We start from the raw sequence: 72,089 nt of genomic DNA on the forward strand, positions 1-72,089 counted from the left end.
TGTGAAATGCTTGGTTTAAGGTCCCCATTAAATTCTTTTTCCATAGCAGTTGTCCTTGCCTGGCCTCCACAATGATCAGATTGATTAGCCAGAATCTCCAGGGTGTGAAAATTCGGGATCTCTATTTCTCTCTCTTTCTCCTCTCTTTTTGCACTCCCTGCTCTTTGGTACCCTATGCTGCACGTTCTTACTCGCCTCTGCCTTGCCAAGCTACGATCTCTATCTCCTCTGCTTAGAATGACCATTAGACTGTTTGCTCCTTTCTGCCCTGCCGTCTGGACATTTTGTCCAGGAAGAAAGCTAGAGTGATTTCAAGGCTTACCTTATTTGTTTCCCTTCTCTCGAGGATCATAATCATGAACTTCCTGTTGCCCGGTGTTTTAAAACATTTTTTTAATATGTTTTTTCCCAGGCTTTTTGTTTGTTAGCTTGTTTGTTTTTCAGTTGTTTTAAGTGCTAGGGCAAGTCCCATATCAGTTATCTGTCATAGATGGAAACAGAAATCTATCTGGTTTAATTTTTTTGTTTTGTGTTTTGTTTGTTTTGCTTAGTTCCCTGTTTTAGTACCATGTTTTTGTCAAGGTTTTAGCTTTTCCCTAACTATGCAAATATCATTCACCCTATTTTGTATTCACACTGAATGAACCATGGCCATCATTGAGGAGAGGGAAGGAGTGAGGGGTAATATAGAAGTAAGAGAGGGAAAAAAATGGTTATTATAGGATTATATGAAATCAACTGCATGATACTTTGGAAAATTGTAAAGCACTGAATCTTTCATTCAGTAAAAAAATAATTTAAAAACATCAGTAACTCAAAAGCTGCAGCTTTAATCATTTGAACATAAGCAAAAGTGATGGAAAATACAGACCTTCCGAAGAAGTTTTCACAGTAAGTGTATACTTTTGAAAAAGAAAAAAACTGCAATTGTATACAGTAGCTCTTTGTGTAACTTAATCTACTTACAAAGCTATTTTCATTTATAGAATTGTATTGTCTCCATGGTTACCAGTCATTTCCAAGAGCAGAATGTTTTAAGAATATGCACTGGCAAGCAGAGTAAACATGCTTTGAAAGGCTCAAAATGCAAAATGCAACATGAGTTATTACTCTGCACATGTCTATTCTGCATAAGGGCACATGTCCCAACAGCTCCACTCTCTCACTGGCTCTCCTACCCTGGGTGGCTGCTATCAAATGGGCCTGTTCAAATAAAGCTGAAGTACTCCGTTCGTCACTTCCTGTCTTTGATATGGATTTCTCTGAGTGAAATTTGATATCTCTTGCCCCATTTATTTTTATATTTCCTACTTATAGGCAGTTAAAGAGCAATACAGGTTTTGGAGTCAAACAGACCGGGGATTTCAAGGATTAGCTTCATTTCTAGTCTCTGATAGGTTGTTTTGTTTGCTTGCTTAAACTCATCTACAAAGCGGGAACATCAGCATTTAAATGGCAAGACAGTTGCAGGAGTTCAAGAAGGGTTGTGAGTGTGGCCCACTGCCTGACACACAGGGCCTCCTCAAAAACTTGTAGCTGTGACCACTGTTACTCTCATCTGTATTTCAACTAAGTTGACATTTTGCCCAAATACTGCAAATTTGTAAACAGCATTTTGCTTTCATAATACTGTCAACGCTAATTACAACACTGAAGCGATTTAGCAGCAGCAGCAAAAGCAAAGGGCTAGTGAAATGAACTGACACTGATGTTAATGCCCCAGCAGTTACTACCATGGAAGGCTGAAGTATCCAACGTCAAGACAAAGACTCAGGTTCCAACTTCCCTTCCATAAGATTTTTTTCTTTTTTGAGGTGAAATTCACTAACACAAAATTAGTAGTTTTAAAGTATGCAATTCAGGGACTTCCCTGGTGAGTCAGGGGGTAAGATTCTGCACTGTAAATGCAGGGAGCCTAGGTTCGATCCCTGGTCAGGGAACTAAGTCTCACATGCCACAACTGAGAGTTTGCATGCAGCAACTAGAGATCCCGTGTGCCACAACCAAGACTTGTTGCAGCCAAATAAATAAGCAAATATTTAGTGATTAAATAAAAGTATAGATTGAGTAGTATTCAGTATTCACAAGGTTATACAGATGCCACCTTTATCCAGTTCCAGCACGGTTCCATCACCCAAGAGACCATCCTGCAGTCATCTTCCTCTCCCCCAGCCCCTGGCCACCACCAGTTTGCATCTCGATAGATTTACTTATTCGGGATATTTCATATAAACTGAATGATATACTGTGTAGCCACTTGTGTCTGACTTCTTTCATTTAATATATTATTTTTGAGTTTTATCAATGCTGTAGCATTGTTTTATTCTTTTTATGGTAGATTACATTCCATTGTATGGATGTACTGTATACTGCTTATCAAGTCATTCCTTGCTGTACATTTGGGTTGTTCCCACCCTTTTTGACCATTGCAAAAAGTGCTGCTATGAATATTTGTGTATATGTATTTGAGTCAGTTCAGTTCAGTCTCTCAGTCTTGTCTGACTCTTTGAGACCCCATGGCCTGCAGCACTCCAGGCTTCCCTGTCCATCACCAACTCCTGGAACTTGCTCAAGCTCATGTCCATCAAGTTGATGATGCCATCCAACCATCTCATCCTCTGTCATCCCCTCCTCTTCTTGCCTTCAATCTTTCCCAGCATCAGGGTCTTTTCAAATGAGTCAGTTCTTCGCATCAGGTGGCCAAAGGATTGGAGTTTCAGTTTTAGGATCAATCCTTCCAATGAATATTCAGGACTGATTTCCTTTAAGATGGACTGGTTTGATCTCCTTGCAGTCCAAGGGACTCTCAAGAGTCTTCTCCAACACCACAGTTCAAAAGCATCAGTTCTTCAGTGCTCAGCTTTGTTTATAGTCCAACTCTCACATGCATACATGACTACTGGAAAAACTATAGCTTTGACTAGACGGACTTTTGTCGGCAAAGTAATGTCTGTGCTTTTTAATATGCTGTCCAGATTTGTCATAGCTTTTATTTCAAGGAGCAAGCATCTTTTAATTTCATGGCTGCAGTCACCATCTGCAATGATTTCGGAGCCCAAGAAAATAAAGTCTCTCACTGTTTCCATTGTTTCCCCATCTATTTGCCATGAAATGATGGGACCAGACACCATGATCTTTGTTTTCTGAATGTTGAGTTTTAAACCAATTTTTTCTTTTTCTTTTTTTTTAAATATAAATTTATTTATTTTAATTGGAGTTTAATTACTTTACAATATTGTATTGGTTTTGCCATATATCAACATGAATCTGCCACAGGTATACATGTGTTCCCCATCCTGAACCCTCCTCCCTCCTCCCTCCCCATACCATCCCTCTGGGTCATCCCAGTGCACCAGCCAACTTTTTCACTCTCCTCTTTCACTTTTATCAAGGGGCTCTTCAGTTCTTCTTCACTTTCTGCCGTAACTGTGGCGTCGTCAGTGAATCTGAGGTTATTGTTGATTCTCCTGGCAATCTTGATTCCAGCTTGTGTTTCATCCAGCCTGACATTTCGCATGATGTACTCTGCATATAAGTTAAATAAGCAGGGTGACAATATACAGCCTTGATGTACTCCTTTCCCAATTTGGAACCAGTCTGTTGTTCCATGTCCAGTTCTAACTGTTGCTTCTTGACCTGCATACAGATTTCTCAGGAGTATTTGAATGCCTGTTTTCAATCCTTTTGGGTATATACTGATACCCAAAAGTATGAGTGGGTCATATAGTAATTCTGTGTTTAACTTTTGGAGGGTGCTTCGGCTTTTTTTTTTTTTCCCCCAGGGAAAGGTACGATCAGAGACATGGGACCTACCAGATAGCCAGTCCACTCTGTGTCTTCTCCTCTCAGCCAACCCTTGACCTGTCCTTAACCTCTCTGTCCCGCAGAGAATGGTGAGTACTGTGGCTCCCTTACACATCTGGCCCCTCTTCCGTAGGGCTGTGTCTGGCTGTCCCTGAGAAGACTGTGAGATGGTGCACTGTCTCGAATCTTGAGGCGAGTAAGTGCTACAGTTTCCACGACAATATGAAGAAAGTCCTTTCAGTGGATGGTCCTCATGTCGCCTGTGTGAAGAGAACCTCTTACCGTGATTGCATCAGGGCCATTGCGGTAGGTCACTACTGTCTAAGAAGAGTGGGAGAAAATCCATACTTTCTTGTTCTTTTTCTGTGCTTGCTATGGTTTATTGCTCTAGAACAATCTTCTCCCCAAAGGAACTAGACTTGAAAGTACAGGGACTGTGTGTGGATGAAAATATAGATGCTTAACATTCATTAATAGTGAAAACAGCAATAATAATAATATTTATACAACTGATAGATAAGGATTCAGTTAGAATGCCCATAGTAAAGCAAAGCCAGATTTGTACTGAAAGAGAAATATATAAATACTCAGAAATAAACAAGAAGTTTTAGTGTCACTGTTATTACTTAATATTGTTTTCGGAATTTCCTAGTAATGCAATGATATAAAATGATAGAGACAAACAAAATGTCAATATTTTCAGATGCTTACATGCTTATAAAGTATAATGAAATCATTAGAAATATTACTATAATTATTAATGAGAAAAGTACTTTGGTAAAAGATAAATGTATCACAATTTAATGTCAATTTAACTGTCAGTGGTCACTAGTTAGGGAAAAAGAACCCCAAATTATGATCTTATTTACATATAAGATGATACACAGAAAAATGTTTTGGGGAGAAAAGTATATGAGAGATCTGCAAGAATACAATAAATATAATACAAGAGGCTGAGACAAATGAACAATAATAATATAAATAAATTAAAACATATGCTGTATTCCCAGATAGGAAGACTAAACTTCATATATTTGCATATTCTTCCAAAGTCGATTCATAAATTTAATATAATTTTATAAAAATAATATTAAAAATTTTTAAAGTCAATGAAATAACTCTGCAGTTCTTAAGTGTGGATGAGAATATAAAATAGTATTGTGAAAAATAAAATGAGCGGGGGAATAGCTGAGGCCTGTCTGAAACTATAACATATTTAATAACAGTGTTGCAAAGAACAAGGTCCTTGGACAGATGTAGAAGACCTGGAAGAGAACAAGATTTAGACATGTTTCCAGCTTTCTAAAGATAGCTAATTATCCACATGATACGATGTCGATGCAAACTGTGAATGTCCACCACTACGGCATTGGGCTCCAGACTTAATGGTTAGAGCCACATAGATTTAGATACTGTGTGACAAGGCAAACTTTCCAAAGAAAAGACTGAGGAAGGAATCTGTAGCTGGACAATTGGATAGCCATTTAGAAATAAAATCAACCGAGATTTTTAATACACTTACCAAAATAAACTCATAGCTTGACTCAATTTGACTAATGTAGCTAGATCAGTTCAGTTCAGTCCAGTTCAGTCACTCAGTCGTGTCCGACTCTTTGCGACCCCATGAATCGCAGCACGCCAGGCCTCCCTGTCCATCACCAACTCCCAGAGTTCACTCAGATTCATGTCCATCGAGTCCGTGATGCCATCCAGCCATCTCATCCTCTGTCGTCCCCTTTTTCTCCTGCCCCCAATCCCTCCCAGCATCAGAGTCTTTTCCAATGAGTCAACTCTTCGCATGAGGTGGCCAAAGTGTTGGAGTTTCAGCTTCAGCATCAGTTCTTCCAATGAACACCCAGGACTGATCTCTTTTAGGATGGACTGGTTGGATCTCCTTGCAGTCCAAGGGACTCTCAAGAGTCTTCTCCAACACCGCAGTTCAAAAGCATCAATTCTTCGGCGCTCTGCCTTCTTCACAGTCCAACTCTCACATCCATACATGACTACTGGAAAAACCATAGCCTTGACTAGGAGGACCTGAGTCGGCAAAGTAATGTCTCTGCTTTTGAATATGCTATCTAGGTTGGTCATAACTTTTCTTCCAAGGAGTGAGTGTCTTTTAATTTCATGGCTGCAGTCACCATCTGCAGTGATTTTGGAGCCCCCCAAAAAATAGTCAGCCACTGTTTCCACTGTTTCCCCATCTATTTCCCATGAAGTGATAAATCACAAAAGTAGACAAATTTGGAAATGTAAAAATTTTTAATCTCTGACAAAAAAAAATTAAAGCCCTAAGCCTACAGAAAAGTATATTCACATCAGCTATAACAAAGCAATATGATCTAAAAGCTATATTAAGATGTCATTTAAATTTATAAGAAATGCTTAAGAATAACAAACTATAAACCAGCTGCTCACAGAAATTACAACTAATAGATGATATAAATGAGGAAGGAAAAGTCTTCATCCTTTTTAATAATCAAAGAAATGGAAATAAAAGCATCCTTAACGTAACAAGTTTATATTTTTTAATGTAGTAATATTTCTTAAAAGATAGCATTTCTTGCTGATAGTTTTGCATGAAATTGGCATCCATTGCTATTGGCATTATAAATTATAAATTTAGGGACTTCCCTGGTGGTCCAGGGGTTAAGCAACTGCCTTGCAGTGCCAGGGGATGCAGGTTCAATCCCTGGTCGGAGAACTGAGTGCCACATGCCTCAGAACAACTAAGCCTGTGTACCACAACTGGAGGTCCCATGCACAGCAATCGAAGATCCTGCATGCTGCAACAAAGACCCGGGCAGCCAAATTAGAAATTTATACATCATTTCTGGAGAAAATTTGGAAGGATCCTGTAAGGGTCATAAAGATACATACAAGCTTTTATTTATTTTCTGTAATTCTCATTATAAATTATAAATTTGTATGCTGTGCTATGCTTAGTCGCTCAATAGTGTCTGACTCTTTGTGACCCCATGGACTGTTGCCCACCAGGCTCCTCTCCACGGAGATTCTCCAGGCAAGAATACTGAAGTGGGTTGCCATGCCCTCCAGTTGAAGAAGAAAGATTTCCATAAGGGCTAGGGAATTGATCTAACCTGATTTTTGAGAAGAGGCTGTGAGGTTATTGCTTTTCTCAGGAAGGAAGGAATCCTTGACAGATCCTAGAAGAGGCAATCCAGACTTAAGAGTGTAAAACATGACTCTTATGGATGGAAATTCCAGATGGAAATGCAGAAGAGGGCGACTGAGGACGAGATGGCTGGACAGCATCACCTACTCAATGGACATGAACTTGGGCAAACTCTGGGAGACAGTGAGGTACAGGGAGGCCTGGAGTACTGCTGTCCATGCTATCACAGAGTCGGACACAACTTAGTGACTGAACAACAGCAACATGGATGGAAATATTCTGATTCATTCACTCACTTACCCGACATCATTTGTTGTACTTCTGCTGGTAATAGGTGCTGGGCTTTGTTAAGATAAAACAACAGAACAGTAACATCCCCACCTTGGTAGAGCTGCATTCCAAGGGGGAGGACAAACAATAAATGAAGAAGGTTTGTCAGATGGTTGCTAAGGGCTCAGGAGAAAAACAGTGTTTCCGGCATTTGTGAGGTGGTAGTTTTAAAAGCATGTTTGGGGAAAGGTTTTTGAGCCAACATGAGGAAGGTGGAGGAGGTCTGAGCTGTGCAAATATCCCAGGGGATACAAGTGACCCTGGAAGAGGGTTAAGTGAGTCTTCCTTGGAGCTGAGGGGCTTCATTCATGTCTGGCCTTTCTTCTTTCAGGCACACGAAGCAGATGCTGTGATGGTGGATGGCGGTTTGGTCTATGAAGAGGGTCTGAAGCCCTACAACCTGAAGCCTGTCGTGGCAGAGTTCTATGGGTCAAAAGATGGTGCGTCCCTCATGGGGACCCAGGTCTCTGTCCTGACACAGCTTCTGTGGGGGGAGGCAAGGACTCTGTCGGTATTACACGTGCAGGGAACAAGTTGCTGGGGTTCTTTGTACTGTGGAAGTCTGTCCCCAGCTCTAACCTGTGGGGGCTGGGAGCTTGGCTCTTTCTGGGAAGCTGTGGACTTTAAGCCTCCTGACGGGAATGCTGCTGGGTGCTGCTGAATGAGAGAGGATGTGCTGTCTGGAGTCCACTGCCCACTCAGTGGGATTGCATCAACGGGCTGCCTCTCTGGAGACATATATCCCCGGACAGCCTCTCCTTTAAGGGACTTTAAGGAGCTGAAGAATGAGGTGCCTGTCCTACTTGTCCATAAATGTTGCCAGTGTGTGCAGGAGCACAGCCTGCCTCAACCTGAGTCCAACTTGAAGGCCCCAGTAAAATCTTCAGATGCCCTGTGTACCTTCCTCCCACACCTTCACCTTCATGTCTGTGCTGCAGACAGAGGAGCAGAGAAGGGGAGAAGCAGTAACATCACGATGACTGGGAGCTGTATGTCCTCCAGCCTATTGCCTTGAAAAGGGACAGTTTGCTTTCTTCGGTCAATCAGGGGCCTTTCCCTTTCCTTTTCTACCTGTTAACCAGAAGGTGCTGCAGGTCCTAGAATCCCCCAGGCTCACTGCACACACTGGAAGATTAGTAGCAATGATGCGGCATCTTGCCTCGGCCCTTCTTTCTCTGCTGTTTTGCAGATCCGCAGACTCACCATTATGTCGTAGCTGTGGTGAAGAAGGGCAGCGACTTCCAGCTGAATCAGCTCCAAGGCAAGAAGTCCTGTCACACAGGCCTGGGGTGGTCTGCTGGGTGGAACATCCCCATGAGGATACTTCTTCCCTCTAACTGGTCACAAGAAGGTAAGCTGGCCAGGGTGGGGTGCCCTCTGGCAGAGTTCCTACTGCTGGGACCCCCATGGATTGTATTGGGGCCTTACAATCACTGCCAGGTGTACGGGTTTCATGAAGTCCAAGATGGGGTGAGGACAACCTGCTTTAAACATGTACTGGCTGGGTTTGCTGCATCAGTGACCCTTGTGACTGGCAGCTGAGACTTCCCTTCCTTCAACCAAAGAGACCCTGTCTCTGAGCTCCTGGCAGCCCCACATTTGTGGTGTCCCAGCATTGGGGTTTGACAAGGGCCATGGTGGAGGCTCAGGAGAAAGGGGAGCTCCCTTCCAGCTGCCCAGGAAGACTCTCTAACGGTGACCACCAGCAGTCGGGCTACAGTGCCTTGGGTGAGGGCTAGGGGTGAAGGCGAGAGGAGATGAGTGGACTGGAGCTCAGTTATGGTGAGCCAGGGTGAACTGAGGGTGCCTTTCGGCCCCTGAAAGACAACCAGATTTTCTGCACTTTGCAGAAGTGTTTCTTTTTGAGCCCTGCCAGCTCTGCAACATTTGTGTTTCACCTGTTTTGGGCTGCAGAGGTCAGATGGGATGCTGCAACCGGGGCCACAGCTCTGGCTGTGTTTTCTTAGGGTTCCATCTTGCCTTGAGTTGTTGGACGTCTGCCTGGGTGGTTATGTTGGCACACCCACTCCCATGAAGCAAGTGAATGCAGCCCCTTCCCATGAATTCCTGGAAGAGGGATTCCCATGAGCCACCATGGGCCCTGGATCAGAAGAGGAGAGTGGGTGGGACCGTTTCCTGAGATAAGGAAGGACTGTTGGGGTTCCTGAGTGTTTAGATTTCTGCGCTCCCCAGCACCACTCCTGAGCCTCCATGTTGGTGACCGAGCCAGGTGAGGAGAACTGGAGCTGCCTGGTTCGGTGCAGCTCAGCAGCTTTTGAGCCCTGCAGTGGACACACTGGGAAGCTTCTAGAGACCCAGGCCCACGCATGAGCCATCCATGCCTTTGGACCAGGCACTGTTGGCCACCTCTACATGCCCACTTCCTCATGACAGTCCGAAGCAATGCATTCAAACCTCTGGGTTCTCAAATAGGGACACACACACACACACACGTGACCCAGAGGCCCCGCCAGCTCATGCCCTGAAGTCCATGTGTCTGTGTTGAGCAGCAGTGGCCAAGTTCTTCGAGAGCAGCTGCGTCCCCTGTGCGGATCAGTCGAACTTCCCCAAATTGTGCCAACTGTGTGCAGGAAAAGGGATGGACAAGTGTGCCTGCTCCCACCACGAACTGTACTTCGGCTACTCGGGGGCTTTCAAGTGAGTGGGCCCCCTTCTCCTCCTCTCTCTGATGTTGGGGAAACTGAAGAACAGGGAGTAGATGGGGCCTGCCCCAGACAACCTGAAGTGTCCTGGTGAAACCTTGGGTTTTGACTGTCTCCCACGGCACATCCTCGTTCCTGCCTGTCCTACAGAGGAGTCTTCTGTGTGTGGGGGGCTCTCATCTACCCAGAGCCTGGAGTCTGGACCAGAGGGGGCCTCTGGGATCCATAGACACTGGCTTGAGCACACAGCCAGGCCAAAGATCAGGTCCTCCCCCAAACCCTTCACTGGCTTCTCTCTGCCTGAGCATCTCCACGCCAGGTACACGTGCTGCGTCTCCCCACCTCCTGCTCAGCCCTGTGCCCGAAGGCACCTTTCCATACAACATGCCTGCAAGGGACATAACTAACATTCGAAACCAGAGCAAAGCTGACCAGGTATCCAGGCTATCTAGAGTTTTTATACTCTATGTACTGTGCTGTGCTAAGATACTTCAGTCATGTCCGACTCTTTGCAACCCTGTGGACTATAGCCTATAAGGCTCCTCTGTCCATGGGATTCTCCAGGTGAGAATACAGGAGTAGGTCCTCTTTGTAAAAGGCTTTTGACCTTAAAAAAAAAAAAAAAGTACAAAAACCCTATTGCTTCAGGCTGCCTCCAAAGAGGAAGGTGAGGGTCCTTCTTTTGGACCATCCCTCCCCAGAGTTGCCTGGGATGGGGCTTATGGGGCTCCTGCCTATTTCAGACCCGGGCTTGGCCCTGGGGGTTCAAAGACTCCTCAGACAGGGCCGTTGCCTCTGTGAGGACAGCCTGAAGCCTGGGAAACTGCAGGTGAAGCCCTGTGAGCCAGTTGCTGGGGCAGAGCCTGAGGAGGGGGGCTGCTGGCAGGGTCGGGGGTGAGCCTGTGTTGTAGACAGTGGCCTGAACACAGCTGTCCTGTTGCTCAGGTGTCTGCAGGACGGTGTGGGGGATGTGAGCTTCGTGAGGCATCTGACGGTATTTGGTAAGTCAGACGGAGGAAGAATCTTGTGGCCACACCCTGGCCAGAGGAACTCCTTCTTTCCTAAGTTTCCTTATATCTAGAGATGGGTCGTGCCCAGATCTTTAATGAAAGAGTTTCTGTATAATGACCCTTCCATTATTGGTGCTTTGTTTAGTGTTCAGTTTGTTCAGTTTATAAATCTATTGAACAAATTTTCTGAACATTTCGACATTATTTACCAACTAATAAGCAAGTTTTAATAATTAGATTCTCTTAGTCACTGAAATGCCAAATTCAGATCTAATCATGATCTCCTGAATGCTTCCTTATACATGGTTCCTAAATGTTTTCTTTAATCACCTTAAACAAACAAATTCTTATAATGATTGCAGAACTTGTTAGCACATCTACAATTAAATCTGTTGCAAAGCATTACTACTGTGGACAAAAATGTATTTCTTCTTTATTTCTATGTTAAAAAAAAAAAAAAAGCCTTTCCAAAGTTTTGGGCAATTTATCAGAAACAAATAAAATAGTGTTTCATATGAGTTCAGTTTTCAGATTCTAGGTTTTATAACCAATTAAATTTTTATCAGACACAGAACACATTTGTAACCCTTAAGATGTTTAAACAAAAGATGTAGATTTTATACTCAGTTCATTTTAAAAATCATTGTCTGCTACCTCAAGCAGAATTTTGAGCCTTCACTTTTTCTGGGGACCTTGGTTCCTTGCAGGCTGGTCTCTTTCCCTAACAGGAAACAGAAGTGTTCTGGCTTTGTTCCCTCACCTCAGCCATTCATAATTCACTGTTCCCTCATTATAACACACTGACCTGCTTTGTTAGCCTTTTGGCAATTGATGTGTGTCTTCTTATCAGTAATTTTCATTAGTAGGGGAATCTATGGGTCTCTTCTCCCAAAATCAAGTTACTCTCCATAGTTGTCATTGTTATTTTCTGTGATTGCTCAAGTTGGCACATTAGGCCAATGGACAGAATCTTCTAACACTCACTCTGGAGAACTGAAAACATCCTCACTTTCTGAAAACAACCAATTGTCTGAGACCACCTAGATTTCCCTTTGCTGAAAGTCGTATGTCCACTATTACACGCAATGCTGTATTACCTTTTAAGTGGGAGTTTCTGAGAGGCTATCTACTGGGCTTCAGGGTGAAAATAAGTGTTGGTGAGCTGCTGCCACCACTGGGCCCGAGAAAGACTCAGGTGGAAACGTTCTTTCTTTCTGAAGCTATTAGATCATATTGTTCTTTTAATTTTAACATTGCAAAAATTGTTTAAAATTTTCTTTTAATATAAAGCTTTAAAATGTATTTTCTCTGCAACAAGTCTGGTTAACATGGAACTGTTCACAGGAACTCGAATTGTACTACTCATTCTCTTTCAGTATAAGATTGTATCAACCTAGGATATGAGTTTGCTAGGGCTGCCATTACAGAGTACAGTCATCTCTCAGTTTACCAGCATTTGCAGGTCCTCAAGTCCCTTACATAAAACTGTGCAATATTGCATATAACCTGTGTACATCCTTCATACGCTTTTAATCATCTCTAGATTACTTATAATACTTAATCAATGTAAATGCTATGCAAATAGTTGCCTCCGTGGCAAATTCAAGTTTTGCTTTTTGGAATTTCCTGGAATTAAAAAAAATCTTTGGAGATGTGGAACCTAGAGATATAGTGGGTGGCTGTAACACACTGAGTGGCTTAAGCAACAGAAATTCATTCTCTGAGTTCCAGAGGCTAGAATTCTAAGTTTGGGATGTTGGCAGGGCTGTTCTTCCTGAGAGCTGTGAGGGAGAACCTGTTCCATGCTCCCCCCAACCCCATGGATTCTGATGTTTGCTGGCAATCATCACTGTGTCCTTAGCCTGAAGTTCCATCACCCCAATCTCTGTCTTTCCCTCTACATGGCGTTCTCCCAGTGTGTACGTGTCTGTTTGTGTCCAAATTTCCCCTTTTAGGAAGGATACCAGTCATATGGAATCAGGAGCCACCCTACTCCACTATGACCTCAACTTTTTGTTTGTTTGTTTCCAAAAAATCTTTATTTACAAAAACAGACAACAAGCTAGATTCTGCACAAGGCTCTAGTTTTCTAACCACTGCTCTATCCTGTGTAATGTATTTGTCTATCTATGCATCAGTGCTAAATGGCTTGAATTATAGTTTTTAAGTAACATTTCACATCTTCTAAGCCAAGCTCTGCTTCAGCTAATTTTGCTTTTTCTCCAAAATGTCTTATTATTCTTGGTACATTGCAGTTCCATATAGATTTTTTTCTGTTTTTTTTTTTTTTTTTAGTTGACTAAAGTCCACACTTGATTCAAATTCCCTAACTTTTTACCTAATGTGTTTTTTCTGTGTTAGTATTCTGTCTAAGATGCCAGTTAGAACCTCATCTTAACTAATTACCCCCGCGCTGTCTCTATTTCCAAATAAAGTCATATTCTGAGGTGCTGGGGGTTAGGACCTCAACATACGAATTTTAGGGGGACACAGTTCAACCCAGAATACCTTCTAATACCTAGACCAGGGGAACCAAAGAGTCTGTTTTCCTCACACAGCTTTTTGGTCCTTCTTTGTACCTCTACAGTATCCTGATTGGGCCTGTAGGCCTCCGTCCATCTCTCAACCCGCTGCCACCTTTCCCCAGCAGACTCTGTCCCCAGGCTAGTATTGACACTTTAGTGAGGGACCTGAATTGTCCCCGCAGCATGGCTCCGTGTCAGCCCCAGACTAGGTCAGACTTTGATGAGTTCCCTTAGTCCTTTGAGCCTCAGTCTCCCCATCTCTGGAATGGGATAATCACATTACCAGCCTCCCCCAGTTGTTTTGAGGATGAAATGAAACAGAGCATAGAGAGCTTCAGCTCAGTCTTTAGCGTGCTATCAGCTCTGGGCAGAGCATGCGTCCCAGCCCTGGGTCTCTCTGCAGTGAGAATCTGTCATTTCACCTCCGGAGGGCTCAGCATCCTCACCTGTCTTAATGTATTTGGAAAAGATTCTCTTTTAGTCCTCTCCAGGCTGTTAAAAAATGATGAAAGAAGACAGTTCAGGTGATATAAACTTTAGCACTTCTTGAAGTGGGCCATTCAGTCTCCATTCAGAGAACTGGAAAACTGCAGAAGGCAGGAAGCTTTGATGGGATAAAGAATAAAGAACAATGAAGAGAAAAACAGATAATATCTGATTGGCCAGGGTCACTTTGCCCAGGGTGAGAAGAACGAAGGAAGGAGGTATAGAGCCCAGAGTTAGCTTGGCATTGGATGCCTGGCTGGCTGGATAGACTGCATTTCTATTCAGAACATTTACAGGCACAGGGAGTTATCTAAGTTTCCATGGTGATACAGCATCACAGACATATCACAGACATGGCATCACACAGGAGTGGCTTCATCTTGGGCTTGGAAAGCTATTTCAACAAATCCCTAAACAAACAACTTGGGAGGGGTGGGCACCACGGCTCATGGTCTGCTGGCTGTCGGCTCACGTAGGCTTCGCTCCTCCAGAGAACCTGGCTAACCCGGCCGACAGGGACCAGTATGAACTGCTCTGCAGGGAAAACACCCGGCGGCCTGTGGATGAGTACAAAGAATGCCACCTGGCCCGGGTCCCTTCCCATGCCGTCGTGGCCCGAAGTGTGGATGGCAAGGAAGACTTGATCTGGGAGCTTCTCAATCAGGCTCAGGTATCCCCGCCCCCTGCCTTCCCCTCCTTCATAAGGGCCCCTGCTTGGATTTGGGGTGCTTTCCCTCACTCTCTTCCAGCCACTGTGGAAATCCTGGTGTTGGGCGCAGTGGGAACCACATCACATGTCCTCCACTTCACTGACCAGCACTTGGTCTGGATATGTGATGGGCAGTAGTGACCATAAAACTCCCTCCCTTGGCATCCCCAACACCATGGGCCAAAGACTCTGCAAAAGGCCGCTGTTGCCCCATTCTACTCTTCTAGGTTGTATAGGGATCCTCAAGCTGCAAAGATGCCCCTCCTCCAGGAGCTGCTCCCCTCTCTTATCCCACTGGCCTGGACCCCTCAGCAGCAGGTTCTGACTGTAAACGTTTTGTGTCCTGTGCTGGAGGCCCTCCCTCCCAGTGCACCCGCCTCTGTCACTTGTCCATCTCTGTTAGTGCCCTGTGCTCAGCACTAGGCCTTCAGAGATGAACTGGACACAGACCTGCCATGGGATCACTCACAGATGACTATGGAAGATACAGTGAGCACACTGTACACACAGATCACCTCCATGGGGCACAGCCTTGCACGCATAAACTGTGTACTTTGAAGAGAGTGATTTGCAAGTTTCTGGGCCCCAAGAGTAAGCTCCAAGGAGATGTGGAGTTTGCCTGACAAGGCAATATGCAAAGCCATTGCAAAAGCAAAAAGCAGACATTGCAAAGAGCATGTGGGTAGGTGCTACTATCAGCTACCATCAGGAACAGCTTTGGGCCAGTCAGTGGGGTTACAAGCAAAAGGCTCTTGGTTTTCTGGGAGGGCCAGAAAGAGGACTGCTTGAAGTCCTTCATGGCAAGCCTGGGGTGTCAGGTGCACCTAAGGCTCATGACCCCCAGGCTAGATGGTCCTGGATCACCACCCACTCCAGGATGAAGCCCACAGGAGCCACTCAGGACAATCAGATGTCCAGCAACAAGGTCACCATCACTGCCCCACCCATGGGAACACAGCATAGGTGATGGAAGCTTCCTGACCCATGGTGACCAATACTCTGTACAGACCTGGGGGGCAGCCCCTGGAAGTTTCCCTGAAGCCACACAAGGCAGGCAAATTAGGATTTGAGTGAAGTGTTTGCTGAAGAAGATTGGAGAACCCTGTGGGCCACAGGGACTTCAGAGGGCCTTGCCATGCTCTTCACTCTCAGGCATTCATATTTCTCTCCCTTTCTATTCCCCTGATTTTGGGATTTGTTTTTACTTTGCTTCTCTCTGCCAGCCTCCTTCCTTTACTATTTCTTTTATCCTTTGAACAGGAACACTTTGGAAAAGACAAGTCAGCAGAATTCCAGCTCTTCTACTCTCCTCATGGGAAAGACCTGCTATTTACAGATGCCGCCATTGGGTTTTTAAGAGTCCCACCTAAGATGGATGCCAAGCTATACTTGGGCTATGAGTATTTTTCAGTCATTCAGCATCTGGGGAGAGGTGTGTAAGGTCCTGGGAAGACCTGGAGAGCCTGGGCATAGGGCAGGGCGGGGCCGTGGAGGCTTTCCTGGGGCCTGCAAGCCCCACCTCACCCAACCCACGCTGCCCTGCAGGGTCCAAGGGAGGGCCAACTGTGCTGGGTTTTTGCGGGGATGTTCTGCTGAACTTGGGAAAAGGCCTGAACCTGGGGCCACAAAAGGGTTTGAAAGAGCTTCAGATTACAGGCAACTTAAGTAATGATGGGGGGCTTCCCTCATAGCTCAGTTGGTAAAGAATCTGCCTGCAATGCAGGAGACCCCAGTTTGATTCCTGGATTGGGAAAATCTGCTGGAGAAGTGAAGGGCTACCCACTCCAGTATTCTTGGGCTTCTCTTGTGGCTCAGCTGGTAAAGAATCCGCCTGCAATGTGGGAGACCTGGGTTCGATCCCTGGGTTGGGAAGGTCCCCTGGAGAAGGGAAAGCTACCCACTCCAGTATTCTGGCCTGGAGAATTCCATGGACTGTACAGTCCATGGGGTCTCAAAGGGACACAACTGAGTGACTTTCATATTTAAGTAATGACAGTCCTGTCTCCTTTGTGTTAGTCGGGCTTGCCCCACCCCACAGGGGGTCTATTTGATAAGGAATAGAGCCCATCCTAAACTGAAGTGGGAACACAGCCTCTGCCACCACCAGGATCAGAGCTAGAATTCCAGAGGGTTTTGGACTTCCCAGGTGGCACTCGTGGAAGAATCTGCCTGCCAGTGCAAGAGACATGAGAGACTTGTGTTCGATCCCTGGGTCAGGAAGATCCCCTGGAGGAGGGCATGGCGACCCACTCCAGTATTCTTGCCTGAGGAATCCTGTGGACAGAGGAGCCTGGCGGGCTACAGTCCACAGGGTCACAGAGAACTGGACACGACTGAAGCAACTGAGCACACATGGATCCAGCAAGCCCTGATCCAGCACTTGCCTTCCTGTGGCGCTCCGTGCTTCCTTCCTTTTCTTTTTTTTTTTTTTTTTCAGTAGTTATGGCACATCTGCCAAAGCCCTTGTGACTGATGTGGACATACGTGGTGGCAGAAGCAGGTGTGGGGGGGTGGGGTGGGGTAGAACAAGCAGGCCCGCCCAGAACAAATAACACTGGCTTCCAACTGGGGGATGCTCCGTGGATGGGAGATCTCTGTCCTGTGAGAAAAAAACCCAGAAGGCCCTGAGTTGGGCTGCTGGCAGAGGCTTCCCCTGGGGAGGTGATGTCTGAGTAGGGAGGTCGGGAGGGGCTTGCTCTGCCTTCACTGCTCTGTCTGGGAGCCAAGTCAGCCATTTCTCCTGGAGGTGATATGCGGGAATAGGTGGTGACATGGGCATGAGACACGTCAACTCTGCCGCTGCCAGGAAGAGCCCGGTTGGGCAGCCACTCGGAATCCTTCCCCCATCTGGGGGCTTCTTTTGAATCCCTGGCTCTTCTCTAGCAGTCCCAGAGGCAGAAGGTCCCCAGAGGGTGATGTGGTGCACAGTGGGCCATGACGAGCATGTCAAGTGTAATCAGTGGAGTGCGCTGAGCGGTGGCATCTTGACGTGCACCGGGGAGGAGAGCACCGAGGACTGCATTGCTGCCGTCGCGGTAAGGAGGACCCGCTTCTGCAGTTGCCTGGGACACTCGGACGCAGCGCTGCTGTGCGTTTGGTGGTGGAGGCCCCTTCCCCATGTCTTCCCATCAGCTATGAGGCTGAGACACGCCTGTTACATGCTGCCTCCCCAGCCCCACTCGCTGAAGCCCCACCCCGCTAGCCCCACCTCCCCCTTCAGCTCTGGCAGGGCAGAAACAGAGCAGCCCAGGACCCGTATCTTCAGCTCAACTCTGGACCCCAGGGAGCTCTGAGGGGTCCTGCCTAGGTGCCCTGTGGATTGTGGCAGCAGATCAACCTTGTTGGTTCCCTGGACAGGTTTAAACTTTTTTTTTTTCCGCGATAAAATTATTACATGCTGGAAGAGAAATGAAAAATAATATAATTTACAACTTCACAACTCAAAGCTCATCATAATTTCTGAGTGATGGTGTTATGTTGTTAATAACGGTCCATTTCAATTTTGGAGATTAGAAAAAAAATTATCAATAAAAGACCGAGTAATTGACAAACTTAGAAAACACTACAGTTTTTTCTTCAAAAGATAATAATTGTGGTAAACCTCTCTGGGACTAACCCATAATATTAAGGTCTTGCAATTTATATAGTCTCCTGAATTTGTCCGTTATAAGGATTAAATGAATTTGACTGCTTGTAACATTGCCTAGCGTGTAATAAGCAGTCAATAAATGTTAACAGTTATTATTTCAATTCTTGAGCACAATTGGCACGCTTTCTTAGGTAATGAAATATTCATTTAAAATGTTTTTAATGGCTGCATAATAGATCACCAAATATTTATGCCTCAATTTATTTAACCAATTTCTAAATGTCTGTAGTTGAATTATTTCTGAATCTTTGTCTATTATAGATAATATGTGATTGGATATTTTTGTTCTATGCCCATCAGTATTTTTGAGTATCTCTTTAATATTAATGATGGTGAATATATCTGGTGAATATATACTTACTGTGTGCCATGCATGTATATGAGCACATAACTTGTATTAACTCATTTAATCCTCATGATAAGCCCATGAAATAGATCTTTTTCACTCATTTGGTGGATGAGAAAAATGTACATAGAAAGTATTTAGGGATGTGTCCTTTGGAACAGTCAGTCCCAGAGGCTGACACATTCCATAATGGTTATGAGCAGAGGCTAAGAAAATTAAACCACCTAAGTTTGAATCTTAGTTTAAATCTTATCCAGTCATCTATTGGATAAACTATTTAGCTTCTCTCTGCTTCAGTTAAAAAATGTATAAAAGAGGGAGAATTATAGTACCTCCCTTACTGGGTTCTATGAGGCAGTACATGAGGAAATCACTAAAGTGTTTAGAAAAAGGCCCAGCACCTGGTAAGGTAAGCTTTTGCTTCTGTAGTTACTACTGTTTTAAGATAGATTTCTAGAAGAGCAGTTAGCAGGGGAAGAGCAAAGAGTGTTCCCGTGTCTGTATGTTTTTTTCTTCATGACTTTATCTATAAATAAAAGTGTGCACTTTTGGCTTTGTTATTGGAAAAGTTCATTGATTAAAAGTTAAGTTAATTATTAATAAGTTAATTATTAATAAATTATTAATTAGACTAGAGTGCTAATGGGATTATAGGAACAGAATAGAACTCTGCCATATGGAAAAAAAGGTCTCCCGTAGAAACAGATTAAATACCCTAAGTCTGACCACGTGGATTGTTGAGTGAGTGACAATGGTCACAAAGAAAATGTCATGAGAACGTGTCCCGCGCTAAGAATGGGGCCTCATGGAGGGCACGGAGATGTCTAGGGCACATAATCTGGGCTGGGCCCACGGCGTGTCCAGTTTTCTAAACCCTGGGTTTATGTGGCAGAAGCTTTGGGTCATACGCCATTTGGTTTATCACAAAGATGCATGATGTGAAGCCAATGAGATGGAAACCTCTGAGGGTGAGACAGGATAACAACCTCACTGCTGTGCTATTGTTTTACTTCTTAACTTCAGAAAGGAGAGGCTGACGCCATGAGCTTGGATGGAGGCTTCATCTACACAGCGGGCAAGTGTGGCCTGGTGCCTGTCCTGGCAGAGAACTACTGTAAGTGGAGGCGAGGGTCTCTGTGTTTTCTCCCCTCTGGCCTATGGACATGGAAAGGCAAAGAAGAATTTAGTTCAGTGTTGAGATAACAATAGCTGTTTGGGGAGCATAGAGTACTAGTAGATAACATCTATTTTCCCAGAGTCAGAACCAGCTAAGATACATATGGAACTTGGAGAGAAATCAAAATAACACCTTTATTGCTGGAAGAGTGATATTGGAGACCATGGCACAGAACTGGCCACAGGGCTCGTTACACTGCCCTTGAGTTAGAGTCGCCCACCAGTTCAGGTGGACAGTTCTACTGGCTGATTGGCTCCATGGCTTAGTACAGAAGAAAACACATTCTGTCACACGTAAGGAGGTCAAAACCATCCTGTCCCCATTCTCTTCAAGGAAGAAAGAGCCACAGGTGCCTAGATCCTTTTGCCAAGTGTACCAATCCAAATGAACTCACTCCAGCTGTTAGAGTATTAAGGATTGGGGCTACAAGGTCATGGTCTTGGTGGGGATCCATCTATCAGGAAAAATAAAGCTGGTTCATCTGTTAAACCCCTAAGTTGCTAGGCAGTGAGAAACCATACTTTATCACTGAAAACAAAACAACTTGGTGAAGTAAACAGTGGTATCTCCATAACAACTGAGGCTTGGGGAGGTTGAATGAGGTATCGAGGGCAGAATGCAGGCTGTAATCAGTCTTTCTGAACCATGGGTTGGACCCTTTCCTTAGAACCTAGCAAGACTGTAACAACTGCTTGCATAGCCAGAGCTCTGGAGAGAAGAATGTCAGGATGCCTAGAATCACATAGCAAAGTGAAAAGCCTCTGTGAAGGTTTTTATGGCTTCTGCTTCCCTCTCACCCCCTTCAATGAGCATTTCATTTCCTTTCTCTGTAGCTCCCCAAGTGTTGAGCTAATTCTGGGATGGAGCCTAATTTCAAATAGCAAAGGTCAGGGGAGAGGAGGTGAAATGGCCTGGCAGGATCTCATCTTGTTGATGGCCAGTGACAAACTGCTTGGTCAGCATTTCTCCTCATTTTGTTCTTGACTGTTGAGAGTGAGAAAAATCATGACTTGAGTAATGTGAGAGATTAATGACCTGTACCTCAATTGTTTTTAGTGTCTCAAGATGGCAAAGAGCAGCTTGGGTCTAAGTGTGTGAACACACCTATGAAAGGTGAGTCAGAATCAGTAACACTGGGGCTCAAAGGTAAAGGCCTGTTGTGGGGGAGAGGGGGTGAGGAAAGCCTTACAAATAAACCAAAGTTACTAGACTTGTTAAAAAGAGAGAGAGAGAGATGACCCTGCCACCGTTCGCTGAGAAGGAGCAGATCGTGAGCTGTGAAGTAATCTCTGTCTGTGGAGCCTGTGACGGTGGACAGGGGGCTCCTGCTCTGGAATGTGGGCTGCTCTGCGCATCACATCGATGGGAAGGTGAGGCTCAGGGACGGTGTGACTGGCCCAGGGCCACGCAGCCAGCAAGTGGCCGCACCTAGGCTTGTTCAAGGCACCATGACTGGAAACCCGCTACCCTTCCTGACCCACCAGAGTGCTCCCTGTCAGGCTGCTACCCATCTCTGCGAGGGACAGGAGCCCATTCACGACATTTCTGGGGCCCGTTGGAGGCCTCAGAGGAGGAAGAGGGCAGTCATAGGTGCTGCTGATGAAGAAGAGGAGGAGGGAGAGGAAATTAACCCTCAGCCTTTAGTGGCTGGCTTTGAATAGCAGGGAGTCAACCTCCTCTTCAGAATAGGGGCCAGGTGACAAGTTTCGCCATCTGTGTCATCTCATGGGCAGAAACGGTCTTTATCTGTTTCTGAGGTGCCCTGGGTAATCTAGGGCATTGGCTAGAGCAGTGGTTGTGTATGCCATGTGGTGTTTGGACTAGCAGCACCAGCGTTGCCTGAGAACTTATTAGAAATGAACCTTCTTGTGTCCAACCACAGGTCGGCTGAGCTCCAGGATGCGGCTGCTGCTCTGTTTCAGCAAGCCCTCACAATGATTCTGATGTGCATTAAACTTTGAAAACTATTGTGATAGGGGATCTTGAGATGAAAACAAGTGCTTACTTGGTTTGGAATTTCTTATGAGATAGAGCTAGGGGAGGTGTGGGGGCTTGGAGCATCACAGCATAAGTGTGGGGTCACAGAGGCCCTGCACCACCCATCTCCACAGAGGCCTCAGGGATGCAAAGCCACTCACCCCACAGCTTCTCCCCTTCGAAGGGAGCAGAATCTGGGATATTTTGTCCCTCTTTCCTCCCTGCTTTCCTGGCTAACAGTCTTCTCTGAATTGAGTCTGTATCCCAAAACCTAGGGAACGGCATATAGTCATTCTGATTATAAAATACATAAAGTCCTAGAGAACTGTAATTGCTTCACGAGTGATTGAAATTTCCAAGAACAGCAGTGATATACAAATGTGGGTCAATGAGGATGCTTGGAAGACAGTTCAGGGTGATGGGGAAGGTTAGATTGGAGTAGAGATGGAGAGGAGTTAATCCCGAAGCCACACACACACACACACACACACACACACACCCAGATGACAATAGTTAATGCCATTTTGTTGAAATTGATACAGCTCAAAGAAAGGTACTTTAACAGTGTTTGGCTGCTGGAATGGTGTCATAGAGCCCAGTGTGGTAGGCAGGAGAATCTGCTTCACCAAGAAAGTGGCTCTAGTACTGCTTCTGTTGCTAGCAACATGGCCAGAAACCTATCCATGTAAGCTCCCCTTCCCATTCCTAATGTACAGTATGATCATATTAGCACATTTCATCCCCTTCAATAGGTATTAGTACCCAAATGGGTATTACTGTTACCATTTCATTTACCAGAGATTTAGGATGCTAGATGCTGAGTGACTTGTCTGAGGCAGTTTAGTAGCTGGTGAGGGAGGTCTTCCAATGCCATGTTGACTTCCAACTTTTCCAAGCTTGAATATGTAGACATCTGAACCACAACAGCAAGAAAAGGTGTGTGTATGTGTGTTGGGAGGGGGTGGGAGTGGCGGTGGTGAACCACATTACCCATGATTTCAGTCTCTAAATTCGGCCTTGCAGTTCAGGTTTTACTCAACAAGCACAATTCTGTTACCCAAAACTGTGTTAGACTACATCACATATCAATGGTGTTCCTATAAAAATCAGGAGCAAGACAAGAATGCACACACTCACCAAACACATTTGGCATTATTTTGGAAGTGAATTCAGTAAGATAAGAAAAAGAGGTTTTTTTAAAAAATTGAGGAAAGGGAGAGATTAAATTGCCATCATTAGAAAATGGTATTACTATAAACCTAGAAAATCAGAGACTTCACTTTAAAAAGCACTTTCTTTTGGACTTCAACTCAACAGAAATACTCGAACAGGTGGCTTCACCGAGTTCTCCCTCCCTGAGAGACTGACAGGTGAAGGTTAGCTGCAGTGGCTCTGGAATAAATTTTAGGGAGGGCCTGGGAGGTACTGAAATTGAATCTTGGTATCTGTTGCAAGGTTATTACGTCGTGGCAGTGGTCAAGAAGTCAGATGCCGACCTAACCTGGAACTCTCTGCGAGGCAAGAAGTCCTGCCACACTGCAGTTGGCACTTCTGCTGGCTGGAACATCCCCATGGGTTTCCTATACAATCAGACTGGGTCATGTAAATTTGGTAAGTGTGTTCTGAGTGGCGGTATGCCTGTGGGCCTGTGCCTGTGTAGGGGAGAGATTCAGTTCAACGAATGGCATAAGTGGGTGGTGGACAGGGGCTGGATAGAGATGTGGGCAAGCTTCACATCTCCTTAGCAGGAACCCCCTTTCTCCTCCCCTCTTGCTTCCGTGGAAGTGGTTTGGCTCAAAGAGCAGATCTCAAGGAAGTACACTACTCTTTATGCCTTTCGTCTGGCTCATGGAAGAGGCCTGTTGGCAAAATGAGAGTGGAGTGTAGAGCAGGGTGTAGTGTGCATGTGTTGTTTTTCCATTTAAACTTCCTCTCTTTTTTTAAGTGTGAAAAAGGTTTATTTGGGGAGATACACACATCCACAGAGTGTGGGCCATCTCGGAAGACGAGAGGCCTGAACCTGCTTTCTTAATTGAACACGTTACACCAGAACAGTTCAGCTTCACCCTTTGAAGGCTTTAGCTTTCACTTTCACCTCTTACATTTTTGTATTAGTCATTTCAGCAAGACTCTGGCCAATACCTAAAAGGCTCCTGCTCCCCTTCTTTCCCCAGCCGTGTGACAAGTCCCAGCCCTGCAGGAACCCCATCGCCCGCTCCTTGGTGCTCTGCACCTGAGCAGCTGAACACAGGTGAAGAATGTCACAGGGCAGAGCAACTTATTCCATGCAGGTGTTCCAGCTGCCGGCCTCAGCATGACCCATACCCCCCACAACTGTAGGCTCACGAGCAGCCCTACTGTTCCTCTGCTCCACTCCTCACACTTCCCATTAATTACCCTAACGTCCTAGTTGTCCATACACCGCCATCTCACTCTCACCTGTCTACCACCCTTTCTGAGCAGGTGATCTTGTCTGCTTCTGCAAGAGACACTTGAAGCCATCAGGACAGTTCCCATCAATACTCCACCAACAAAGCCCAGGGCCCCTGCTGGCTGCATCTGCTCAGCCAGTCCTCATACCCACGTGGCTGTCAGTCCCTGCCTCGACCCCCTCCCCAGAGCTGCACCCTCAGTTACCATTTCTTCCTCTGGTATATGCAACAATTTCTCTCAACCTGTAAATGCACCCAACATCTTTCATCTTTAAAAATCCTCCCTCTCCCTACCGTCCCCTCTAGCTCCTAACCTTCTCCTTCTGCCTTTATGGCTAGACCTCTTAAAATCATGGTTTGAGCCATTCACCCCTGCACTCCCTGCTGTGGGTGACTGCCCTGCCTCATTCCACAGGGAGAACTCTGGTCAAGGCTACCAGGACCTCCGTGTTGCTCAGTTGGAAGGATGGGCTCCAGTCTGTTCCTCCATGACCTTTCTTTGAATCATCTTAAACCACAGTCTCCTGGCTTTTGTGAAAACACTGCTGCTGCTGCGAAGTCGCTTCAGTCGTGTCCGACTCTGTGCGACCCCATAGATGGCTGCCCACCAAGCTCCCCCGTCCCTGGGATTCTCCAGGCATGAACGCTGGAGTGGGTTGCCATTTCCTTCTCCAATGCATGAAAGTGAAAAGTGAAAGTGAAATCACTCAGTTGTGTCCAACTCTTAGCGACCCCATGGACTGCAGCCTACCGGCTCCTCTGTCCATGGATTTTCCAGGCAAGAGTACTAGAGTGGGGTGCCATTGCCTTCTCCTGTGAAAACACACTAGCTTCTTTTTTTTCTTACCCCTACAAAGTCCCTCTTTCCCAACCTGGTTAATAAATGTTTGAGTTGCTTAAAGCAACTTTTTTCCCACTTTAAACTCAACCTCCAAGCGCTCACATCTATGCCTACAGCCTAGATGACCATCTAAACCAATATTATATGTGCAAAGCTAGGCCCAGAGCAAGCGCTAGATCAATGTTTGCTGCTGCCACTGTTACTAGGTCAATATGCTGACAATGTCAGGTTTTGTCCCTAGCACAGACTTCTCTTTGATCTCCAAACCTGCATATATTGAACTGCTTGTTCAACATTATCTAATCTTGTATTTCAAAAGTGCATTAAACTTAATGTGTACAAAATAGAATGCATTCTCCCTACCAAGTCTGGTCCTGCCCCAGAGCCACCCAGCTTGCCAGAGGCTCCCAGTCTGTGCACTGGCTCTAGCTGGAAACCAACCTGTCATCTCCACATACCCGTCCAGCCTGAAATTTCAGCTGTCCTCCCTCCTTCTAGCTCCTCCCTCTGCGTCGTGAGACTCCAAGCTGCCCTCATGTCCCCTGGACTCCAGCAGTAGCCTGCTGCCTACACCCCACATCTGTCTTGACTCACCCTGCTCGACCCTTGGCCCAACATTATCTAGCCCATCAGAGGCTCCCTATTTCTTTACAAATAAAAAACAAAATGCACACAAAGATATAGACCGTCACACGTGGTCTGGACCCTGACCTTTCCCACTCACTGGATCACTGAGTGGTTCAGGCCCAGTGGGCCTCCATTAAGCTCTCTGTGCTGTTTGCCCCGCCTCCCCCAACCCTTGCCCTAGCGCTTGCAGATGCTGCTCCTTGTCTAGGAAGCTCATCCTTTGCCCTTCACTAGGCAAACTCCTATTCATTCTTCATCTCTCTCCACTTGAGACCTCTCCCTGACTCCTAGGTCTGCACCAGGCTCCTTTATTTGCAGCTGTGGAGCCATTTTCTTTTTCCCAGAGCATGATGGGGAAATACACTTATGGGGGAATGCTAATTCATGGTGTAGTTACTTGAGTTGTGACTGTCACCCCATGAACTTGGGCTCCAGGAGGGTAGGACTTCTGTGGTTTCATCATAGTGGTACCCTGGCGCTCAGCACAGGGCTGGGCAGTTGGGCCTCTTGGGCTCCTTCCTGTCCTTCAAGTCATAACTGCAGACCTTGTAAAGATGGACATGGGCAGTAGAGACTGGAAAGTGTGCACAACAGGGTCTACCAGCCAAAACTTCCAATTTCGTCCACTCTCCTTGAGTTAAGTCCGTGTCCATCCCTCCCGCTGCTGCCCTGTGCCAGGACTTCAGTGATCTCACAGACCCTTGTCCCAGCTTCAGCCAGGTCCCCTTTACTTTGCTCCAGCTGCAGCCTTTTTTTCTTTTTCTATTCCATAGGTTCTTATTTCTAATCATATGGTACTAAACACTTGAATGTGTCTTTATGTCACTCAGGCAATTTTAGGAACAAAATCTGAGGCTGTCTTGTCAACACAGGCAGGGAAAGCTAACCTCTGGTGTCCTTCTGTGCAGATGAATTCTTCAGTCAAAGCTGTGCCCCTGGATCTGATCCAGAGTCCAGCCTCTGTGCTCTGTGCAGGGGCAGCTTCAAGCCAGCCCACACGTGTGCTCCCAACAGCCACGAGCAGTACTATGGCTCCAGTGGGGCACTCAGGCAAGTAGCATCTGCCCACTGCCTTTTGCTTTGGTACCAACCCAGTGAACCTCTTGTCCTTTCTCCTTTCTCAGCACCCCACCATCTGGGTGCTGCATTTAGGAGGGGCCAGGACTGGAGAACAGAAATGCAGATTCCCAGGGGCCCTGAGGACTCAGGTCTGGTCCCTTCCTGGAGCACTCTCGGGCAGAGCTGATGGACTCAGGGCGCCTGGGGAGGGGCAAGAATGATAAGCACAGGTCACTGCCCTGCTTCTGCTTTTGATCCTTCCTTCTATATGAGTGTGGACAAGTCACAGGATCTTCCAGAGCCCAGTTTGAGATCAAAGGAAGGACACTGAATATGTGCATTTTACACCTGTTTGATGAGTACATTTGAAAACACATATTCCTGGGCTCCTCCATTCATTCAATAAATATTTATTGAGCACCTAGTATGTGCAGGCACTGCTCTAGGTAGGTGGGTTAGAGCAACAGCAAGACACATGGCCCCTGTGTCTCATGGCGGGGAGTAAGACAACACATAAAGGCCGATCCCTTCCTGACTGTGGTACGTGCTATAGGGTGTGTGTATGGGGGCATGGGACCGAGGGGCGTGATATGGCAGTGACTCAGGGATAACCTTAGAAAAAGTGGTCAGGGAAGGCCTCAGCATCATGGAGGGGCTGTTAGATATTGAGGGTTAAATACTGAAAGGAAATCAGGCTTCAGAAAATCTGGAGAAGAATAGTCCAGGAAGAAGGAGCAGCAAGGACAAAGGCAAGGCTAGACACATCATGCTATGTTTGAGGCCAGAAAAGGCCCCAGAGTAGAGCACTGGGAGGGGGGCCCAGGCGAGGCGAGGCTGGGGTTGCAGCCATTGGCTGTTTTGCCCTTGGAGATCTGGCTCAGGAGGTAGAGTTAACTCTAAGCATAGAGGGCCCTCGAGGGTGCTGTGGAGTTGGGGTTGTGTGGAGAATGGGGGAGCCTCTATAAAGAAGGCTTCTAGTCATCACATGGCCAGACTACTTTGTCCCTCCCTCTCCAAAGTTTTGTCACTTTCATAAACCATACATACATTACATATTTTCACAGATCCTACTGCATAAATATATGATAAACATTAAACTGAGGCTAAAATATTTGAACTTTTCCTTCCATTGGGATGTGCATCAGTATTAAGGTCCATTGTCCCATTTTGGCATGATTATGATAGCATCACAGAGACCTAGAGTTCTGTCCAGAACCTCGGGAGTTCCATCGTGAAGATGGGGATGCAAAGAAGTCTTAGCTCTAGGCATCGCATTCTCCCCACCGCCTCCTGCCTGCCTTGGCTCTGCTTCCAGCTTCCTGTCTCCAGCATTCCTACTGACCTGAGATCCATTGATCCTGTTCTCACCCCCCGCTATAAACCTTTCCCCCTCCAGACCACAGCATACGTTCTACAGCCAACTGTGATGATTATTGCCCTGTGCACATCCTCAAATGCCTGTTGCTACTCCTGGCTGAACTGCGACCTGGGTTGGCTCCAGCATTCCCCTTTGGTACCAGGGCCTCAAAGCTGACTGGCCTCCCTGTAAAGTAATGAGAACCCGGTTCTGATGAGCCAGACCGTCGCTAGTCCATTACATTCCCACTGTCTTACAAGACCATTCCATGCTCTTTCCTCTCCTCAGTCATCCAACGTTTCTTCCTCCATCTATCGCACTTTTGTTTCCTCCTTCACCTGAGAAAATTGAGGTCACCCAGATAGAAACGCCAGTGTGCCCCTGCCATATCTGTGCGTGTGCCAACCTCCGTGCCGGTGGGCACGCTGCCACTCCTCCTCCGGGGGACGAGCAGGCCGGCTCCTGCTGAGCCTGGTCCTGTGCTGGCATCGCCTCCCCGCAGCCTGTTGAAGAGCGTTGCCCCAGCACGCCTCTCCTCTTCCTCCCGCCATCACGTCTTTTTATCCACAGAATTACTTCCAGCAGCACGCGAACATGCTGCTTCTTTCTCATCCTAAACATAAAGAAACAAGACAAACTTCTCTTGATCTCACTGTCCTCTGCATCAACCTCCTGTTTCTCTTCTTTACAACAGAAGTCCTTGAAGGAGGTTACTCTAATGTCCTTGCTCAGCTCAGTTTCTCTCCTTTCAATTGCCCGCAAACCTAGTTTAAGAAACTGTTCACCTCTCCCTCCCCAACCAATGGAGTTGGTTTTCATTATTGTATTTAAATTATCTGCAGAAGACATTCTTCCCCATTGTTGGCAAGTGGGAAGATTATTCCCACCATATCTGCCGCCCCCTCCCCCTGCATTGACCCCCATCCACCGCAGAGAGTCAATTCTTAGGCAGATTGATAAGAAGTTCAGGGTCCCCAAGGAGGAGAAAGGGGTCTGGGGCTCTCAAAGTGAAGATTGGGGATCTGGAATTCTCAAGGAGGAGAAAAGGACAAACTTTTTTTCCCTCTGCATTCCTTAGTCTTAGTCAATTACACAACTCAGTTTAAACTCTGTACTAGAGTTATACTACAACAATGTATCTGGCTGGAAGACAGTTTCTCCTTCCTGAAAACCTCTGAATAATCCTGATATGTTAGAATGTATATTATGGGAGTGGGTCTGGAGGATCTTTCTATTGTCAAATTCTAATCTTGTTATCCTAAAATGTAAATTGCTAGAGTAGGTCTGGTAAAATTTTCACAAACTTGAGACATTCTTTTGATTCATTGTAATAACTAATTAAAAGGTATATAACTCCATTGCTAACACTAGCAAGGGGGTACTCTTTCTGCCCCCTTCTGATATCTATGTCAGAAGCTTTCTCTATCTCTTTTATACTTTAATAAAACTCCATTGCACAAAAGCTCTGAGCAATCAAGCCTCGTCACTGGCCCCAGATTGAATTCTTCTCTTCTGGAGGCCAAGAATCCAGGCGTCTTTTCGTGGGTCAGCAACAACCTTTCACCACCATCCACCACACAGCTGAAACTACACTTTCACAAAATATATTTATTTATCTGGCTGCATGGGGTCTTCGTTGTGGCATGTGGGATCCTTAGATGCAGCATGTGAACCCTTGGTTCTGGCATGTGAGATCTAGTTCTGTAATCAGGAATCAAACCTGGGCCCCAGCATTGGGAGCAAGGAGTTTGAGGCTGTGGACCACCAGGGAAGTTCTGAAATCGTCCTTTTAAATCTCCAGGGACCTCTGTGTTGCAGATAAATCCAAAGCCCAGATCATTGGCACCACCCATCTCTTCCTTCTCTTGGATGCATTTTCTCCTCTGGCTTCAGGACACCACACTTTCTTGGGTTCCCTCCTTCTTATCCTGTTACTGCATCTCAGCCCCTTTGTTGGTTCTGCTTCATTCCCTGACCTCTACGTATTGGCGAGCCCTGGGGCACCAGCCTTGGTCTTGTCTCTTAATGCTCAGACTTCAGTGGTTTTATCTAGTTCTTGTTGTTGTTCAGTCACCTAGTCATGTCCAATTCTTTGCAACCCCATGGACTACAGCTTACCAGGCCCCCCTGTTCCTCACCATCTCTTGGAGTTTGCCCAAGTTCATGTTCATTGCATCAATGATGCCATCCAGCCATCTCATCCTCTAATGCCCACTTCTCCTCTATCTAGTTCTATGTTGGCAGTTCCCAAATTTATGTTCCTCTTCAGATATCTCTTGAAAACACCAGATGAAACTCCAAACTCATACATCTAACTGCCTACTGGGCATGTCCACTTGGATGTCTAATCACCAGGTCAAGTTTAAATGTCCCAAACTGAGCTTTTGGAATTTCACACACTCCCACCCAAAGCTCCTGCAGTCTTCCCCATCTCAGTTAAAGGCGACTCTGCTTTTCCTTTTGGAAAAAGTCAAAGTCTTGATGCGTACTAACCATGTCTACTCTCTTTCTCTGAGACCCTATATCATCGTATTATGTTAGCTCTACCTGCAAAGGGTAACAAGAACTGACCTCATCACCCATCTCTGCTGATACCACCTTGATCTAAACCACCATTGTCTCTCCCCAGATTTTAACCCCTAACAGAAATCCATGTGTCTGCCCTCTCCCCCTCCCCCACCACAGTCTAGCTTCAACCCAGCAGTGAGGGTGATTCTCAACAGTGAGGGTGACCAGTTCAGAAGAAATCTTCCTGATCACACAACTCACGCCCTGAAGTTGTGTTGTGAAGTCCTAGTTGCTTGCAGTGTGACGAGGTGGATTGAAGGGGATGGGGAGGCCTAGTCAGAACTTGAAAAATTTTAACACTTGGTCGACCAAATAAGAGCCAAGAATTAAAAAACAATGTTACACAAAGGGAATTTTGTGTTCTTAGATATAAAAATCACATTACAGTACTACTTATTACTGTGATCAATACAGGCTGGTATGTGATGACTGACAAATCAATGGAAGAGAAAAGACTTCCAAGACAGATACATAGACATATGTTTAATCTAAAACAAAGATGACAATTAAGATCACTGGAGAAAGGATGGACTTGGGACATCAAGTAAAACAAGTACAATGAATGGGATCTGGTGACCCAGGCGGGAGCAGATTCAATAGTGAGTTAGTCCCCTAAGATGACTGGCAAGGGTCAGGGAGTCATGTGCAGGAATGCTGATGGTAAGTGCTATGACGCTCTTAGGTGTTTGGATGACTTTAGGGGAGAAGCCTGTTGATAAGGGCAGTGTAGGGTCAAGGCAAGGCTTACTGTTTGTTTATTTTTTAAAAGAAGCATAAATGCTGATGGAAAGAACCCAGTGAAGAAGGTTATAGAGGGGAAAGAGGATGACTGCTGTGGAAAGTGCCTGAGTGTGGGGCAAGGTGGGGTGCAAAGCCCCTGGGGAGGAGATTTTAGCTGGAGGAATGCCTACACTCCTCCTTCGTTCCTGGAGGGCAGAAGAGTGCTAGAGTCTTGGGCTGCCAGATTCAACAGAAGGATGCTGAAAGGAAGCTCACATGATGATCTGTTTATTTCTTCTGTGAACCCAGAGTACATGACAGAGTGTAAGTGTTGTGGAGGGGTGTATGGAGAGACAGAGGTTTACAGGAAGTGAGAACATTTTGGGGTTCCTGCTCTGTAGAGTGGCTTACCTGGTGGCTCAGACAGTAAAGAATCTGCCTGCAATGCGGGAAACTTGGGTTTGATCCCTGGGTTGGGAAGATCCCCTGCAGGAGGGCTGGTAACTCACTCCAGTATTCTTGCCTGGAGAATCCCCATGGACAGAGGAGCCTGGTGGGCTGCCGTCCATGGGGTCACAAAGAGTCGTGGGGAAGCTATCTCAGGCAGTGGCCTCTTATACTCACTTGAACACACTTCCACAGGGCTTATTCAAACCCAGAGGGCTGAACCCCACTCCAGATTTCCTGAGCCAGGGGGTCCAGGGCCCAAGAATGTGCATTTATAACCCATTCCCAGCGTTGCTGATGCTGCTGGTCCAGCCCACTCTTGGAGAGAGTCACAGGTCTAGAGTAGAGAAGGGATGCCAGAATGCCCAGGTGAAGTTAAGGATCGGGGAGCTCTCGTCTACCTCACTGCTGAGGTGCAGACACACCTGAGACAGACGACTGGGCTCATTCAGGACTGGGATTATTGGGGGGAGGTTGTTAAGACAAAGAAATAGGACAAGGTTGCTTAGGAAAATTGATGGGAGTAACTGATTTTAGTGAAGGATAGAGGGGCCTGATGATGGGACAGAGAAAACTGGAAAGGTGTTCCTAAAAATTAATAATATCAATTTCCAACTGACTGAATGTCGCAAAACTTATTTTTAGTGTGCTCAACGTTTCTCCCAAAGCATGCACCTCAAACGCTGAGAAACATTTTTCAGGAGATTAAGCATGAAAAATATCTCGTGATACAAGCACATTAACTTTTGTTAAGGCTGCATAGACACATAAGGTCTGACAAGACTCCTTCAGAATCACATCTTCCATGCTGATTTTAATCTCTGACGTGAGTTTTGATCCAGCCAGAGAATTATCTTTGGATAGCCCTGTTAATAGGAGAACACAAGCATCTCCCATGGAGAAACCAATCACTGTTTAAGGAAGCAAGCAATGGGTATCTACAGCGGAATCAAAATAAGCAGATTTCTTTTTCTATGACATTTCTTCTGAAGTTACCAGGGGGATGGCAGACATTAGAGCAGTGTGTGTGGAGTAAGCGGACAGTGTTAGATGCGCCCAGTTGCCTGGGGGAGGGGGTGGGAGCTCCCAGGGATTCCGTCTTGGAGCGGCTCTCTCCCGCCTCCGTGGGTCCTCCTTGCTGACCTGGCCCTCTCTGTGCAGGTGCCTCATTGAGAAGGGAGATGTGGCCTTTATGAAGCACCCCACGGTCCTGCAGAACACTGACGGTATGGACTGGCACTGTCCTTTCCTCCCTCGGGAAAACTCAGAGTCCTTCCTGGGAAATCACTCCCCAGGCAGTCATGTTGGTCCTAACATTTTTTTATGTAGGGAATGAAAAAATTCTTCATGTCTGGTCAGACTGGACAGGGTTGGTTGTCACATTGGCCTTGAACCCAACCAACAAACACACAAAGGCCACAGTCCATAGAAGCACGTCTGGCTGTCTTGATTTTTAGGCATTCTTTGTATTTTCTGGACACAAGTTTTTGTCAGCTATATGTAATGCACATACCTTGTCCCTCTTTGAAAATATTTGCCTTTCACTTTTTTTTTTTTTCTTTTTTTGGTCTTGCTGTGAGTCTTGTGGGATCTCAGTTCCCCACCAGGAGTTGAACCTGCACCCAGCAGTGGAAGCCTGGAGTCCTAACCACTGAACCACCAGGAAATTCCCTGCTTTCTTAATGATGTCTTTTGATTAACATTCTTCATTTTAATATAGTTTTCATTTTAATATAGTTTAATCAGTCGATCTTCTCTTTTTTGACTGGCACTTTTCAGGCCTGTTGAGGAGATCTTTGCCTTTAACAGGACTGATAAATGAATTTAAGAGTTCATGAATGTTTCTCTTCTGTTTTATTGTAAAGCCTTTATTGTTTTGTTTGTGCCTCTGTGATTCCCCCAGGCACTGGTGGTCAGTAACACCCCCCAGTGAGGGTGCCTTGACTGAAGTCATTAGCTGTGACCCCTCCACCTCCTCTCTCTCTCCAGGAAAGAACCCTGAAGCCTGGGCGAAGAATCTAAAACCCGAGGACTTCCAGCTGCTGTGCCTTGATGGCTCTAGGAAGCCTGTGACTGAGGCTCAGAGCTGCCACCTGGCCGTAGTCCCAAGTCACGCTGTGGTCTCGAGGAAAGATAAGGCAGATTTTGTCCGCAGAATGCTCTTCAACCAACAGGTGTGGGAATTTAGTCCTCATCCCCCACATGGATGCTCAGCTCACTTGCAGAGCTGCGCACACACACCCCAGCCCAGTTGCACTCTTTCTCCCTGGGCAGTGGAGCCTGCCTCTGATGAAAGTGGGAGGCTGGTGGCTGTGCTCACTTCTTGCTCTGGGGCTGTCTGGGGTATCCCAGTGGACTGGAAGAGTCCAAACACATGGGTATCTCAAGTGTCTCCCTGAGAAAGAGCAGAGCCATGGTACCTCCTGGGCTTTTTCTGTCCCGGAAATAAGGGAGTCAACCCAGGTGCCCTTCCCACCAGGCAGGGCTAGGGCTACATGTTGGAAAGGTGGAACAGAGGTTACTCTGCCTGACCAAAAGAGGATCTCACTGTGTTTCTTGAAGCTGGGCAGGCTGAGCACTGTTTTGGGCTTCATGAAAGTCGAAGAGCCAACATTCAGATAACTCATGACTTCTATAGGCAGCCAAAAAGGGCTGACCCTAGGGAATAGTGGCTGCCTGAATCAGATGATCTTAAGGAACCCAAAGCCTCATCTGCCTTTTGCCCTAGTGTACCCTATTTCTGGAAGAGCCCCAAATGAGTAATCTATATCTTAGCATATGCTGTCGACACGTCCTGGTTAAAGGGTGATGACCCAGAGGCAGCTGGCAATACAAGAGGCTCTTGGACTTGGGCTTTTGAAGGGATGGTTCCATCCAGGGTGAGCTGCCACCTCTGCTACAAAGGAAGTTGGGGGGAGGGGCAGGAAGCAATGGAAATGATCAATGTCTGGGTCAGGTTCAGAGAACAGAAGATGCAAGGTAGCAAGGGATCTGGTCACAGGAAAACATCTAAAGATGACTCAGAGTTGAAAACATCCACCAGTTGTTGGTGGGATAGTAATAGAGCAGTGAACTTGGGGCTCTTTCTATTTAGCAATTGCTTTACATACATTGGGCTTCCCTGTGTTCTTTATCAGATAGTGAAGAATCTGGCTGCAATGCAGGGGATGCAGGTTCGATCCCTGGGTGAGGAAGATCCCTTGGAGAAGGGAATGGCTACCAACTCCAGGGTTTTGCCTGGAGAATTCCATGGACAGAGGAGTCCATGGGGTTGCAAAGAGTTGGACGTGAATGAGTGACTAACACACTCACTCTTTGCATGTATCATCTCAGTATCTAATGTAATTACCTCCATTTACAAATGAGCAAGTTGAAGTTCAGGTGTTTCCACCTGGGTGCAGTGAGAAACAATCTGTGGCACAGAGATGCAGTTTTGATCGCTGGGTTGGGAAGATCCCCTGGAGAAGGAAATGGCAACCCACTCCAGTATTCTTGCCTGGGAAATCCCATGGACAGAGGAGCCTGGTGGGCTATAGTCCCTGGGGTCCCAAAGAGTCAGACACGACTGAGCATGCACACGTACAAACTGAAGTTCACTGAGCTCAGTCAAGACTTTTCTTAAGTCACACGATAGGAAAAGCTAGGGCCTGGCTTTGAACCCAGAGAACTTTTTGCCATTTTGTTCCAGTGCCTCCTAAGCTGTTGCTGTGTCCCAGGGTTGCCAGGGGCTGGAGCCGAGCAGTCCAGCAGACTTGGGGCTTCTGATGCAAAACACATGGCCCAGGCTGCTGGCCGCTTACTTTCTGTCTGTCTGTCTGACCCAGGAGCTCTTCGGAAGAAATGGGTTCGAATACATGATGTTTCAGCTGTTTAAATCCCCAGCCAAGGACCTGCTCTTCAGTGACGACACAGAATGTCTGGCTAACCTTCAGGACAGAACAACTTACCAAAAATACTTAGGGCCAGAGTATCTTCAGGCTATTGCTAATGTGAGGCATTGCTTACCCTCTGGTGAGTAGAATAAACACCGAGGAGCAGTAACATGTGTGTCAAGGCAAACATGTTTGTCTTAAAGATGACCTTGTGCCAAGCCTGGGCCGGTACCAATAGGAGCATAAAGATTCAGAGGGCTTGCTCCTGGCCCTGCAGGAAGATTCAGGCTTACCAGGGAAGCACCTCAATTAGGCAACAGTATAAGATACTACCTGAAAAGGCAAAATTGTTTGAAGGAGACAGAGGGTACAGTAGAACTAGAGATCTTTTGCAAATTGAACTTGTTTACATGTCCTTTCCCATTTTCTTTGGCTGCTAGAATGAAAATGTGTGTTAGCATTTCAGTGTAGGGAGGAGGTTGGAAATAACATACATATACCACTCACAGAGGACCAACTCGCAAAGATTTTAAGTAAAACGTATAGATAATACTTTATACAGTTTAATAGAAACAAAGTATTAGCACTAGGCAGGCCATTTCTGCATATATACAAACGTAGAAGCAGCACTAAGTGTATCATTTCTGGTTTTGTGTAGTGTAGAAATGGCACAGCTAGCCCAGAAAGAAACAAGTAGGAGAAATAAAATTAGGCCTGGAATAATCAAATTATCGGGAGTGTGCCTCAATTTTTGTTAAATTACATCATGTGTTAAAGATGAGGCGAGCAGGAGAGGACCATGTAGATGTGTAAGAATAACACTGACATCAGTTAGAGGCACGAGAGAAATGTTAAAGAAATTTTTATTATCTACCATTTACGTTTAGAAAACAGGAAAAGGATCATGTTTAATGAGCACAGGCAGTACCTGACGATCTTTCTCTTTTGTTACCTCTCACAGAACTTCTGGATGCCTGCACATTCCATGGAAATTAAAAACTCATCAAAGTGGGCAAACACAGAGATGCTCAGAGCCTGAAAATACAGTGGGGTCACATCCTCACTTGTCTGCGTGGTGGGTCTGTGTTAACATCACTTATCTTTATAATTGTATACTGTAACTGATGCAAAAGTTGGAATGAATAAAAATTATTATGTCTCCTCAGAAAACCATGAAATGTTCTCAGATTTTTGGGGGGAGGGCAAGAAAATGATTTCTTTATACTAGAATTGTGAAAATTTAGTATTTATTAAATTATATGTATTTTAAAGACCTCTGCAAGACTAACTCAACTTCCCTGTCTATTCTTTGATTATTTTACCCAAGAGTCAACTCACTTAAATTGAATTTAAGCAATACATCTGTCTGAAGGGAGTCTTTGAGTGGTGATCATAAGTGTGCAAAGAAAGCATCAGTATGTGCAGTATCAAGGACTTACATAATGAAAATGAAGAAAGAATGAGTTTGTGCATTTTAAAAGTATATTCATGTATTTAAAATTCATAATTTCAGGTAGAATTAAACTCCTGATCTGATTAATTGAAAAATATCAAAATTACTGTAAAAATCTAATCCTACTATCGTTCCTCAGTCAATTTGTTGAAAGTGTGATTTACATTTACTTAAGTGAGTTTCTTACCAGAGATTTTACCATTTCTGTTATTACCATGATTCCAGCCTATGGTGGAATAAACATTGTATGGGAATCCAAGTTATATACTGTGAAGTACAGTTTGGTGTTTGGACCTCTGCTTCTGCCTGTGAAAGAGTAACCAGTACAGAATTGGCTCCTCTTCCATAAACAACTAAAAACCTGGGGAAAAACATGTTGCACAAATGTTTTTAATACTGGACAATAATAGTGTAGGACTATATGATCCTTGAAAGAGAGCAAAGAAAAGTGGTGCGCACAGTGATGGCCTTAGTCTTTGCCTAGAGGAAATTTCCAGATGACAGCAAAGGGAGGAGGAACCCACAAGAGCCCATCACGTTTGAGTTGAGGAACAAAGATAGGCATTTGGGGAAGCCAAAGTGACTGGAACTTGATTGGCATACAGCAGAGATACGTACTGGAATCTGCTTGAAATGCTTGGCCAAATACTCATCTGCCTGTGTGTAAAATGAGACTGAAGTCTGTCAGGCTAGGCAGAGAATGACTGTGAGAGATCTAGAAGCTGAACAATGCCCAGGGCTCCCATAAGACCAGGAATCAACTTCGGTCCTACCGACCAGTGTAAAGAGACCTCGCTCAACACCTAAGCTTTTCACTGAAGGCAGCTGGGGTGAAATAGCTGTAGATTAAGGCCTGCTCCATAACTGTCCTTACTGAGAGTGACGCTAGCCCTAGTGGGATAAATCAGATCTGCAAGTCACCTGCTTGACTGTCCTCTAAAATAAACCTCAATATTCACTGAAGGAATACAAGAAAATCTCACCAGGATGGCATGCATAATATCTAGATGTGGCATGGAAAGATTGTTAGATGGGTAAAGAAGCTCAAAATGTGACCCAGAGTCATCAAAAAATCAACCATTGGAAACAACCTAGAAACCACAGAGATGATTGTATTCAATCAATGACCTTTACACAGTTGTAATAAACAGGCCTAAGGATTTAAATGAAAGCTTGAAGGAGAATTTCCTGCCCTCTAATGGTTAGCACTCTGCCCTTTCACTGCCAAGGGCCCGGGTTTGCTCCCTGATCGGGGAACTAAGATCTTACAAGTCACACAGCCAAAAATAAATAAATGAATAAGTAAATAAATAAATGAACACAGCAAAGAAAAACCTGTTAGATTTTAAAAAGAACTAGTGAAAAATATGCAATGGCAAAGTTTGTGTTTTGACGAATTTGTTTCATCTAAATTGTCTATTTTTGCCATAAAATTGTTCAAAATATTTTCTTATTAGTATCTGTGAGATGTCTAGTGATATCTCTTCTTCCATTTTCCTACTAGTAATTTGTATTTTCTCTCTTTTTCCTTGACCCATGTAGCTATAGCTTTATCAATATTCTTGAACTTCTCAAAAATTAATTTTTTATAAATTTTCACTACTATTTTTTAATCTCAGTTTCTGTTCTTAGCCTTCCTTCTACTTATTTTTCATTTATTTTTCCTTTTTCTCTTAGATTTTAAGGTGCAGGCTTAGATCAATGTTTAGAACATTTTATTTTTCTAATACAGGTACTTAAAATTATAAATTTCCATCCAAGCACTACTTTAGCTGCATCCTTAAATTTTGATATGTTTATTCTCATTATCACTGAGGTAAATTTTTTCTAGTTTTTCAAAGATTACTTCTTCGATCTGTTGATTATTTAAAAGCTATTTTTAATTTCCAAATATTTGGCAATTTTCCAGATATGCTTTTGTAATTTATTTCTGTGTTCCAGGTATACTTTTTTTAAAAAAAAAATAGATATTCTTAATTGTTTGGTATAGTTCTGTAATATGTAGTATAGTATTATAAGTAGCAGTTAGGTCAAGTTGGTTCAAGTTATTATTCAAATTGTTTGCCTTGATTCATTTCCTACCAACTTTTTGCATTAGCTACTCAGAGAAGACAATTAAACTCTCCAACAAAAAGTATGAATTTTCTCATTTCTCCATCAGATTTTGCTTTGTATATCTGGAGGTTTTGTTAGGTACATACACATTTAGGATATTAGGCTTTCTTGATGAATTAACTCTGTTACCATTATGAGATGTCGCTAGTTGACCAGTAACACTTTTCTATTTAAGTTTATTAATTGGATATTAATATGACTCTTTCTTCTGATGGTTTCTTCTTGGTTTATTTTATTACATTCTTTTACTTTTAATCCATGTTTCTTTCTATTGAGGGCTTCTTACAAAGAACATATAGCTGTTTTTTTCTTCATTCAGTGTGACATTCTTTTTTCTTTTAAATGAAGTGTTTAGTTCATTTGTATATAACATAGTTGTTGATATTTGTTTTCTGTCTCATCTGTTCTTTGTTCCTTATTTCCTCTTTTCTGCCTTCCATTGGTTTCGTTGAATAATTTTTAGTATTTCACTTTATCTTCTCTATTAGTTTATTATTCTCTATGGCTTTTTATTATTTTATTTCTTTGTTATTCTATAATAATAACTATTACTTTATAAATAAAAAGATATTTTAAATATCTTCTTGAAAGTTTGTAATATACGTATTTATCTTAAGACTGGCATCAAATAACTTTATACCACTTTGTGGATAATGTATTGGGTTGGCCAAAAAGTTCATTTAGGTTTCCTGTAACATCTTATTTTTGGCCAACCCAGTGAGATCCTGCAATAGTGCAGCTCTACCTTCACCAGCGGAGTGTGGATACACTTTTAACAACCAGATGTTCAAGGTAAAAAGGGCCCAGATTGGTATTATTTGCCAGTTTCACAGAGCACATTCTCTTGCCATCGATGATTTCAAACTATCAAAGTAATGTCAGAGATGAGAAGAGATACACAGTCAGCCTTTGCAAGCCAGCACAAGCTAGCTGCACTACCTCCCTGACTTCCTTGTTTTATTTTTTGTGCTTTTATTATCAGACATTTAACTCCTACATATGTTAGAAACTCCACAATAAAATATATACAAAATAATGAAAGTGATATTTTTACATCAAGCTGTCAGTTACCTTTTAACGATATTTAAAAATGAATTTGAAATAGCTCTAGCTGCTATTTCAAATCCTAAAAGATGATGCTGTTAAAATGCTGCACTTAATATGCCAGCAAATTTGGGAAACTCAGCAGGGTCCACAGGACTGGAAAAGGTTAGTTTTCATTGCAGTCCCAAAGAGGGGCAATGCCAAAGAATGTTCAAACTACTGCACAGTAGCACTCATTTCACATGCTAGCAAGGTAATGCTCAAAATCCTCCAAGCGAGACATCAACAGTACGTGAACTGAGAACTCCCAGATGTACAAGCTGGATTTAGAAAAAGCAGAGGAACCAGAGATGGAATTGCCAACATCCATTGGATCATAGAAAAAGCAAGAGAATTCCAGAAAAATATCTGCTCCATTGACTATGCTAAAGCCTTTGACTGTGTGGATCATGACAAACTGTTGAAAATTCTTGAAGAAATAGGAATATGAGACCACCTTACCTGTCTCCTGAGAAACCTGTACACAAGTCAAGAAGCAACAGTTAGAACTGGACATGGAGCAACCAGTCTAACAATGGTTAGACTGGTTCAGAATTCAGAAAGGAGTACATCAAAGTTGTATACTGTCACCCTGCTTATTTAACTTATATGCAGAGTACATCATGCAAAATGCCAAACTGGATGAAACACAAGCTGAAATCAAGATTTCTGGGAGAAATATCAATAACCTCAGATATGCAGATGACACCACCCTTATTGCAGAAAGTAAAGAGGAATTAAAGAGACTCTTGATGAAGGTAAAAGAGGCTTAAAACTCAACATGCAAAAAACTAAGATCATGGCATCCAGTCCCATCACTTCACAGCAAATAGATGAGGAAACAATGGAAACAGCAAAAGATTTTATTTTCTTGGGCTCTAAAATCTCTGCGGATGGTGACTGCAGCCATGAAATTAAAAGATGCTTGCTCTTTGGAAGAAAAGCTATGACAAACCTATATAGTGTATTAAAAAGCAGAGACATTACTTTGCCAACAAAGGTCCATATAGTCAAAGCTATGGTTTTTCCAGTAGTCATGTATGGGTGTGAGAGTTGGACCATAAAGAAGGCTAAGCAGTTCTGATGAGATGGACGAAACTGGAGCCGATTATACAGAGCGAAGTAAGCCAGAAAGAAAAACACCAATACAGTATACTAACACATATATACGGAATTTAGAAAGATGGCAATGACGACCCTGGATGCAAGACAGGAAAAAGACGCAGCTGTCTATAACGGACTTTTGGACTCAGAGGGAGAGGGAGAGGGTGGGATGATATGGGAGAATGGCATTCTATCATGTATACTATCATGTAAGAATTGAATCGCTAGTCTATGTCTGACGCAGGATACAGCATGCTTGGGGCTGGTGCATGGGGATGACCCACAGAGATGTTATGGGGAGGGAGGTGGGAGGGGGGTTCATGTTTGGGAACACATGTAAGAATTAAAGATTTTAAAATTAAAAAAAAAAACAAAAAAAAAAAAAAAAAAAAAAACAAAAAAAGAAGGCTAAGCACCGAAGAACTGATGCTTTCAAACTGTGGTGTTGGAGAAAACTCTTGAGAGTCCCTTGGACTGCAAGGAGATCAAACCAGTCAATCCTAAAGGAAATCAATCCTAAATACTCACTGGAAGGACTGATAGTGAAGTTGAAGCTCCAGTACTTTGGCCACCTAACGTGAAGAGTGGACTCATTGGAAAAGGCCCTGATGCTGGGAATGATAAAAGGCAGGAGGAGAAGGGGACAATAGAGGATGAGATTGTTGGAATGGTTTCGTCGACTTGATGGACATGAGTTTGAGCAACCTCCAGGAGATGGTGAATGACAGGGAAAGCCTCGCATGTTGCAGTCCATAGCATTGCAAAGAGTCTAACATGACTTAGCTACTGAACAACAACAGAAAATGAAAAAAATCTTTAATATTTACCCACATCTTTACTGTTTCTGGCTCTCTCCATACTTTGTGTAGCTTGGAGATTATAGATATTTTGTGGATACATCTTTCTGGCTTGCTTTATTGTCTGTAGATATGTTATTTTTCATCTTATTTAATTTTTGGTAATAACTTTATATAGTATTTGACCATGATACTTTCTGTTATTCAGTTTTAGGTGAAATTTGCTTTCCTGAGCTTTTAGAATAAGGCTATTTTCAAGAAAGCGTTTCTTACTTTACAGAGCTCCATCTTCTGTTGTTTTGTGCATTATTCAAAAACATAGTTCCGTGCTTTCTTGGGTTTCTTGGTTTTATGTCTTTGTCCACTTTTGGACTAGACCTTCTTTTTACTTCCTCCTTGTTTTCCTTTTCCTATACAAATTTGATTCCACTCTCAGTGGTCTCTTGCTCCAGACGGCTCTAGGTCATTTTGTCCTACTTGATTGGGAAAGGTATTTTCACACCCGGTCCTAGGTTATCTCCTTGCAAGATATCCCTAGGAAGCCACAGGCATGCTTATCCTTTACACTGGGGCTTTTATCCTTTACACAGTGACTATGGCCTCTGACTGGCTTGAGTTTCTACCACCAGTTTCCCCCACCAGGAGAACCACCCATGCAGTCTTCAGTGGAATAAACCTGAGACAGAAGCCTGAAGATTCTGGTCCAACAGGGACCTCTCCCTGATCGGGAAACAGCTATCAAGTACCTTATCACTTGGAAAGAAAACCAGAGCAGATTATTAATGTTTAGTATTTCAACATGTTTGAGGTACTAATGGACCCTTTTGAGGATTAATAAAGTCCTGGGACTCTCACCCTAGTAACACACACACACACACCTTGGTGTGTAATTTTTGTATATCTATACCTCCAGTCCAGTGATTCTTCCACAACCTCACACCACCTTCCCCTAGGGTGTTTAGAGTTAATAGGGATAAAGGCTACTTAATCTGTTTTCAGGCTGATGCTATCCTGTGGGGTTAATAAGTCTTGTTGCACAAGTTGCATATATTTATGTTAAAGGAACATTTATCTGTGGAACATTTATGACAATTAAAAGAGTAAGATAATTCAACTGTAGATACCAACAGTTGACACCAATTTCTACAAATCTGTAAAGATCAGAGGTTTACTTTGGGACAGCTGAGAAACAAGGTGGACTTTGCCATCTTCTTCCCATGCAGAGCAGGAACATCAAACAATGGCATTTGCTGTCAGGGCAGTAGAGGAAATCTGCTATCTATTTGTTTTGCCCCAGGAGCACCAGACTTTGCCCAGCTTCACCAGCCACTGCTCATGGCCCATTTGAAGGTCTTGGGACTTGGCTTCTCTTGGTGAATGAGAATGGGAAGTGAAATCCCTAAATGACTTAGAAAACATTATGAATAACAGCTTTCAAGAAAGTATGTCACAGGCTGGTGGGGATAGCTCAGGATATTGAGTCTAAAGTTCTGGTTTCCAGCTTTGTCTGCCTTGCTGGGTACCCTACCACTTATGTCCTCTGGCTGGGCCTCAGTTTTTCTCTCTATAAAACAAGATCATTGTACTGGATGGTCTTATAGAATATGTTTTGCTGAAGAGTCCATTAACAATGAAAGGTGCCATAAAGAATTATGTGAAGTCACTTCATTAATTCACTGAATGTACTGTTAGTACCTAGTCTATGTTACAAAGAAGGCAATGGCAACCCACTCCAGTACTCTTGCCTGGAAAATCCCATGGATGGAGGAGCCTAGTAGGCTGCAGTCCATGGGGTCGCAAAGAGTCGGACACGACTGAGCGACTTCACTTTGACTTTTCACTTTCATGCATTGGAGAAGGAAATGGCAACCCACTCCAATGTTCTTGCCTGGAGAATCCCAGGGACGGCAGAGCCTGGTGGGCTGCCATCTATGGGGTCGCACAGAGTCGGACATGACTGAAGCGACTTAGCAGCAGCAGTCTATGCTGAGTGTTCTGTAATAATGATAGCATTGCCATTTATTGGTGACTGCTACATGTCAGGCAGGACTTGTACCTTAATAGCACTGTAAGTAATCTTCAAAATGACCCAAGAATGTAGGTGATCATATTTTTATTATTAAGGAGAAAACAGATGCTAGGAATAGATAAGTAACCTGTGCAGCATCATGTATTTTCTAAGGGGCCTGTGATTCAAAACCAGGAGTCCCTGACTCCAATTTCATATCCATTTTGTTCCATGGATTGCACATAACACCCAACATCTGTCCTCAATAATGGACAAGTGAATAAAAAGTGTGCATACATAACTAGCATAAGGAGAAAAAGGTTTGCAGCATCTGTTTGCTATATTCTTTATGATACATTGTCTAGGATTTAGTGGTCAGTATTCTTTCAGGGCTCCCTGATGTGGTTTGACTTGAGGAGCTGGGGTCACAGCACTGTGCAAACAGAAATTGAAGGGGAAGATATTGGTCATGACAAAAATAAAAATAAGGAAAATAATGTGATGGGTACTGTAGTAGATGATTTACCTTAATTGCTAATTTAGTTCTCATAATAACCCTACAAAAGTGAATATTATTATTCTCATTTTCTAGGTAAGGAACTGAGGCAATGAGAGTTAGATTAACTTGCCTAACTCACTAAACAACTGAAAGTCTATTCGGTAGAATAGAAGTGAAAGTGCAGAAGCAAATGATCAAACCACACTAGTTAAGGAGAACCAGGGTCTCATTCCCTTCTTGTCCCAATCTTTGCAGTTGTGATCATTTCTCATGTTGACTTAATCCTACTGCTATCACCATGACATTCTTATTTAGCACTGGGCAGATGATTTCCAAATTCAAATCTGGGAATTAACTCCACTTCTGGGAGCAGATTCTTCTGTCTGAAATTCTTCCTTTATTTAAAAATCCAGACTCCTTGATACCCTGGTGTTCTGTCCCACTGTATACTGAACTCTCAGGATTTCCCAGGCTTCCTTTCCCCTCCATATTATCCCACTGAGTGGTCTAGGAGAAGTCAATTGTCGGAGTCACCTCTGGACAGTTCCACCCTGGGACAGATCCTGCCTGTTTCACAGTTTTGCCTGAAATCAGCCCTATCATGGAGCTCTAAACTGCGTCCTGCCCCTAACGTCTAACTGCTTTCCCATCTTGGCCAAATCTGTCTGAGTTCTCTGCAAAGAGTACACCAGAGAAGACCAACTTTTCCTGCATGCCTGCCTTTGATCAGGGACTTTTGTCCCTTTGCCTATGACCAGAGTCCACTCAGTTCCAGGGTCAGTGAGTGGCCTGTGCATCTATTGGCCTAGAGGTCAGATTGGCCAGGTTAGGTTGAACATTATACTGATAAGGAAAAGGTTTTCTTAGGAGATTTTTTGCTTGCAGAATGGATATCTTTGACTTTTGAAGCAAGGAGAAACATCTGCTAGACTCTCCCAATACTCTATAGAAGAATGATTGGGTTGAGGAGAAAGAGTCCAGAGCTTTGTTTTATGGTGAATAGTGCTGACTATCTCTGTTCAATTATTCCTCATTCCACACATGATCCTTCATTCTGCCCTTCACAGAATACTGTTAAACTATGGAGACAGGTAAAAAGGGTAAAAAGACTCCTCTTCCTTTTACTTTTCTCTACTTTTCTCTTTCTCTTCTCTTTTTGTTCTTTGTTTTTTTTCAGTTATAAATATTTGTTCTCATTCATTTCATTTCCTTGAGTGTGTCTGGGGGAGTGAAGCCTGAGAGACTGGGTCAGAGAGGCAGTTGGAGGATCAGGAGATTGATAATATATAGGGGAAGGGAACAAGCGCTAGAAATATTGAGAATATTTAGGTCAAGGAGAAGGGAGTTACAAATACGCGGAGGGAGAAAACTAAGACTTGCGGTAGCATCAACTTGAATTGCAGGAATCAGTGTGAATTCATGGTTGGAGAGAGAGAGAAATGAATGTAGATGTGTGTTAGTATGGAGATCCATATCTATACCTAAGATATATCTACATATGTCTGTTGAAAGACCCTATTATCAGTTTCTCTCCCAAGCAGTTCCCATACCTAGCACCCACATTTTGCTTCCTAAATACCATTCTATACTACAATGATAAAGTTTCTTAGAGAAATGAGATTCCTGAAACAGAGAGTCTAGAACTGGTATAGGGAAAGTGTGAGATAGGGCTGAATGTCATATTCTGCCAAAAAATGAAGTGCTTGAAAAATTATAAGGCTTGTAAAAAATACACAGGAGCAAGCTTGAAGGTCCACAACCGTCTGATCATCCAAATAAATGAGGAGTAGAGTTCTGGGAAGATGGCAGAGTATAAAACACCAAAAATCAGTCTTCCTACTCAAACAACAATGGCACTAGTAGAATTGTTTGATTTAAGTATTTTTGGAGGCTTCCAACTTCTAGGGGAAGGTTTAAAGGGTAAATTGTTATTAATTTTGGTCAGTTTCAGTTCTTAGCAATGGCTACCTATCTCCGTCCCCACTGCCCCGCATCAGACAGCTGTGCATGTATTCCAGGAGCAGCTTGCACATAGCTTGTGGAATCAAGGTGGGCAATAAGGATTCTGTTATGAAATATTTAGAATCTAATGTTAGGGTCATTGATAGTTGCTTACGAACATGGAGGGGCGGGTATAGAGGAGGGATGTCATTGTTATTGTATTTTACCTCTTTGTTGCAAGACCCTCCTCCACTGAGTGACTTCCAGAGAATTTCAAGGGCCAATATAAATGGCAATCCACTCCAGTACTATTGCCTGGAAAATCCCATGGACAGAGGAGCCTGGTAGGCTACAGTCCATGGGGTCGCAAAAAGTCGGACACGACTGAGCGACTTCACGTTCACATTCATAATTTTACCTGGGCTTTCCAGGTGGTTTAGTGGTAAAGAATCCACTAGCAATGCAGGAGACTTGGATTCAATCTCTGGGTTAGGAAAATCCCCTGGAGAAGGAAATGGCAACCCACTCCAGTATTCTTGCCTGGGAAATGCCATGGACAGAGGAGCCTAGTGGGTTATAGTCCATGAGGTCACAAAAATGTTGGCCATCACTTAGAGACTAAACAACAACAACAATCTTTTTATCACACTTTTTCACTTTTCTCCCTTTCTCCCTTTTGAGAGCGAGGCGTTTAAGACTTAAAAAGCAACTTTATAGTCAGAGGAAATTAAGAAGTCATTGTGCATACACAGGGAAAGATGTGGGATCAAAAATACCTGAAAAGACCTTAACTTTGTACTTCTGATTGATTCTTGGCACAGAGATAGTACACAGCCATTTAAAAACAAAATAAAACAAAACAAAACAAAACAAAACTGCAAACCCCAATGAAGAAGGAGAATCTGATTTCCAAAGTTAATATATTGTTAAATTCAAACGTCCCATTTTCAACAACAACAAAAACACAAGACGTACAAAGAAACATTCAAAGGGGGAAAAAATCAACAAAAAAGTTCCCTGAAAAAGACCTGATGGTGGATCTACCAGACAAAAACTTTAAAATGGCTGCTTTAAAAATGCTCAAGGAACTAAAAGGAGATGTTGAGGAAGTTTGTTTTTTTTTTTTTTTTTAAGATGTATAAACAAAGTGGAAATATCAGGAAAGAGATAGAAAACCTAAAAAGAAACTTAGAATTTCTGAAGTTAAAAGTATAATAACTGAAACAAAATTCACTAGAAGAATTCAAAGCATATTTGAAAAGGGAGAAGAATCAGTGAACTGAAATTGAGTCTGAGGAACAAAGGAAAAAATATAGAGGAAAAGTGAACGAAGAATAAGGAAACTGTGGGTCATCATAATGCAGAATAACATATACCTTGTGGGAGTCCCAGAGGAGAAGAGAAAGGAGCAGAGAGAATATTTGAAAACATGGTCAAAAATCTCCCAGATTTGATGAAAGATATGAACATAAATTCAAGAATCTCAAGGAACACCAAGTAGGGTGACCTCAGGACTCACAGTGAGACAAAACCAAAGTATCAAAAGCCAGAGACAGTAAGATAATCCTGAATGCAGCAAGAGGGAAGAAGTTCTTGACATACAAGCAATCTTTGACAAGATTATTAACAAATTCCTCCTCAAAAGCTTTGGCGGTCAGAAGGCAGTGGGCTGAAATATTTAAGGTGCTAAAGGGCAAAGCACGATCAACCAAGAATCCTGTATCCAGCAAAATTGTCTTTCAAAAGTGAGGGAGAAATTAAGATAGTCCCAGAGAAACAAAAGCTAGGGACGATTGTTACCACTAGATCTGTTCTATGAAATATAGTAAAGGTGATCCTGCAGGTTGAAATCAAAGGACACCAGACAATAACTTGAAGCCTTATGCAGAATAAAGGTCACATTAAAAGAAGATACAGAGTGATTATAGAGGCTAGTATTATTGTAACAACGGTGTGCAATCCCCTATTTTGTTTTCTGTATGTATGAGGCCAGGTGGGCTTTAGTGGTAAAGAACCTGCCTGCCAATGTAGGAGACTGAGGAGATGCAAGTTTGATCCCTAAGTCAGCAAGATCCCCTGTAGGAGGGCATGACCACCTACTCCACTATTCTTGCCTGGAGAATCCCACGGACAGAGGAGCCTGACAGACCTCAGGCCATCACACAGAGCCGGACATAGCTGAAGTGACTTAGCACACATGCAAGGCAAAATCAATTATTAGTCTATGTTTCCAAACACAGTGTATAAAGATGCGATTTTGTGAAATAAACTATTGAAAGAGTAGGGAATGGAGCTGTAAAGGAGCAGTGTTTGCATGTTACTTCAGTTCAGTTCAGTTCAGTCGCTCAGTCGTGTCTGACTCTTTGTGACCCCATGAACTGCAGCACGCCAGGCCTCCCTGTCCATCACCAACTCCCGGAGTTCACCCAAACCCATGTCCCTTGGGTCAGTGATGCCATCCAACCATCTCATCCTCTGTTGTCCCCTTCTGCTCCTGCCCTCAATCTTTCCCAGCATCAGGGTCTTTGCAAATGAGTCAGCTCTTCACATCAGGTGGCCAAAGTATTGGAGTTTCAGCTTCAGCATCAGTCCCTCCAATGAACACCCAGGACTGATCTCCTTTAGGATGGACTGGTTGGATCTCCTTAAGACAGTATAAATTCAAATTAGAGTGGTATAAGTTTAAATTATATAATCTATAGTAACCACAAGGTAAATAGCTATAGGAAACACACAAAAGGAAATGAGAAGGAAATGAAAATATTTCACTACTAAAAAAAATCAACTAAACACAGGAGAAGACAGTAATGCTGAAAATGAGGAACAAAAAAGCTATATGGTTTACAGCAAACAAGTAGTAATATGACAGAAGTCCCTCCTTATCAGTAATTACTTTCAATAAAAACAGATTAAACTTTCCAACAAAAAGACAGAAATTAGCAGAATGGGGAAAAAAGATCTAATAATACATTGTCTAGAATGGATTTATTTTGATCCAAAGACACAGATAGATTGAATATAAAGTGATGGACATGAGTCTGAGTAAGCTCTGGGAATTGGTGATGGATAGGGAAGCTTGGCGTGCTGCAGTCCATGGGGTTACAAAGAGTCAGAAATGACTGAGCGACTGAACTGAAACTGAACTGAACGCATTGGAAAACTACTATCAACAAACCAGAATATTTTAGTGAGAATGTGGATAAATCAAAACCCTGTTGGTTGGAATGTAAAGTAGTGCAGCCATTGTGGAAAATAGTAAGGAAATTTCTCAAAAATTTTTGATGTAGGGTTACCATATAATCCAGAAATTTCACTTCAGAGTATATACCCATAAGAATTGAAAGCAAAGTCTCAGAGATATTTATACACTCATGGTTTATAGAAGTATTATTTGCAATAGCTAAAGTGTGGAAGAAACCCAAGTGTCCATTGCTTGATGAATGGAGAAGCAAATATGATATATACACACAATGGAATATTTTTCAGCCTTAAAAGAAGAAAAGTATTGTCATATACTACAGCATGAATGAAGCAAAAAGCAAATATTATATGATTCTGCTTAAATGAAGTACTTAGTGTAGTCAAAATCATGGAGATAGAAAGTAAAAGGGTGGTTGCCAGGGGCTGGAAGTAGAGAAAAATGAGGAATTATTGGTTACTTGGTATAGTTTTAATTTTGCCAGATGAAGAGTTCTAGAGATGAATGGTGGTGACAGTTTGCACAGCAGTATGGATGTACTTAATACCACTGAATTGTACATTTTAAAATGGCCAAGGTGATAAATTTTATGGTACGTGTTTCTTAACCACAATAAAAAATGGGAGAAGGAATGATAGAAATGTATTATAACCCACTGAATATAAAAGAAACCCCTAAGCCCATGCTGATAAAAACAAGCAAATAGAGAAAGAGAAGTACTTGTTTACTTCAGAATGTCAGTCGATAAATGTATAAGGAATGATATATTCAGAAAATCACTATTTGACAATGAATATAGTAATAATTGATTCAGGCAAGAATCATCAATGGATACTAAAACTGGAGGATGAAAGTTTGATGAGGAAGAAAAGTAGTCTCTAAGTATCTCCTCACAAACTGCTCATTAATTACAAAGGAAAATTTACAGTGTAGAAACCTGTCAGACACCACCTTAACCAAACAAATACAGTTAACAGAAATGATAATGGGACATATTACTATTGTCTTCCTTCTAGTGCAATTCTCTGAGAAGCCAGCATCACTTCTGTGATGTTGCTGCAAAAATCATGAATGAAATCATGAAGCAATTTCAGACAGACCCAAATTGAGGGACTTTCTGTAAAATGCTATTAAATGCAAAATAACATGTTAAATCACATAAGCCAAATTCAGAATATTGGAGATACCAAAGAACAAAAGATGCCGTTTCTTCAAGTAACTAGCATAAAAGGTAAAAGAAAAGAGTAGAAGAGTTTTAAGATATATAACCAATTCAACCCCTGGGTCTTATTTTAAGTTCTAATTTGAACAAGGTAACTTAAAAATTTTTTGACAACCAGGGAAATTGGCATATTCCCTGGGAATTAGATGATAATATGGAATAATTAATCTTTTGACAGATGTGATTAACATTTTGGTTATATGTTAAAAATTCTTTAGTTGTTAGAGACACACATTTTATGGGTGAAATAATGCAATATCTGCTGTTCTAGAAAAAAGGTGGGAAGTGGGAGGATAGATGAAATAATATTGGCAAAATGTTGACAATTGTTGAAGTTGGATAAGGGGTTGTTGTTGTTTAATCGCTCAGACATGTCCAACTCTTGGCGACCCTATACTGTAACCCACCAGGCTCCTTTATCTATGGGATTTCCCAGGCAAGAATACTGGAGTGGGCTACCATTTCCTTCTCCAGGGGATCTTTCCGACCCAGGGATTGAACCTGCATCTCCTGCATTGCCAGAGAATTCTTTACTGCTGAACCACCAAGGAAGCCCCAGGTAAGGTGTGCATGGGAGTTTATTACATCATTTTCTATGTATATTTGAAAATTTCCTATGTCTGCGTAAAAGAAAGAGGAGAAAGAGGAGAAGAATCTGAAATACATCCTAAACCATAACTAGTAAAGAGTTTAATTTGCTTCTCTTCTGCCACTTCATTTATTTTTTAATTGAAAGATAATTGCTTAACAGAATTTTGTTGATTTCTGTCAAACATCAACAAGAATCAGTCATAGGTACACCCATGTCCCCTCCCTCCTAAACCTCTCTCCCATCTCTCTCTCCATCGCACCCCTCTAGATTGTCACAGGGTCCCTGTTTGAGTTCCCTGAGTCATACAGCAAATTCCCATTGGCTATCTATTTTACATATGGTATTGAAAGTTTCCATGTTACTCTCTCCATACATCTCATCCTCTCCTTCCTCTCCTTCCCCCACATCCATAGGTCTGTTCTCCATGTCTGTTTCTCCATTGCTGCCCTGCAAATAAATTTATCAGTACCGTCTTTCTAGATTCCAATATATGCATTAGTATATGATATTTATATTTCTCTTTCTGACTTACTTCACTCTGTATAGTAGGCTCTAGGTTTATCCACCTCATTAGAACTGACTCAAATGCATTCCTTTTTATGACTGAGCAATATTCCATTGTATATATGTACCACAGCTTCTTTACCCAGTCATCTGTCAATGGACATCTAGGTTGCTTCCATGTTCTAGCTATTGTAAGCAGTGCTGAAATGAACACTGGGGTTCAGTTCAGTTCATTTGCTCAGTCGTGTCTGACTCTTTGTGACCCCATGTACTGCAGCAGGCCAGGCTTCCCTGTCTTTCACCAACTCCTGGAGCTTGCTCAAACTCATGTCCATTGAGTAGGTGATGCCATCCAACCATCTCATCCTCTGTCATCCCCTTCTCTTCCTGCCTTCAATCTTTCCCAGAATCAGGGTCTTTTCCATTGAGTCACTTCTTCTCATCAGGCGGCCAAAGTATTGGAGTTTTAACTTCACTATCAGTCCTTCCAGTGAATATTCAGGGTTGATTTCCTTTAGGATTGACTGGTTTGATCTCCTTGCAGCCCAAGGGACTCTCAAAAATCTTCTCCAACATCACAGTTTAAAAGCATCAATTCTTTGGTGCTTGGCTTTCTTTATAGTCCAACTCTCACATCCATACATGACCACTGGAAAAACCATAACTTCAACTAGATGGACCTTTGTCAGCAAAGTAATCTCTCTGCTTTTTAATATGTTGTCTAGGTTGGTCATAGCTTTTCTTCCAAAGAGTAAGCGTCTTTTAATTTCACGGCTGCAGTCACCATCTGCAGTGATTTTGGAGCCTTAAAAAATAGTCTCTCACTGTTTTCATTGTTTCCCCATCTATTTGCCATGAAGTGATGGGACCAGATGCGATGATCTTAGTTTTCTGAATGTTGAGTTTTAAGCTAACTTTTCCACTCTTCTCTTTCACTTTCATCAAGAAAGTTCTTTGCTTTCTGCCATTAGGGTGGTGTCATCTGCATATCTGAGGTTATTGATATTTCTCCTGGCAATCTTGATTCCAGCTTGTGCATCATCCAGTCTGGCATTTCGCATCATGTACTCTGCATATAAGTTAATGTGTTTTTTCAATTTTGGTTTCCTCAGGGTATATGCCTAGGAGTGGGATTGCTAGGCCATATGGTGGTTTTATTCATAGTTTTTTTATTCCTAATGTTTCAAGGAATCTCCATACTGTCTTCCATAGTGACTGTATCAATTTACATTCCCACCAGCAGTGCAAGAGGGTTTCCTTTTCTCCACATCCTCTGCAACACTGATTGTAGACTTTTTGATGATGGCCATTCTGACTGCTGTGAGGTGGTATCTCATTGTAGTTTTGATTTGCATGTTTTAAATAATGAGTGAAGTTGAGCATCTTTTCATTGTTTGTTAGCTGTCTGTATGACTTCTTTGGAGAAATGTCTGTTTAAGTCTTTTTCCCACTCTTTGGTTGGGTTGTTTATTTTTCTGTTATTGAGTTGTATGACCTGCTTGTATGTTTTGGAAATTAATTCTTTGTCGGTTGTTTCCTTTGCTATTATTTTCTCCCATTCTAAAGGTGTCTTTGTAGACAAACTACAAACTACTTGTTTGTAGTTTCTTTGCTGTGCTAAAGCTTTTAAGTTTAATCAGGTCACATTTGTTTAATTTTTGTTTTTATTTCCATTACTATAGGAGGTGGGAAGGAGGTGGGTCACAGACTTTCTTACTTTGATTTACGTCATAGAATGTTCTGCCTGTATTTTCCTCTAAGTTTTATATTTTCTGGTCTTACATTTAGGTCTTTAATCCATTTTAAGTTTACCTTTGTGTATAGCATTAGGAAGTATTCTACTTTCATTCTTTTGTATGTAGCTGTCCAGTTTTCCCAGCACCACTTATTGAAGAGGCTATTTTTGCCCCATTGTGTATTCTTGCCTCCTTTGTCAAAAATAAAGTGCAAGGGTTTATCTCTGGGCTCTCTGTCTTGTTCCTTTGGTCTATATTTCTTTTTTGTGTGTGGTACTGACCATACTGTCTCAATGACTGTAGCTTTGTAGTATTGTCTGAAGTCAGTAAGGTTGATTCCACCAGCTCCAGTGTTCTTTCTCGACTCCTTTAACTGTTCAGGGTCTTTTGGGTTTCCATATGAATTGTGATTTTTTTTTTGTTCTAGTTCTGTTAAAAATCCATTAGTAATTTGATAGGGATCACATTGAATCTGTAGATTGCATTTGGTAGGATAATCATTTTCAAAATATTGATTCTTCCTACCCAGGAACATGGAATATCTCTCCATCTGTTTATGTCATCTTTGATTTCTTTCATCAGTGTCTTATAGTCTTCTGTGTACAGTTCTTTTGCCTCCTTAGATAAGTTTATTCCTAGATATTTTATACTTTTTGTTGCAATGGTAAATGGGATCGATTTCTTAATTTTTCTTTCTTATTGTGTTGACCTTGTATCCCATGACTTTACTGAACTCACTGATTAGCTCTAGTAATTTTTTGATAGCTTCTTTTGCATTTTCTATGGATAATATCATATGACCTGCAAACAGTGAGAGTTTTACTTCTTGTCCAATTTGGATTCCTTTTATTTGTTTTTCTTCTCTAAATGTCATATCTAGGACTTTCAAAACTATGCTGAATAACAGTGTGAGAGTGGTCACTCTTGTCTCATTCCTGATCTTAGAGGAAATGCTTTCAATTTTTTACCATTGAGAATAATGTTTGCTGTGGGCTTGTCATATATGGCCTTTACTATGTTGAGGTAGGTTCCTTCTATGTCCACTTTTTGAAGCATTTATATCATAAATGGGTGCTGAAGGTTTTTGCATCTATTGAGATAATCATATGATTTTTATCTTTCAGTTTAATATGGTATATCATATTGATTGATTTGCATATATTGAAAAATCCTTGCATCCCTGGAATAAATCCCACTTGATCATGGTGTGTGAGCTTTTTAATGTGTTGTTGAATTCTGTTTCCTAAAATTTTGTTGAGGATTTTTGCATCTATATTCATCAGTGATATTGACTTGTGATTTTCTTTTTTTGTGTTGTCTTTGCCTGTTTGGTATCAGGGTGATTGTGACCTTGTAGAATATGAACTAGTATAGATGTATGTTTACAAATACTTATTTAGTGGACTGTATATATTTTTCACTCATACTACTAGTCCAGTATCATTATAGAAAGCACATAGATAATTTTATTGATAATGAACACCTGAATTATATAGACATGACAATTATATTTCAGATGTCCGTATTTATAATTGGCAGAAAATTTTAGAAAAATCAAATGCATTCTGTTCTAATTTTGGAATGCTACAACTTGCACAATCAACCAAATGTCTCTTTAAGGTCTTTTGTATTTCTTTATAAACTTTAGAATTATGTTGTCTATTTCCACCAAAAAGTATTAAAAAAAACTTCTTGGGAGTTGGGTTGGGAGTGCATTGAACCTAAATATTGTAATCTGAAAAGAACTGAAATCTTTGTAATATTGGGTCACCACTACATTTTCTGGGTATAGCCCTTCATTAACTCAGAGTTTCTTTAATTTTTCTCATCAATATTTTATAGTTTGGTGTGTAAAATTTTTAGACATCTTTTGATAGATTTATTCTTGGACATTTGTAGTTCTTATACTTTTTTTTTCATATGAATTAAATACTTTATTACCCCTGTTTCACAGAGGTTTAAACTGGGACCCAGAGAGAGTAACTTGTCAGAAATGCACATTTAGTAAATGGTAGTCAGGCCTTCCAGAGAGCAATCTGTGTTTTCGGCCATTACTTTGCACTGCCTCAGAGGTCTCACGTGTAAACATGATGCAGATAAAGTCTCAAAAAATATATTTTAAAAGTTGCCCATTTCTGTGAAGCTCAAGAAAATCCAATGTTTCTCTAAATGCCTAAATTGCTGCTTAAATCACAAGTTCCTTTTGGGGAATAAAGAGCATGCAATTTTTTAAAAACTAGGCTCCTCTGTCCATGAGATTCTCCAGGCAAGAATACTGGAGTGGGTTGCCATTTCCTTCTCCAGGGGATCTTCCCAACCCAGGAACTGAACCCAGGTCTCCCACATTGGAGGCAGACGCTTTAACCTCTGAGCCACCAGGGAAGCCCAAGAAGAAACCATATTGCAAATTAATTCTCAGATTGGAAGCAGACTCTGCTGGAAACAGAAGTGAGTGGAAGTTGTGTTTCCTTAGAGACCCAGTCACATCCAACTCAGCAGTGATCACATGACATGTAGCCACAGTGATGTGGCTACATCATTAAAATGAGGCTCAGCAAATGCTTGGTTTGGCTCAATCGTCTTTGTAGCCCTGTGAGGTTGATGCCATTAGCAATTCTTCATCATCATTCCCTGTCTCTTTGTGAAGAAACTCAGGTTTACAGAGAGAGTTAATAGATGGTAGAGTAGGCTTCATTATGCTATTTTAAATAGCATTTCTTAAAAATTTTTGAATATAGAAATATAGTTGATTTTGCATATTTATCTTGTAACCAGAAACACTGCCTAACTCAATTACATTTCTAATATTTGATCTAGTTTTTTTAGACTTTTATGTATTTTCAATCATTTCATTTGTGAAAATAACAGTTTTATTTTTTCCTTTTCAATCCTTTTACATACTGTATCTTTTTCATACCTGAGCAGACTGTCAGGTAGGAGTGGAGTAAAAATGTTGAATAGAATGATAATAGTAGACCTTCTGATCTTTTTCTTGATCTCACAGGGAAAGTTTTTATGTACCATTTCACCACTGAATATGATAATTTCATATATAAGTTTCTTATATGTTTTTTATATATTTCTTTTATTCATATTTCACACACACATACATACTCTATCAGATTAAGCATATGTCTTAGAAAAATTTGCTAAGAGGGTTTTAAAATGAGTGGTTGTTGGATTATACCAAATGCTGTTCCTCTATCTACTGATGATCATACAATTTTTCTTCTTTATGCTGTTATTGTGATCAGTTACACTGATTGATTTTTTTTTTAAAGACAACTGCATTCCTGGAATAAACTCAACTTGGTAATGATTTAGTATCCCTTTTCCCCTGGTGGCTCAAACAGTAAAGCATCTGCCTACAATGCGGGAGACCCGGGTTCAGTCCCTGGGTTGGGAAGATCTCCTGGAGAAGGAAATGGCAACCCATTCCAGTATTCTTGCCTGGAAAATCCCAAGGACAGAGGAACCTTGTAGGCTATAGTCCATGGGGTTGCAAAGAGTTGGACACAACTGAGCAACCTCACTTTTTTAGATGTTGCTGGATTCAATCTGCTAATATTTTCCTTAAGATTTTTGCATCTATGTTCATAAAAAGAACTTTTTAATCTTTCTTATGACATCTTTGATGGTTTTTGCTTTTTGCCATACTTGCCTCAAAGGGGACTTCACTGGTGGAAGGGGACTTCCTTCAGTGATAAAGAATTTGCCTGCAATGCAGGAGACACAGGAGACATGAGATTGATCCCTGGGTCAGGAAGATCCCCTGGAGGAGAAAATGGCAACACACTCCAGTCCTCTTGCCTGGAAAATCCCATGGACAGAGGAGCCTGGAGAGTAAACAGTTGGACACAACTGAGCAACTTAACACATACACACACATTGGCTTCAAAAACTTAGTCAAGGAGTGTTCCTTCTTTTTCTATTACATGGAAAAGTGTGGCAAGAATTCTTCTCCAATATTTGGTAGAATTCATCCATGAAGCTATCTGGCCCTGGACTATTCTTCTTGAAAAGGATATTTTTATGGGTTTCCCCAGGGAAAGAATAGAAAACCTAAGAATCATTCATTGTTCAGGGACTTCTGTGGGGGTAGAAATGAGAGAGAGATGGAAGTAATGGTGTATGGCATTTCAAATTATCTGACATTTTCCTAAAGACACTCTGCTCTTGTTTACCGAAGGTCATGACACACATCTCAGTCTGTGGGATAATGAGTCTCTGAGCATAGTTCTCAAGCTGCCTGATCCCATCTTCCCAATGACCCAGAGGCAAGTCTCTCAATGGTGTTGGGCAGAGAGCTGTGAGGGGCGGGGGAGGAGTAACGGGTTTAAGCAGACAGAGGCTGTTTGTTTGCTCTGCTTATGTAAATACTTATGTTGTAAATGAAGCAACATTTGGAAACAAATATTGGCTCAGAGGACTAATGCCTTCACGCCATCTCCTTTAGGTCAGCTACCTAACCTCACTGCACGTACACACAAGTTCAGCTCTTTCAACAAGGAGGCTTGTTGAAATTTAAGACTTTTATTCAGCTTATGGTGGAAGATTCGGGTCAAGACTTAGATTCATCTGCAACTGGAAGCTCTCTCTCTCTCTTCTTCCTCCCTTCCCCCTTTCCTTCCTCCCTTCCTTTCTCTCTTTCTCCTCACCTTTTCTGGACAAATGAAGAGAAGATCAACATAGGAAAAAAGGAAAGAAGATCACTATAAAACAGAGAGGATCAATAGTTTTTAAAAAAGGAGAGAAGATCAACATCAAGAAGGCAGCTGTGATCTAGAGAAGCCTGGGACTTAGGAGATTTGAGTTCAGGTCCCAGAGCTCTGTGAATGAGGAATTTCATTTTACTATGATGTCCACAGCTAAATGACAACCCACTCCAGTATTCTTGCCTGGAAAATCCCATGGACAGAGGATCCTGGCAGGCTATAGTCCATGGGGTTGCAAAGAGTCGGACACGACTAAGTGACTTCAATTTCAATTTCAAATCTTATCTCCTTAGGCAGTTGGTCAAGATCATAATGTTTTGCCTCAGGACAGTGCCTGGAATGTGGAACAGTTGAAAATATGATTCTTTCCTTTCATCTGAACATGATAAGCCAACGTGTGCCTGAGATGCTGCAGTTGGGGCACTCAGATTTCTCCCAGAGACAAGCTCTTCTGCAGTAGAAAATGGGTCCGTGTGTCTGTGGAGAAATGGCAGGGCTGGAGGTTCTAGATCTGTCTCTCTCTGAGAGTCACCCCAAACAAACCTCTTGGCCTCTATGTTTGTCCCTGTTAGGTGGCAGAGGCAGTGTCCCTGGTGGATGGGTTCACACACTCTGGAACCAGACAGCCTGATTTTGCACCTGGCTCGCCAGCTGACCTTGAACAAGTTATTAACCCCTCAGGACCTCAGTGTCTTCATCTCATCTCTAAAATGGCGAATCTAATGCACCTATCTTACAGAGCTAGGGTGAGGGCCCAGTGAATCTCTCAGCAAGTGTTAGTCATCATCAAACTGTAAGAGGGATGATGAGTTTCATGAGGCCAGAGTGTCTCTAGTAAAGAATTAAACACCAGAAGGGAAAGCAAGTGTCATGGGACAGGGACAATTGTCATGAGACAGGGACAAGTGTCATGGGCCACCAAGGACACAAAACACTGACTCTTTAACCTCTCACTTCCACACACCCCCTTACACATTATAGATGTGGGCACGGCCATACCACCAGGGTCACACACACACAGACCATCACAGGCAGCTTCACACCTTGCCTCCTGGAAGTGACAGACACAGGCCTCTATCCTGTCCTCTTGAGCAAGAACCGAGGCCCACGTGAGAAAAGGACATGTGATCCTGTTCTCTGTGTCTTATCTGGCCCTTCTTCAGATTCCATGGGGCTGAATGTCTGAGGCTCAGATTCTGAGGGCTCCACTGAGGCAAGGCATGGGCTTGGCTGGCCTGAAGAGAACTCTGCCTGGCCAGAGTGCTCCCTCTGAGGGGCTCAGGATAGACGGTGGGGCTGTTGCTGGAGGAACTGAATCAGGAAAGGCTCACTTGTAAGTGTAGAAGGGGCCCGAGGGGAGGATCATGGTCCGTCTGTCCTCCACCGAGCTCCCCTGAGTTTGTGAAGCAGCTCAACATTTGACAACTCTCCTTTCCTGCTTCTGGGCAGACTCTGCAAGCTCACTGCAGGACCTGTAGAAGGCGTGAGCTGAGAGGGGCACCCTGACTTGCAGAGTCTCTCCCAGCCACCCCTGCCCTTGACTCTCTCCCTCCATCTTTCTCTCTGTACCTCAAGGTGTCCGCATGAAGCCAGACCACCCCCTAATGCCTGATGCAGAGGGCAGCAGGAACACACCTCTCCTGGTAAGATTCTGGCTTTCCCAAGGCTGGAGCAGAAGCCCTCCCACCTTGAGGGCAGGGGCAGAAGAAGAGCAGCAGGGATTTGGAGAGCTGGGCTTGTCTTCTGTCCCCGCTATAAACAGAAAGTTCCGGCTAATGCAATGCTCTCTGTACTGGGGTGTGTGTAACCCCTTGCACATCAGACAATCTACTGGGGTGTGGGGAATTCATCTTAGCTTCAGGTAATATTTACACCTCCTGCAAAAGATAAATAAGTTAATATTCACTCCTGCTTCACATGAGGATTAGCACTAGCTCCCATCTGGAGTGCAGGCCAGATAGACGCACAGCACTGAGCACCTTTGAGGTGTCCTGAGGAAAGAAGTGCAAAGTCTCACAAAGAGTGAGGTGGGGACGGGAATGCTGGAAGGTTGTGATTCCCCGACCTGTTCTTTACTTTTGACTTTTGTGACTCCACGTTTTGTGGTTTGCATATGCCCAGTAAAATGGACATACAGATGAAGTAATATGATTTAACTCATCAGATCTCACAAGATGCACAAGTGCCTTAGAAAGATTTCCACAAAGAAACTAGAAGTAGAAGATGACTCTGAAACCAAAAACATAAGTGGGTTAAAATGGCACTACTGACATATCTTCTAAGCCTGGTGTAAGTTAGTGTAAATAAAATCAATAACAATGACCATCTGATCGAGCTGGATAAGTAGCTTTCTTAAGTAACTTAAGAAAACCCTAAAATTATCTTGATGAGCCCATGGAATATGGATTTACAACTACTATCAGGAACCTTGCTCTCCCCCTAAGTGTATATTTTGCTTTGAGATATTTCTCATTGTATATAAGACATTTAAAATTGAATGTTTCATCTTTCCCATAGTTTAAGTTTTTTCTATTCCTTTCATGATTGAAATAAACATGATGTTAGTTTTAAGTATATATATGGAATGTACAGCTTCACTATTTTTCCTGATAAGGATGGGTGATCAAAATGGTTTGGATACCACTTTTTCGGAGGGAGCTAGGGATGAAACAGGACATTGAGATCAGGCTACATCCTCTCCTGGGTCCCTTTTTTTGTGTTCATGAGTCTCTTGTCCTGAGTGTCACCGAGTCTCAACCACACGCCTGGACAGCTTCTTGTGGGAGAGACGTTGTCTCCCCTGTGACTCTGTCCCTAGTCAAGGTGCTCAGCAGTCTGCATGAAGGGAAGGAAGGTTACCTGTCTAGGATCCTGTGCTCAGGAGGGTACACAGGGATGAAAACTCGTCCTTGGGGTTTTAAGGGCCCAAACAGGAGCAGGGTTTCTGGATACACCTGGAAACAAGTGAAAAGGAATGAGCCTGTTGTCTTTGACTTGTGATCAGCTGATTCTTCTCTCACACACTCTCCCAGGAAGGTCTCTGCCTGTCTTCCTCCTATTCTACTCTGCCTTTGGGGCAGTCGGCTTCCCTCTTTTATGGAATGAGCACAGAGGTTGATTCAGGACCAGCTCTGGCTCCCCCGGATTCAGAAGCAGAGCCACCCCCACCCCAGCCGGCTGCGGCTCTGCTCCTGGTACAGAGCAAGCACAGATTAACAACGGGTTGATTTTTCTTTCATTCCCTTCCAATCAGCACTTTTTTGTTGGATTCCACCCACGGGTCTGTTCCAGAGGTCAGGAAATGATGTGATCAGCCTCGGCGAGGAATGAAGGGGGAGGGCTGAGGGGAGATTGGGCAAGCGGGCTGCGCAAACACAAGGGGTCAAGGATTGTGCTCGGCCAGCCCCGCGGGAGATATAGGGGCGCGGGGAGCAGGGAGGCGACGCAGAAGCCGGTCGGTCTGTGCTCTGCACTCCACGTTACAGACCGGGGAGGATGAGGCCCGCTGTCCGCGCTCTGTTAACCTGCGCGGTTCTGGGTGAGTGTGGCCGCTGGGAAGGCCCTCAACGTCGCCGGCCCTGGCCCTCCCCGCCCCGCCCCTGCATTTCGGAGCCCTCTGCACCCTCCCTGGGCTCCGCGCTGGAGCTGGAAGCCTGGGACCTTTCCTTCGCTTCTCCCCGCCGCACCCTTGCACCTGCTTCCGCACTGCCTCAGGGACAGCTCTGCGCCTGCGCGCACCTTCTGGTCCTGCTGGTGGCTCTGCCACATTTTCACTCTCTCCTTGGTTTCCCCTCGTATCCAGTAAATCTTGTGGTAGCGGAATACAGGAAATTAGAGCGCTGCCGTCCCGGTTTATCAAATCCCTTTGTTGCGGCCTCAAATAAGTCCAAACTGCTTGGGATGGCCAGCAAGGCCTTCCCACAGCTGGTCCCACCTCCACTGACAGTCCGATGTCCCATGAGTGCCCTTGGTACTGACCGTGCCACACTAATGAGACAGGTCTGTTGAAGGGTTCTGAGCATGGGATTTGAAGCCAAACCTTGAAGGGTGGTGCAGCTTGGCCGGGGAAGGTCCCATGGAAGTAAGTAAGGCCACAGATCCATGCACTGGTGGAGGGCACCTTGCTGCACAGATCTGCCTGTCGCTCTTGGGCCCCCTTTGTCCTCTAACTTCTGCTAGCCACTCGTGGTGCCTTTATCTTACCTTTAGAGCCTTCTGTGTTAAGTTACTTGATTCTCTTGAAAAAGTTAGCCCTTGAGACTCCACCCACCTTACTTACCTTTACCCTCCCCCCTCCCAACCTCAGAGGATCTCACAAGGCTGTGGAAGGGAAATGCATGACTGAGGACAAACGTCTGTCTTTGGGGCCTCAGGAGGGATGGTTTGGTGAGGGTCTGGAGGAGTGGTTTTGGGGAAGTCTGCCACTGACCCCTCGTTGCCTGGTTCAATACGCTGCAGGTGGAGATGGGGTTAAGGGTGATTGGAGGAGTAAATTTCCTGTGGTCCACTCTTTTTCTATCCTGGAGAACCATTCCGTCCCCATCTCCTGCTTTGTGCATCATAGATATTTATCAGCTTTGAGTCAGCCCTGTGTTGTTGGTCCACAGAGTGGAGGTGACAGAGGACTTTGGGGAGAGTGCCAAATGCTCATATCATGGGGACAACACATCTGCACCATGGGGATTGATTTTCACAGACAAGCCTGGCTTTAGCTTCTCCTAATGACAGTCCAAAGGCTTAATTGTGGAAATTGAAGGAGGGGTCATTGGAAACAGAGAAACATTGACTATGTGGAGTTTCTAGTTTTTCCTAGAACGGAGGATGATAAATGAGCATCTCATCAATCATTTACCCCTTTCTTCTGGCCAAGCAGATGTAAAACAACTCAGAATGTTATCTTTTTTTGTCACCTGGGCAGAGACCAAAGTCTGGAGACCTGATTTCTAGACCACTCAGCTATTAAGAGGCTAGGTAACCTTGGGTAAAGCATCACTCTCTGAAAGATACTAATTAGGAGAAAATGTAATTCCTACCCTGCTGGCTTCCCAGAGTTATAGCATTGAACCAACAGCTTGATGTAACTAAAAATCCCCCGTGGATGTGGAAGTTTGTGTTCCATGGCAGGCCACACGTCATGAGGTGAACGAAGGAGGCTCAGAGAACACAGAGGAACAGGTTGTTGTCGCCAATTGAGAGCTAACAATCAAGCCAGCATCCCTCTGATCAGCACATGCTGGTCAGTGGGAAACTAAGAGGCCATTTGAATACCCATCACTTGTCCCCAGACTCAGAAAGCCGTGAAACCTCTGCCCTTGTTGTTCATGGACAGGAGTGGGGTGAAGAGCAGAGAACGGAGAGGAAGTGGCCTCCATGACCCTCCAGAGGCTGCTGCTGTCCTTCCCACTGACACAGGGACCTGTGGCCTCTCTCCCCTAGGGCTGTGTCTGGCGGACCCCGAGAAAACTGTGAGATGGTGCACCATTTCAACTCATGAGGCCAGTAAGTGTGCCAGTTTTCGTGAAAATATGCTTCGTATCTTCGAGAATGGTCCTTCTGTCTCCTGTGTGAAGAAAACCTCACACATGGATTGCATCAAGGCTATTTCGGTAAGTCACTGACACCTAAAAGAGAGTGGAAGAAAATCCATACTTTCTCTTCCCTGTCATTTGAAATGATTCTGTACTCACAGGTAGGAGACTGATGTGTGGAACAGTCAGCCCCTAGTGCTAGTAAAATCATTTTAGACCTGAAAATAGAAGCAGTCATCTTTAATGGCTTAATGCAAAATATAACATACTCTAAAAGAGGACTGTTTTTGACCCACTAAGTTCTCTGAACTCAAAGAAGAAACGCATGCTGTCAAAATGACCATGTAACACTATTTTGGGGGTTCTTGATGCATCACAAGAAGTAGACGAATGATACGCACAAGGAAGAGGAATACATTGTCATGGCTGGAGATTATAGCTGATCCTTTTGTTCTAGGTTTTCCAAAATACTTGTTCAGCATTGTTCCTGCTCATCTGAACTTGGGTCAGACCCTGTGCTGGGCAATGGGGCTGCAGTGGTGACTTTAAGCACACATGGTCCTGATTCTTGAGTAGCTTACAGTCCAGTCAGGAGAGAAGAAAACATGCAAACAAGTAGACATGAAATTTCAAATTGTGTGATGTACAGTGGAGGAAAAGAAACAGAACTTCCAGAGGAAACTTGCTCTGGTCTGGGTGTCAATGATAATCTCCCTGAAAGGGAGCAGTGAATCTGAGACCCCAGGGATAAGTATGGGTAAGCCTGCCAAAAGCTACAGGTTGAGTATGTCGGGCAGTGAACCATAGCATGTGCAAAGGGCCTGAGACAGGGGAGAGCGGGGCTTGTTTGATTTTCTGTAGGGAAGCTAGGGTGACTGGAGCAGACCAAGCAGGAGACTGGAAGGAGTGAGGGGCAGACATAGACTCGGTCAGATGGAGCGTGATTAACTGAAGAAATCAGTGCTTTGGTATGAATAACTGGTCTGTTGTGTGTGTGTGTACTGAACCTCAGTTACCATCCAGTTACCATCCAGAGTTAATTATAACTCTTGATTTATGACTCACTTTCAGATTTGGTATATGCATACCCCTCTTTGTGTTAAAATACATTAATAATATGAAACAATACTATCCACAAACCTACCAGAGTTTCTTAAAACTTCACCACTGCCAGTAGCTGAGTTCTAGGGCTACTGTGTGGCAGCAGGGATTCTACAGGAACTTCATCACTTGGGGCACCCTCTGACCCTGCTTAGAACTATTCATGTGTTTCCCTATCCAGAGCAAACAGAATCCCAAAACTTTCTGGCTTTTTATTTAAAGACTTGTATAGGTATATATTGGGCTTCCCTGGTAGCCCTGAGGTTAAAGCGTCTTTCTCCAATGTGGGAGACCCTGGTTCAATCCCTGGGTTGGGAAGATCCCCTGGAGAAGGAAATGGCAACCCACTCCAGTATTCTTGCCTGGAGAATCCCGTGGACGGAGGAGCCTGGTAGGCTACAGTCCACGGGGTCGCAAAGAGTTGGACACGACTGAGTGACTTCACTTTCACTTTCATAGGTATATATGGATGATTGCATAGTATTTCTTCTTAAAATATTTTATAAACATGTCATTACTATGTGTTGTCTTCTCATACTTGCTTTTTCCTCCTCAACGTTATACTAGGATTTCACCCATGTTGTTGAATACAGCTATTGTTCATTCATTTTCAGAGCTCTGCAAAAGTCCATTGTGTTAGTATACCACAATTTAGTTTTTCTTTTCTGGTCATTACGCATTTGAATTGTTTCCAGTTTTCTGTTATTCTAATCAGGGTTAGAGGAATATTTTTATACAGATCTCCTGGTACACAAGTATTACTAGTTTCTCTGTAATATATATGTACAAACAGATTTTCTGTGCCATGGGATGTGTGAGTATTTGACTTCAAAAACACTGCCAAATGTATTTGGGTTTTTAAGCAAATGCAATGTGGTTATTCAAATTTCCACTGTCACCAGCTGAATATGAAAGAATAATTCATATAATTCCTGGTGATTTTGATATTTTATCGTTACAAATTAATCACTGTCTCTGGCAGTGCTTTTTAACTAAAATTTATTTCTCTGATATTAACATACTACATTAACTTTCTTTTAACTAGGATTGTCCTTCTATGTCTCTTTCCATTCCTTTATTTTCAAATTCCTGTGTGATTATCCTTCAGGTGTGTCTTATGAAAATAGTATGTTGCTGGGGATTTTGTTTATTAATTAAATCTGGTAATCTCATTTATTTTCTGTGGTAAATTTAAACCATTAATAAATTATTGCTTTCATTAATGATAAATTTGTACTTATTTCTGCCATATTACTTTTTGATTTCTCATGCTCCTCCTTTCCCTCAGATTTCTTATTTTTAAAAATTGAGTTTGCACATGTGTGTGTTCATTTGGATTGTGTTCCCTTTATTCCATCTTTCCCCCATTGGAAGTAAATTTGAACAATTTGTTGATATTCTTTAATGACTTCCCTTAAATTTTCACTGTATAATTTTAGCTTAACAAAGTGTTAACGGTAAAATAGTCTTAACCCACCCCCCCACCTCTTTCTGAAACAGAAAGAGAACTCTGGACTATATTGATATTTTATGTCTGTCTTTTCTTAACTAACCCTGAAATGTAGATACTTCATGTATTTCTTGACAGTATACATACATATTATATAACTAAGTATGTGTGTGTATGCATGTATAAGTTTGTTCAGTTCAGTTCAGTCACTCAGTCGTGTCTGACTCTTTCCGACCCCATGGAGTGCAGTATGCCAGGCCTCCCTGTCCATCATCAACTCCCGGAGTTTACCCAAATGCATGTCCATTGAGTTGGTGATGCCATCCAGCCTCTGTCATCCCCTTCTGCCTTCAATCTTTCCCAGCATCAGGGTCTTTTCCAAGGAGTCAGTTCTTCACATCAGGTGGCCAAAGTATTGGAGTTTCAGCTTCAACATCAGTCCTCCCAGTGAACACTCAGGACTGATCTTTAGGATGGACTGGTTGGATCTCCTTGCAGTCCAAGGGACTCTCAAGAGTCTTCTCCAACACCACAGTTCAAAAACATGAATTCTTCAGCACTCAGCCTTCTTCACAGTCCAACTCTCATATCCATACATGACCACAGGAAAAACCATAGCCTTGACTAGACGGACCTTTGTTAGCAAAGTAATCTCTCCTTTTTAACATGCTGTCTATGTTGGTCATAACTTTCCTTCCAAGGAGTAAGCGTCTTTTAATTTCATGGCTGCACTCACCATCTGCAGTGATTTGGAAGCCCAAAAATATAAAGTCTGCCACTGTTTCCGCTGTTTCCCCATCTATTTGCCATGGAGTGATGGGACCAGATGCCATGATCTTCGTTTTCTGAATGTTGAGCTTTAAGCCAACTTTTTCACTATTCTCTTTCACTTTCATCAAGAGGCTTTTTAGTTCCTCTTCACTTTCTGCCATAAGGGTGGTGTCATCTGCATATCTGAGGTTATTGATATTTCTGCTGGCAATCTTGATTCCAGCTTGTGCTTCTTCCAGCCCAGTGTTTCTCATGATGTACTCTGCATAGAAGTTAAATAAGCAGGATGACAATATACAGCCTTGACATACTCCTTTCCTGATTTGGAACCAGTCTGTTGTTCCATGTCCAGTACTAACTGTTGCTTCCTGACCTGCATACAGGTTTCTCAAGAGGCAGATCAGGTGGTCAGGTATTCCCATCTCTTTCAGAATTTTCCACAGTTTGTTGTGATCCACACACAAAGGCTTTGGCATGGTCAATAAACCAGAAATAGAAGTTTTTCTGGAACTCTCTTGCTTTTTTGATGACCCAACAGATGTTGACAATTTGATCTCTGGTTCCTCTGCTTTTCCTAAATCCAGCTTGAACATCTGGAAGTTCACGGTTCACGTACTGTTGAAGCCTGGCTTGGTGAATTTTGAGCATTAGTTTACTAGCATGTGAGATGAGTGCAATTGTTCAGTAGTTTGAACATTCTTTGGCATTGCCTTTCTTTGGGACTGGAGTGAAAGCTGGCCTTTTCCAGTCCTGTGGCCACTGCTGAATTTTCCAAATTTGCTGGCATATTGAGTGCAACCCTTTCACAGCATCATCAGTGTAAGTTTGTGTATGTGCCCTAAAGTTCAGATAGAGGAAGACACACAGAAAGAGAAATTTGGATTTATCTGCATTTTTGCCATTTAATCCATTTACCATTTCTTCGTCTTCTTTTTTTTTAAGCTTTTAAAAAAGTTTTGGCCATGGTGTGTGACTTGTGGGATCTCAGTTCCCCAACCAGGGATTGGGGCTTCCCTGGTGGCTCAGTGGTAAAGAATCTGCCTGCCAATTTAGGAGATGAGAGTTTGTTCTCTGAGTGGGGAAGATCCCCTGGAGAAGGAAATAGCAATCCATTCCAGTATTCTTTCCTGGAACATTCCATGTACAGAGGAGCCTGGCAGGCTACAGTTCATGGTGTCGAAAAGAGTCGAACATGATTCAGCAACGAAAACAACTACAAAACCAGAGATGGAGCTCAGGCCATGGCGGTGAAACGGCCAAATCCTAACCACCAGACCACCAGGGAACTTGCTAGTTTTCCTTCTTATATTTCCAACCATCCTTCTGGGATGTTTGCTTTTGAAATGTGTTCTTTTGGGGATACTTTAGAGTCAATTTCTTGGTATTGAACTCTGTCCGTTGCTTGCTTGTTTTCTCTGCAAATGCTGGTCTCCCCTTTATTCTTGAATGGTAATTTTGCTGAATGTGTAGTTTTAGTTTGATGCTTTTACACTATTTAAAAATATTTCCACTGTTTCCTGACTTCCACTGTAGTCACTGAGAAGTCCGGTATCATCCTGTTGGTCCTTTAGTCATCTCACTGGATAACCTCGTGCCCTTGGTTGATGATGTTCCCTAGATTCGCCATGATGTTTCCAGTTGTGGGGATCTTGGTGCTTACCTTGCTTAGAGTATGTTGGTTCTGTGGAATCATGCTTTTCAGGAGGTCTGGAAAAAGTGCTGCCTTCCTTCTGTTTCTTTCTTTTTTTAATTCTAAGATTCCAAGAAGACACATGTCAGGCTTTCTTTAATTTAGCTTCCATATCTTTTGATTCCTCTTTCATAGCTTCTGTCTCTGCACCTCTTTTTGGTACAGATGGGCATCAAATTCATCCAGGATGAATTATTCAGATATAACTTTCAGTTCCCTAATTCTCAATTTTAATCTGTCTTATCAACTTGTTGCCTGTTCATTCACTTTTCACATTTCAATGATTACACTTTTTGCTTCTAGAAGTACGAGTTAATTTTTCTTTTTATTCCTGGTAATCTCCTTTTCTATGCTTATCTCTGTGATTATGGCCTTCACTTTGTGCATAAAGCCCATATATAGCTCTTCTCCATTGCTTCTGGCCATTCCAAACTCCGCAGTCCTTGAGGGCCTAAGTCTGCTGCCCCTGTCGATGCCCACGCATCGTGGCTTCCCTTCTTCTGCATTTGGTTATCTGCACTTGGGAAGTCATGCTTGATTTTAATCCTCCACCTTCCTGGGGGTTCAGGTTCCCTTCAGAATCCCTGTGGCCCTCGTGGAGTTAGGGCCACATGAATTAGACCTTGGCTTCTTGATTTCTGAGCCCCTGAGGCCCCAGTGATTCCTGCCCAAGATACTGGTGTATGGGCCAAGAAAGCCCCAACCTCACTGCTTTAAGAAAAGCTCTGTTTTTTACTCATTTATTTTTATTCTGTGGTGGGTGGGGTGGGTGAGGAAAGTCTCTGGAGGTTTCACCTACCTTTGGGATACCAAGAAAGCCATAAAGATTGCTTCATATAAGGAGTCTAGTTGTGGAATAAAAGAGTCTTTCACCAACATGCATGTTGCCATACGGGCATGTTCAGTTGCCATACATGGCACTGAAATGTACATGTAAAAATGGTTAAATGATAAACTTTATGTTACATTATCTTATTACAATAAAACAACAAAAAGAACTCCAACCATTGAAAGAAAAGTTTCAGCTAGACAAATATATATTTTGGCTTACATTATTATATTTCATTTGTAAATACTATTTTCTTGTTATTTACCTATAACATGATGCAGATTGTGGAGTTATAGTTTCTCCTTTGTAATTTAATTCATAAGAACTATTTATTTATGGAGTACTAGCAAGGGATTCAAGAAAAGTCATTTTGATTAAAGATGTTTGAAGCAAGAAGAAAAGCAATAAAAATAGGTTACGAAGTGTCTATATAAAGGTGTTGCATCTCATTTCGAGAGAAAATAAATTCTAGACCTAGTGGGAAAGTATTTATAATACTTCAAATGAAATGTTGGTTTAAAGAAGAGAATTAGTAAAAGCAAACACTAAAAACAAAACAAAGCAAAACAAAACCCAGAAAGTAACAGTGTAATGGAAGAAATAAATCCACACTGCGTGGATTCAAATCCCAGCTATATGACTTACTATTTATGTGGGCTGGGGAGGTGATTTAAACTTTCTCTGCCTCTATTTTTTAATGTGTAAGATGGAGCTGAGTTGGACAATGATGTCTGAGTAGTTGATTAAATGAACAGTCAGCCGTAATGGAACTAAACACTCATTAATGCTCATAATGAGCATTAAACAGTCGGTTTAGAGTATAAGCATGAAGTTAAAGCCAGAGAAAGCTCCAGTCCCTAAACAAAAGACTCCTGTGGTTATATGGACCGGACAGGAAGGAAATGCACTAAGTACTGAATTGCAGTGGAGAAGGATGTCTTCAAGTCTCCTCCTCCCCATTGAGAGTTCTCCACAAAGACATCTGAGGACGATCTCAGCCGAAGGCCCAAGATAAAGAGGTTGGACCTGAACTTGAAATATAAATATGTGTAAAAGCATGGCTAGGCAGAGAGACTGCAGTCCTTGACTGCAGCTCCTTCAGAGCCTGTAGTGAATGGACTGTGCACCCAGTCTGGTGTTGGAACTTTCCCCCAAGAGGCTGGTTGGCAAAGCCTCTGTAAGTTAGGTCAACTTTGCAAATCACAATAGTTTTCTGGGCCAGTAGCTAGACTCCTCCCCAGGGAAAAGAGAAAAATGATTCATTCCATCTCTGCAGAAATAAGGAAAATGGTGGCCAAAACCCCTCACCAGGGAAGCTGAGTTAACTAAAGCCCGTGGTGTTACGTGAGGTCTGGGCAAGCTGAGGGTTCGTCTGGCCTCAGATCTGAGAAGCACTACCAGTCACTTCCACACACCCAAGTATAGGTGGGCCTTTCTTGGAAGTAAGGGCTTCACTGAACTCTGGTTTGTTCTCTTTCAGAGTAACGAAGCAGATGCTGTGACGTTGGATGGAGGTTTGGTGTATGAGGCAGGCCTGAAGCCCAACAACCTGAAGCCTGTAGTGGCAGAGTTCCATGGGACAAAAGATAGTAAGCTCTCCCTCGGACCCAAAAAGTAATCTGTAGCCCTTGTTCTCTCCTGGTAGATACTGGGTCTTGTCTCATTCAGGCAGGTAATAGAGATTAGCTACTTATGAGCTTTCCCCATTGGGGAGTGAGTGGGGAATGAGGGGCCCTGTCAACCACCATAGGTACAACTCAAGGTCTCTGGGAGCTTTGGGCTGGTTGAGGACTGGTGCGCATGACACTGACCTCCTAGGCAGGCTGTGTGCAATGAACTGAACCACTGGGGTTTAGAATAAAGAGGAGTTCTCCAAGAACCACATGCAGGGGAGAGACCACACAGGAGCATGTACCTGGAGCCCCCACAGCCTTGGATCTCATCTGAGAGCAACTCAACTGTTCCTGGGTCTGTGTGAGGAGCAAAAATACTTAGAGAAAGTTAGAAATGTGGCCTC

The 72,089-nt window shown here is 43.2% G+C and overlaps 2 protein-coding genes across 2 annotated transcripts in view; both read left to right on the plus strand.

The window, feature by feature from the left end:
- The first annotated feature begins 647 nt into the window (after positions 1-647).
- LOC128071395 (inhibitor of carbonic anhydrase-like) lies at positions 648-36,731 on the plus strand. The gene is made up of 18 exons (XM_052664272.1): positions 648-681; positions 3,783-3,788; positions 3,899-4,110; positions 7,602-7,710; positions 8,460-8,621; positions 9,781-9,928; positions 10,879-10,934; positions 14,446-14,624; positions 15,924-16,095; positions 17,547-17,698; positions 19,682-19,772; positions 20,892-20,948; positions 23,268-23,423; positions 26,621-26,762; positions 33,025-33,089; positions 33,853-34,037; positions 35,688-35,874; positions 36,697-36,731. Exons 1-18 carry the CDS (start codon positions 648-650, stop codon positions 36,729-36,731), a joined length of 2,148 nt encoding a protein of 715 aa, XP_052520232.1.
- A 25,424-nt stretch (positions 36,732-62,155) lies between these two features.
- LOC128071394 (serotransferrin-like) overlaps positions 62,156-72,089 on the plus strand; it is a gene marked incomplete at its 3' end in the record, with an annotated part of 26,532 nt that continues 16,598 nt past the window's right edge. Inside the window, exons 1-3 of the mRNA XM_052664271.1 lie at positions 62,156-62,241; positions 64,140-64,309; positions 71,553-71,661. Of these exons, the coding sequence (XP_052520231.1) occupies positions 62,199-62,241; positions 64,140-64,309; positions 71,553-71,661 (322 nt within the window). The remainder of the gene's footprint in view (positions 62,242-64,139; positions 64,310-71,552; positions 71,662-72,089) is intronic.

The sequence above is a fragment of the Budorcas taxicolor genome, unplaced genomic scaffold, assembly GCF_023091745.1.
Source record: "Budorcas taxicolor isolate Tak-1 unplaced genomic scaffold, Takin1.1 scaffold432, whole genome shotgun sequence".
Taxonomy (NCBI): Eukaryota; Metazoa; Chordata; class Mammalia; order Artiodactyla; family Bovidae; genus Budorcas; species Budorcas taxicolor.

Excerpts from the sequence above, each read along its gene's own strand:
- LOC128071395 (XM_052664272.1), top strand. The coding sequence starts at position 648 with ATGGCCATCATTGAGGAGAGGGAAGGAGTGAGGG. Across the intron at positions 23,424-26,620 it reads GACTGGGTCATGTAAATTTG|ATGAATTCTTCAGTCAAAGC; the intron begins GTAAGTGTGTTC and ends CCTTCTGTGCAG. Across the intron at positions 26,763-33,024 it reads GGCTCCAGTGGGGCACTCAG|GTGCCTCATTGAGAAGGGAG; the intron begins GCAAGTAGCATC and ends CTCTCTGTGCAG.